We start from the raw sequence: 72,089 nt of genomic DNA, 5'->3' as shown, positions 1-72,089 counted from the left end.
TGAATTGTCTGTGTTTAGAAAAACATTTGTTCTGACAGGTTACCACATGCACTGTGCCTTTAAGAATAATAAACAGACAGACTCGCAATATGATATATATGCTTTTTACAAGAAATATTTATATATTAATGAAGCAATTTTCATACACATTTGCTTTAATGTCATGCTGTCATTTTAACAGAGTAGAAATATTTGCTTTCAACTGCTTGATGTGACAATAGTAAACACTCAAACTGTGCAATTTATCACGACAAGCAAATGAACGAGGGAGAAAACAATGAGCTAGTCAGATTATCACTTAAAACTCAACGACAGTGCTTGACAGCTTAATATCAAATTAACAAAATTGGCTAATTATGACTCGCTGAGTTAATTGCCCAATATAGAGACTCTGAAGTGCTCCAGAGGTTTAGTCATTCTCTCCCCTCAAGCAGTTGGTTTATTTCCTCTTGATGCTGTTATTTTGGTCGTCCTGTTGCACTTTGTATAATATTACCAGATACCTATGCTTTAATTCTGACATTTCTGGAACAATAAAAAACATCAGTTCTCACAGGGATAGAAGGTAGACTAGCAGCTACTCATATACATGCTCAGGTGTATACATGTATAATCATTTCTGTTCAGTTTGTGCAAAATTGTTGACAAGAACAGATAAATTATAAAGACTGTCTTTCAAAAGCTCTGTTTTCTATAAACTGCTATTGTTTGGATTGAAAGGTGGGGCAGGTTTGAGCTAATCCAAGTGCCTTTAACAAGGCCATTAGCTTTTTTAAATTGGAGTTGGGATTAAGGCAGGCAGTCTGGCCAGTCAGAGATTTGTTAAATGGTGTCAGCAGCTACACAGAAGATCCTCACTAAGGAAAATCCATTGTGACTGATGCTTGACGTCGTCCAGCAATGTTTGCTTTCATACCTTCTTCTTTTACACCATATATATGTAATATTGAGCAGCACTATCACAGCGTTTTTATGGACAATCCCTAGTGTTTGCATGCAGTGTCAGTTTACCTGTAACACATCAGTTAGTCTGAAATATTACTATTATTATCCTTCTGTCAATTTATTTCTTATTATTAATTTAGTATGCACAGTAGATCTACCTATCTATCTATATCTATCTATCTATTCTATTCTATCTGTCTTTACATCTCTTACAGGCTGACATTCTGAATAAGATTTCCAGATTTATGGAAGCAAAGAAGAAAATAGAGCAAGAGGTTGAAGCAGCAAAGGTAATGCTATTACAGTCTTTGCAGCATCAAATTTACACTGCCAGTATAATAATAAGAATCGCATTCATGTTTTGTAAGTAATGTAATTGTATATTATACATGCCACACTTTCTACTATGTGTTGTGTAATTTTTGTCGTGTGTTTGTGTGTTTTTACACATTTTGTTGTACGGTTGAAAAATGGTACTTGTTTTTTTTTTTTTTCTTATGTTGGATCCCTCTTTTTTTTGAAATGTTTACAAGGTTTATGCAAATCTCTGTTCTATCAAGCTGTGTTTTCAGGTTTAGAATAACAAAGAAAAGTAGACATTATGCCTGGTAAATCTGTAGAGGAGTCTACATTTAAACTGTGTATCTGTAATAGCACAGGTGTCTAATCCTAGCTGGTGCATCTGTACAAGCGATGTAGTTCAAGCCCATAGCTGCTTTCTCCCTTCACTTAAAGCAGTTAAAGCTCTTTTAGATGAAATGTCTAAGACATCTCATAATAACTTGGAGCATGCTGTCTAGAGCAGTCACTTGTAACTGTGCAAACCCCCCCCTCAGCCTGTCGATATTGTAATGAGCAAAATGGTACCGTCACTCCATTATGCATACAAGCCATTGGCTGGCAGTGTGCATGTCCCTCAGGCTGCAGCATTCATTAAGGGAAGCTTACCGGGCTGAAAGCTGGAGACAGATGATAACGGGATATGATTTTCATATTTAATACATTCCTTGGAAGAGCACACGCGTGCCGCAGATTGATAGAAGAATCAATTGCTACTTTAGTGAAACACTTTCTACTTTGCCCTGCAGCTACCGATGGAATCACTCAGCCAAGAAATTAACTTTTCCTCTTTTTTTACCTACTTTGTGGATCTGCTGGGCAGGCTGCATGGTTTACAGTGAATGTTATTAAGCAGCTAACTGTTTGGTATTTAAGACGCTTATCAGAAAAGAAACAGAAGCCATGCTTTTTGTTATTATGTTTGGAGGGAGGCTTTTTTGCTTCCCTCTCTTCCCCCCTTGGTGACATTGCAGACATGAATCAAAACTTGTCTAAAGGATTTCTAATAAGATTAAAAGTTAAAACATTGATCCTGAGACATTCCTCTGAAAGATGTTGTGAAAAGAATTCTGACCTTGGCCCAAATAAGCCGCACTTATTCAAAACTGTTAAGTGGATAGTTAACACACTTAAGTTGAAAATTTCTCTCAAAATAGACTTATTTCATTTAAATTTTTAGAAGAACTTCATTCATGTCTTGAAAAACATAATTTTATGAGATTTGAGAGTTTAGTTTACAAAAATGAATATATTTGATTGTTGTTTTGTTTTTCCATATTTGCAGGGTGAATCTGCACATAGACAGTACCAGGACATCTCTCTCTCTCGCTCAGCTAAGGATTTTACACAACCACCAGCAGTAATTTTTATGGGCCGCCAGACCTCCAGAGGGTCTGACGCTGAGGCTGGCACCACAAGTGTACACTTACACCAAGCATTGCATCGTTCACCCAATCGCAGCATGCACTCCCGCAAACGTCTACCAAGTGGCCTTTTGAAGGACTTCAGAGTTGGCGGAGAGGATGCCGCCAGCAACCGAGCACATTTATCAGATGACATTTCAGGCTCAAACGATTCTCCTGACGGCTGTAATTTGAGTGACAAACATGAAAGAACGATGGCGGTGCTCCCAGCTGGCAATGTGCCTTTTGGAAGTGATGATGAACAAGAACCTTCACCTCTTGTGACCTTGACGAGGCCTGAGAGGAATCGGGCTCCCAGCAGCAGCAGCAGTAGCCCCATAAGGGTTGAGAATTCCCCCGCAGAACACACTGACTCCCGAGAGGTGGCTCATCAGCCACCCTTAAAGGAAGATGCAGAGAGAGGTCTCAGACATTTGATGCCTGAAACCATTTTTGGAAAAGAATCTCAAGATACACCAGGTTTGAAATGTTATTCCTTACTTATTACCTTGTAATGTCTTTTCACTGTTTTCATGTTCTTTCATGAAAATCCCAGTTGAAAGCACTTTGAAGATTGAAAATAAGCCAGTTATACCTTGCACTCTGCTTCCGTTCAGGTAGACGTGAGAGCGTCAGCACACCGAGTTCTGATGTGCAGCTGTCAGAGAGCAGTGCTAGTGACCTGTCCATTTCTCTGACACAATCTGAGCTGGAGGAGGATCTACCCGAGGGTGTGGCACCTGAGAGGAACGCCACTTCTGAATGGAGTGATGACCAAAATCAGCACAGTCCCGAATCATCCCTCCACTCTGATGGATCCAAGAACACACCTCAATTAAACTGTGAAACCACACCTCCAGCTGTGGAAAGGTACAGTATGTATTCCTGTACTTTGTTGTCCAGAATTTGCAAAGTGACACAGTAGAGAGAAACACTATCTGTTTCGATCCTTCTATTGCACATGCTCTCTAAAAATGTGCACCATTCAGTCTGTAGTTTTATTCCAATTATTTAAAGCTAAGCGAGCAAAGAAAGGAGAATGTTCTGCATGGCCGTGCCGAACCACAGTGGGCTGTTAATGATAGGAGCGGGTGAAGACACCACGCGGTCCTTGCCACCATCACATCAGAGACTGACAGAGAGGATTGTGGGAGTCACAGTCCATGCCACCGTGCTCTCTGTAGCTTAGCAGCAGCAGCTGCCGCGGTGGCAGTGATGCATCTTATAGGGAGAGCTCAGGACCTGTCACCAACAATATTGCCATAATCCAAGATAATGCTGTAACAGAGCAATTTTCTGCTTGAGAGACCTCAGGAAGTCCCCAGTGGAGGAGGAAATTTGTGGCACCATAGAGTGTTCTGGAGGGTGGGCATGTGGACAGCACTTACAGCCACAAATCCTTAGCGTGATGATGGCCTCTGAGTTGAAGGATCATTTTGGATGGGGTTAGAGCCACGGAAAATCCCATGTGAATGTTTGCGCCCAGAGCCTCTGCACTTTCCCTACAATATATAGTATTTTATGAGCAGGACCTCTTATGCTCTTGAAAAAGAAAACTTTTTCCGAACATTTTTTTTTTCTTCATCCACCATACTCTCAGTTTAATTTGTGTGTTGTCCTTGGGTTACTTATGTTGTGCTTATTTATTATTATATGCTTTATTTTTTAGAGAAAGTAAACAGTTGCACATATCGTTTTGGGTTTTTTTCTCTCTCTGAGAGTGTACAATGTTTATTTGTGCATGACTGTATCTGTGTGGTCTACTATACTGTTTTATAGTGTGACCTCAAGAGGAACTGCAGTTAGCCTGTGCAGGGGAGACGATGGTGGGGGCTGCAGCTTTCATTGTTAACACGGAGGGCTTCTGTGTATGAGGAGAAAACCGGAGGCTTTGATGTAAAGCTCCGAGAGCATCCAGTCTCCATCCTCTCCCTCTTTCGCTCTCGTTCTCTCTCTTTCTCTCTCTCTCTCTCTTAAGGTTAGAGTTTATATCGCTCCCTCCATTCAGCTCACAGTCAGGAAAAACAAGCCTGGGCAATTCATTAGATTATCCCATTATATTTCTCCTCCAGCATGGCTGGGGTGAGTATACGACTGAAATATTCTCCAGGTTTCTTGGAGACTCATCGTAATGGCCTCGCTGTGCCTTTCTCTCACACATGTCGTCCCTGAACTGTTTGGTGGTTCTCAAACAGTTTGCTCGATTGGTGACAGCATGTGATACAGTTAAAGTTGAGCTCTTAGTTTAGTTTTGAGGTGGAATATAATATGCACAGGTTTAAAAATAATCTATGATATCCAAATGACACTGTGTATTTTTAAGGCATCATGCTAATTGAAGATATTTCTCTGTTTTTGTTTTTTCTATTTTGCATTATGGCACAGTGCTTTGTAAACTGTGTGCTTACAGTGTGGTGGGACATATCCCACATTTAGTCAGGCAGTCCCTGCATTCATTGTGCTGTTATTACTTGTGGTTAGGGCTGAACAACATGCAAAAAAAATCATATTGTGATTATTCTGACAGATTGGGATTGCAATATGAGTTAGGATTTTATTGTGAATGGTAATTTTTGCATTTCATTTTCACTGAAAAATATATAAAAATGAGATTGTTTTTTTTTTTTCTGGTGTCTGTACTAAATGAGCATATTCCCTTACGTCTGGAGAATGTGATTTGTAGGCCGGGGCATCTCTGTAGCATCACAGTGCTTCCTATATAATGGTATGTTGTGACACAGCTCCTGCGGTTTGCATATTGCACTCGGGCCATATTGCGATTTCGTTAATATTTCCATTAATTGTTCAGCCCTACTTGTGGTATATTTTTTCCATTCCTTTGTGCGTGTTATATTTGCGGTCTGTACCAACACGGTGAGATTCCCCTGACACCAATCACTCAACGGTGAAGCCATTCCGTGTGGTAAATCACCCCGGAGTCAGTACTGTACACTGTAGAGCAATATCGCTGCAGAGAGGCTGACCTCTTCCTCCGAGCTAACAATACGCTCCTGATGATGTCGACATGCGGACAACAGCAGCATCTAAAGTGAGGTTGGAGACCTTGACATGAAAGCTGGCAACAATACAATGAGAGAGAGAGAGCTTTGCAGAAAAACACAACTAATTCACTTTCTCCCTCTCTAAAGGTCTCTTTTTGAAGAGCATTGACAAATAAAGTGGAAAGAGAAAGATGACTATTTCAAGGCCCACGCTGACGATAAGGGAGGGAAAAAAAAAAAAAAAAGACAGCTTTTGCCTATACTACTTCAGCCACACTGAAGAGGACTTTGCACAGACGGATTGCACACTACAGAATGTCATGGATATAATTCAAGCTGCCATCTTAATCAGGATGTTACCAGGAAACAACCTGCAAAAAAGAGGGAGCAATTGTTTGCTGACCCCTAACCCAGGAGCCCATTACAGATTGTCATAAATTCTTTTTGGCCCCTTTTATGCAGGGGGGCTCAGGATCTCTCGGCTTGGGGTTTCTGGGAGAATTCAATGAGGGCCACCCATGGCTTAATGCTCAAGAAAGAGATGGATTCCCAATATCCACATGCATTAGGCGTCCATTTCTCATTTTGCTGCCTCACACAGGACCAGATTAAAGTGTAAATCTCTCACCAAAAGAAATCATCTTGAGGCCCCCATTTTTTTTGGAACCCTCTTCCATACACTTTTGAGTGTGAGATGGTGGTTACAGAGTTGTCCATATTTTCATTTGTTAAATTTCATATTTCCCATATTTATAATTAAATTTACTTTGCCATTTGTAAATATATATGATTGATTTCAAGTTTTGCTTCAACAGTAGGCAGCTTATTCCTCAAGCTTGTTTTCTGAATGGCAGTTTTCAAAAGCTTTTCCCTTACAACCTGTCATTACATGTGGCACCATCAACACACATAGTTTGAATTGTTGAAGTCCTGTATTGTGGCTGCAGCATTCTAATGATCAGATTCCTCCAGCAATCCTTGAGTACCTCAAGAAAACTGCCTGGAAAAATGTATCACAATTTTTTTATTTTTTTATTTTTGCTCAAATGGCATCTTTTTTTAAAAAAAAATAGTTGGCCTATTGATCACATGGCCTCCCCTATTTTTGTTTCCTTTCATCACATTAATGGTTAATTTTTTTTTTTTTTTCCCAGACTCTCCCAGGAAGGACTCTTTAATCTTCTAGACAGCATCGAAGGACGACTCCATGGTGAACAGACAAGTGTGTACGGGGATTCTTCTATTGATGGAATGCAACTCAATAGAATTATCAGGTATACCCTTCCTGTCTAAATTAAATACCGTGTATATTTATTTAATGGCCATGGAGCAGTTTGTGCAGATGAGAAAAACATATTATCCTTCCGCCAAGGGCTCTCACTTTAGATGAAGTGTCATCACCAACATGCTCGCGTCTTTATTTCTGAGGGGTTTTCAAACACATGGGATTGTTATAGTAACCACCCTGTTGAATTGTTATTGGGAGTCAGGGAGATGGAGGATGGAGAATGTGTTTTCATTAGACTGGGGCTTATTTTTCATAAGCCTTTTTACATTTCATAGCATGATTAATTTACTGTAACAGGAGTTTCTCGTTGTAAAGTATGGATAAAAATCTGGCGAAGGAGAGCTTTCTCGCTCTTTCTAAAAAACCAGTATATACTTGTCCCCATCTATGAGTGTTGTAAATGATGTCAACAACATTTTCAATAGTAAAGAGAGTGGCCATCTTGTGTCATGACCCTCAGTATAATGTTTAGTCTTGCTGTGATATTATGTGGGCAAGTGTGTATGTGCATTGATGTGTATGATTATACTTTGTATAGCATGTCTGCGCGTGTTTGTGTGTGAAGTGTTAGCAGCTGTTGGATGTACTCAATGTACCGCTGACCCGCGGGCCCAGGGCTCCATGGCAATAGCTGACTGCTCTCTATATATTGGACAGCCTTTGTAACGGTGGAGCAGACTTGAATGACGAGGACCTTGAAGCATGTGGAGCAGTCGTCCTTCATGAGCTTCAGAGGTTGTCATGGAGCACAGCAAAGGGCTGCCTGCTACCACAGGATCTAGTGAATGCTCACCAGTCCAGCACTGAGCCTAATGAAATAAGGTAAGGCTTCGGATTTCTCCACCGCCAAAAGACCGATGTCAGTGTTTTTTTTTCCCCCCTTAGTTGTGTTTATTTAAAAAAAGATGTAAAGTTTATTGAGAAGTTTTTATAGTCTTGTGGCATTTTACACTTCATTCCTTTGCATTATGTTACATTTGTATCAAACTACAACTTCTCAGATGCTGTAAAAAATAAAGATATTTATGTTTTGATGTAGTATTGTGTTGTATAATGTGTGTTTTGTGTCTGATGACAACTATAAAAGACAGATGCTATAATGGAGTAATTCAGAACACATATCATTGCTCTGAAAACTGAGTCAAATAGAACTTCTCCTCTTTTCATAGAGAAAGTGAACAGACTTACAGTAAAGGTAGATTCCACTTCTCAGACAAAGAGTGGATAGCTGCCTGTGCATTTTTTTTTTTTCGACTAGACGGTGGGGGGGGGGGGGAAGGAGGCGCGCACTTACAACAGACACCTACATTCGATACAGTCTCCCTTGTCCACAAATGTAAAGGTCATCTTTGGTGTCACCTCCTGCGGTAACACAGCACGGGTGAATGTCATGGGTAAATTAAAATGCCCTATCTGTGACTTCCAGTCCTTTGGATAATGAGTAGTTATACTCTGAGCCAAATCCATGCTCTGCTTCACTACTCTATTGATTTCACTGAGACCTTTCCTGCTATATTCTCAATCTAAAGAAACACATCTATCGTTGTCCCTCTCTCTTTCCTCTGGAGATGCCTATTGGCGCTTTGACCTTTTTATCCAGTTTTCAACCAGCAGCTACATTTCTATCTGTGTCTATTCAGTGTTAACTGGAATTCATTAAAGATTTATATCTTCTAAAGTGTTTTAAGATGGAATAGAAGTACCCTTTTTGAGAAGGCTTCATAATTACAAAAATAAGAGCGTGACATATTTATTATGTTCTAATTTCCTCACGTAATTGATGACGGTCCAACTTGTCAGCTGCATCAAGTTTTTTTTTTTGATAATCAAAGAATCTGTCAGTATAAGGAAGTATAATTATGACTTATTTTCAGATCCCTTTACTGTGTTTTCAAGACAGCCTCTTTTTTTTTTTTTCTCCTACAAAAAAAAATCCCACCCTCACCACAGCACCAGCCTCCCTCCTGATGCCGCTCGGCTGTGGGATCGCTGGTTCAAGCACGCCCTTCTGCTCAAGGAGCGCCGTGTCCTCAGCACTGAGCGCTCGGTCCAGCTGTTCACGCCGCTGCTGCTGGAGCGCCATGCCACCTACAGCCAGCAGGTAGCGTTGGAGTCACATACACTGCCAGTACACACACACAAACACACAAACACACAAGTAGGAGGCTACACACACTTGCATTCATGGACACCTATTCCCATAAGCATGCCGACATTAACACACACACACATATGACCACTGGAGTAAAATGTCTCCTTTTTTATCCTCTCTCCCCAAAAGACTAGTGGTGTTTCTTTTTTTGTTTTTTTTAAAACTTTTTTTTTGTTGTTTTTTTTTAAACTTGTTTCTTTGGATGTTTTTTTTTTGAAGAGAGTTGTAGTTGGTGCTGAGTGCCCTCTTTGTGTCTGGTGTTTGAAACCAAGCCTACTCATCAGATTGCTCCACACGTTGACCTAGACAGAAGGGAAACCCTGACCCATGCGCTAATCGCAAATTACAGCCTCTGCTTGGCTTCTTTCATCTCATGTGGCGTATTCATCTGAGAAACACTTGCTTTTAATTTGGTATTAGGCAAAAGTATAGCCATCAGCTGGGCCAGATTGAATGAGAGAGCCATTTGGACCTTCTCCACAAGAGACAGGATTATTTCAAATTTCCCACTCATTGACCTTGTGCAGATCAAGCTCAATTAAACAAGGAAAGAAATTACTATGAATATTCACACTGACACACAATGTCAGGATATTTATTGGGAATTCCACTTTAGAAAACGTAGCTTTCTATCTTCTGGAATGATCATATATACATGCAGGTTTTTGTGTTATTAATTTTTTTGCAGACGTATATTGTGGGGTTTTTGTGTGGCTTGGAGATTTTGCTCCAGTGTCCCAGACGCAATGAGAGAGGCAAAGAGGGAGATTGTAGAGCCTCTTGAAAATATGAACTGACAAAAGGAAGAGAGGTACTGCCATCTACATCATTGTGTCCAAGTGCATCAGGAAAAGCCTGAGTGAAAATCTTTCTCCCCCCTTTATCTCTCTCTCTCACTCTCATTCCATCTACTCCCATCTATTTCTCCCTCTCTCCCTTTATTTCTCTCTCTCTCTTTCTCTCTCTTCTCTGTCCTCTCTCACAACAGCTTACTCTCCACACACAAGAGCAAACAGAAATTTCCATTCACGTCTTGCCACACTGCCTGGCTACTCCGGCAAATGGGAGCATGCAGCTCGCATGCACACACTCAAAGAGGCCCTTTGAATATTCAAGTGCTAACAGTTGCATTCATTGATATTTAAAATGCAGTGGGTCTGCGAGAGCCCTCAACCCACGGTACGTTTGACTAAATCTAAAAAAAGAACAAAGACGGATATCGGGGACAAGGATCAAGACAGTTTTTATTGTGCAGCAGCATAAAATACCAAGTGGCAAGCTCAGATTGGCATGTGTTTGTGTCTCTTCCCCTCTCAGAAAATGAAAGCGTGTACATTGTCAATCTTCACTGCGACCCACTGATAACAACTTACAATGTACTTAAAGTTTGTCACTGTCAAAATCCTCCTGATCATCCCCTCCATATTAGTGCTCATTAAAAGTTGCAAATGGCCATCTGAGGCTGAGAGGCAGTCTTTGATCACAAAAGAGAGATGTTGATGGCAGGATTTGATATGGGGGAGGGAAAAAGGAGAGAAAGGAAATCGGTGTGTGGCATCTCCCTGCTCCTCATCTCCCGGAACAGCTCCTCTTAATTGTGTATCCTCATCTCCCCAGAGATAAAAATGAGCTGGAGAGGGAGGAAGAGAGCAGTTTGTCTCAATCCTCTCAGCCAAGAGGGGAGATATGTGGAACGTGTTGCACATTAACGCCAGGGTGATTGCATTCTTTAGTCGCTTCTCTAATCTCATGGATGAGAAGAGAGGGAGAGAAAATAAAAAAAAAAAAAGTGCGATTGAGAGGGAGAGCGGGAGCAAAAGTGTGCAAAAAATAATCTTTTTTTAGTTAAACGAGTGAGAGAATTTGAAGTTATTTTCTCTTGGCATTTGAACACGCTCTACAGCTGCACCTCTCCGGGAGCAGCCATGGCCAAAGTAAATGACTTGCCTAATCGGTGAGAGTTCAATTTGACACTTCCTTCACAAAATGGGAACAATTAAGAGTGTGGTTTTAATTTGTGCTGCTTGCAGGCCAAAGTGTTGCTGAGGACACTTCTGTCCCGGTCCAGTGAGGAGTGCCCCTCAGCAGTGGACGAGAGTGACTTGTCTTCCTCGTGTGGCCCTTCTTCACTACTGGCTGACGGCGGAGATGCGAAGCCTGCCAGGCCGGTACAGAAGCAATGGATCCAAGGTTACTGAATATTATTGGTGTAAAATAAGTTATTGAACAGGCTCAAAAGCAGTACAAGTGGAATGGAAAAATCTAATTACACAACTATTATTTGAATGCTGGGCTTTGGTTATTAGTTAAAGAGGAACGACAATGATTGCCAAACAACCAAGAACTCTCCCTTCAGCAAACGATTCCTACAAACCTCCAAAACGTTTCACACTTAGATTAGTCTGTCTTTGCACAGTAATATAGAACAAGACCATTAATAGGAACAAATATAGACTGCTTTTATTGCAAACCACCTCTGCAGAGAACTTAAACTTCCCTTTTATGAAAGAAATCAATTTCACCATAGAGCTTTTTTATGAATCCTTCACAGCCCAGTTTTCATACAGCCTTCTATTCAGAGCTAAAGAAAGACCCCCCATTCCCATTTCTATCCCTAGACTCCCTTCCTCCCTGCCACTGCTTCTCACTATGCGCTTCCCTTTCTTACAGAACTACAAAGTACTGAAGAGGACAGCCAGGACGAAAGCCCTGTGGAAAGTGTTCCTATTAGAGGTAAAAAGGCATCGCCGGTGCCCCAGCATTCACACTGTCCTTATGTTGTGGTTTGTTTTCTTCCCACTGCAGTGAATAATGGGCTCTTTTACGCAATGGCTGAGGCAGGATGATCAAGGTGAATCCAGGGTCAAAGTCCCACCTGAAGAGCTGTGCTAGTTCTCTCTAATTATCTCCGAGAAAACACTAGCCATGTTTTCAGCCTGGTCTGAGGCATTCTGGCAAAATTGATAATTCATTGGCCCAGCATAATGCGGCTGCTTTAATTGTCAGGACGCCAGGATGGGAAGCGCGAGAGATCTGTCATCGGTTCTCATTTTCTTCTAAACAATGCTCCGGCAAGGCTGGACTTGAAAAATACTAGATGTGAAGGCATCCTGGGAGCAGTTGGTGTACCCATCCGTCAGCTGCAGCTCTGAAATGTAAAGCAATCCTATATTACCCTTGGCTATCAGATTTCCTACTGGGCTTTTTATGTGTACGCATCCCTAAGGTGCATAGCCAGCAAAATGAGTCCAGTTTCCAATTCCTACACTTAATCAAAAGAGCCATAACCAGTTAAAAAAAAAACACAACTAAAGATTTTGCAAGGAAGGGGTTTTGCTGTGGTGAGCAACATCAATGTCACAATCAAATACCATGACCTTGGAACTGATAGTAATTGCCAAGACAGGCGCGTCTGCAGACCTCGTGGGGTTTTTTAGACTACATGTAAAAGCAATGGCTGTATAAAGTGCTGTGGGTGGAATAACACTGGAAATTGCCATTCAGTGTAAACATGACATTTTTTTTTTTTTTTTAGAAAATGATTAAAAGCTTTACTTTTATTCTGCCCTTAAGTTAAAAATGCTAGAACTTGGTCATACACGATCACAATGCTCTATCCTTTTGATTTGGTATGTGTGTTTTAGCAACATCATTGAGACAACAGCCCATTTATTATGTACTTCTGCTCTGTTGATTTTTGCCAGTATAGTCTCTGCTCCTCTCAAATTTGATACCTACTTTAGTGTGCTGGAAAGTAATTATGAGTGTTTTTAAAACAGAAAATCAATCATTGCCTTCTTGGTAGGGGATGCTGAGATAATGTGAGATGCTGATTGCTGTCTCATGGAAACTGTTGCTACATACTGTAGGCTTGAATCAACAGCTTAGCTGATTGAGCACAGTGTTGTCACCCACTCTGTTCAGCACTGAGACCAAAAGACTCAGCTACTGAAGCGTGTTGTCTCATCAAACACAGAAACCTCTGAAAGTTGGAAACCTGGGTTTTAAGCAAATATTTGACAGCGACTTTGTGTGTGCGTGCTTGTGTGCGTGTGTGTGTGTGTGTGTGTGTGTATCCCCGAACAGAGACAAAAGCATATCAGTTACTTAAACAATCAGCCATGCAGGAAAGGCTGCAGAGTTCTGAAGAGGAGGAGGAAGAGGATGGCCTCTCAGGTAAGAGATGCGGTCCGCTCTACCAGGCATGTAGCGAGCAACTGGAGCCTAACCATTGGTCAACACTGACCATATGTTCTCCAAGCACATGAGGACACCATAGACAGACCACATTTGTTGTGTACATGTGTAACCTTAATGCCAGCCAAAACTCAAAGATTTAACCCTAGGTCTTAACTTTTTTTGTCTGTTTACCTAATTTTTAAAGTTTCTAAAAATTCAACTTGTGTATTTTTGTAGCATGTAAGGCTCTCCAAGTGGATTATAAAGAAAATATTATTTATAAACGAATATAAAGATATTGCCTATAACCCCGTATGTATATCAACGGACCCCATGTGGGGGCCCTAACACGAAGGTTAAGAAACTCTGTCTTGGCTTCACGTAAGCCTTACCATAAGTTTCTATATAAATATGCATAGTAGATTAGCTTGTGATGAGATATCCAAATTAAATGGTTTTATCTAGCCCTGTTTGCTCTTTTAAGGAATAAATCATGGCCGTGAAGAGGACCTGGGGAGGGCCAAACGCTCCTCACATCAAGACCCTTACCCTCGGTAAGAACATTGTTATTATTCAACGGGCCACAGGAAATGGGCCACCAGACACCAAAGTGGTTGATGTACATTTGCATGGCCGCTCTCATAATTCCCTGTTCATTTCCATAAGATCAAGGGGGCGCCACCCATTAACTCGCTTACAAAGACAAAAGGCCCCTAAAGCCCCTCTCACTCACTGTTTGCAGGGTTCAGCCAGGTTTTAGAAATCAAAAGCAAAACAGCTATCACGAAAATAAATTGGAGTCATAATCTCACTGTCTTCAGGCTTGTTGTCAGAATGCAAACAGATCATGTCAAGAAGAGAATCAGGGACAACTGTTTTAGAAGAAGGGGACTCAGGAGGTGTTGACAAGGACAAATGTCCTTTCATTTTTCACTCTTCAAATGCATTTAGGCTGCTCAAATCAGAGTCCTAAGTGGGTTTGAAAAGAACATCTAATGATAAATAGCTTGGTGGAAGCTAACACCATCACGGTTACATTTGAATATCAACACGACTTCATCAAATCTGCAATTGCATGTCGGGTCCTCAGAGCACCTCTTCACTGCGAACCCATTTGGGCTCTAGTAATGGCTGGGTAAACGTTATGAGGAATAATCTTCTCTGATTTCATGTGATTACTGGGCACCATGCTGACACAAGGGCTGAAGTCTGTATCTCCCTGGCCTGGCAAGCAGGCGCTCCCAGTCTGCCTATTAGCCCAGGGAAGGGCCTAATGGGCTGGCTCTATTGTGGTCCTCATAGCTGCTGATGTCTGCCACTGCCAGCCCCAGTGACCACCCTCTTTAATAAACATGAGCCAATTTCAGACCCAGACCCTCTCAGATGTTGCCTGTCTCCCTGTCATTAATGTGCATGGGAAGCCAACAATATATGTGATTAAACAAAAGTCACAGGACAAAAAAAAAAAACAGAATGCCGTGAGCAGTGATAATACACAAGTTGTGTACATATGTAAAATTGGACAAATAGGTAGTTATGCATGCCTGACACTCTAATCTCACTAGGGTTAGGAAGGAGCGCCAAGAGCTGCTAGTCACCATGACCATCATCCTATCTTTGGTCATTTTCCCTGTCTTTTCCCTGCTTCTCCTGGACGCTTAGATTTAAGCATTCCACTTACCACAGTCACTTCTTGCGCTTTATTGCTTCCACAAGTGGTCTGGAAGCCCTGCACTTAAGCAGAAGCATAACACTGCAGCATGCTTTTTCCCCGCTTCTCTCCTTTCTCTCCGTGTCTCACCCTCTCTCGCTCTCTTGCCCTTTCTCCATCTCTTTGCCCCTCTTCCTCTCCGTCTTCCTGTATTTCCCTCCCAACACCCCCCACCCACCCACCCCCCTCCCTCTCCATCCTACTCGTTAATTATTTGCTTTATTTTGTCAGCGAGCTGATGAGTGACATCAAAAGGAGGATGGAGCTGGACTCAAAATACAAAAATGGCTTCCTCTCTGTTGTCTTAGACAATAATTATGATTTGCCAGTTAAGCCTAGACTACAGCAGAGGGATTGTAGTTTAAAGCAGAGGCTTTGGTGCAAAAAATGCATTTATAGCCCTTTGTGAGGCTCCTCATTATGTGTGGGCCCGATTCATTAAGTAATTGGTTTGCAGTTGTTTACATGAGTATTAAGGCCTTCTATTCAGGGCCTTTGAGAGATACATTGTGCAAATGTTGCATGTTATGAATGCAGAATGAGAGGCGGGGGGCCAGTCCTATTGGCCAAACACTGCTCTCGGCTGAAAAGCGAGAGAAAAGCACTGGGTGCTGCTTTGCATAGCAATGACTAGGGTCTTAATAAGCTTTACAGATTAAATACATGCAGTCTATACAAGATGCAAAGAGATACTCTTAACACATTTATATGTGCTCATTTCACTATTATGCCGTTCGAGAGAATTGAGGTCTTTCATATTCTTTTTTCTCTCTCTCCCTCTCTCTCTTCCTTGCTCTCTCCCACACAGTGTTTTTCAGTCAGATACTTTTATAGAATGTGCTGTTTATTGTATTATAACTCGTGGGGAAGCGACTGATCTGCAACATTTATTAAGGATTTGTCCATTAGAAATCTTTTGCTGTCTTTGTGAGTGGCAAAGTAAAATCACTTTGTGGTTGAGTGGGGATGAAAGGAATAATGCACGAAGGAGTGAGTCTTAATAAGCAGCTGCACTCCATGTAAAGACCACTTGTTCCCCTTTGTATGCGAGTGCATGCCACTGCTTCCTCTCGTGCAAAGAATCATTGTGCTCCTTTCTACTGTAGGCATTTCAGATGCCACTCCTTTCTTATTTTTTATTTTGGGGTTTTTAATACCTTTTTATTTCCCCCCAGTTTTGATCCTAAAAAAATGCTTGAACACATGTGCACAGGCACGCACACACACACACACACACACACACATACACACACACAAACACAAAACAAAATCCTCCAGCCATCAGCCGGTGTTATGATTGTTGTGCCTAGTGCCTGCTTGACAAAAACCTTGACTCAACAATTAGTGGTTTACAGCTTTGCCTTGGACAACAGGATGTGCTCAAGCATTCGACCTCAAATCACTCAGAGTGTCAAAATCAGAAGCTCTCCCTCTCTCTCTCTCTCTCCCTCTCTCTCTCATGGGGAGGCGATGTGTGTGTGGATCTCTGACAGCTCACAGGGAGGAGGGATGGAGGGGTGAGAGGGACATGAGCTGAGAGAAAGGAATGGAGGGGAGGGGACGTAGAAAGAGAGAGCGGGAGATAGAGGGAGACAGAGAGACAGTAACGGACAAAGAGGTAGTGAAAGACGGGAGTATTCATGCTCCAAAATGCAGCAGTGAGTTTAAGGGGAAACTCATGTAAACAACTCAACAGACAGTATGATAATAATAAGCTGAGTGAGATTCAAGGCAGTTGATTTGCACAGGGTAGGTGGCAGCATCACATGTGTACGTCTGTGACAGTTTGTTTTGATCTAAAGAAAATACATTCCCTGAAAACTGTGCCTAGAATATATATTTTTTTCTTGTTTTGTTTTTTTAAATTTTTGACAGTTAGACTTCTCATTCAATTTAGTATAGAGAGTAAGATTAAAACCAGGCCAAAACAGGACAAACAAAACAGTGACTATAGATGAAGGCAGCATTTAGACCCTCCAACCAGAGGAGGTCACTGTCCTACACTGGCTGTCTCAAACCAGTAAAGAATGTCTCATTGCCCTATAATAAAATGAAAATAAAAAATTTCACACGCTCTCAATGCTTTATTTTTTTAAATGTTCTGATCTGGCTTTTTGCTATATATTATTGTATTACTGTAATTTCAAACACATAAATGAGTTGTGTAGGCTAATAGAAGCAAAACAAGTAGCTTGTGGCTGTGTTTTTAAGCTGCAGTTTGTGGTTGTGTTTTGTTGACTTGCTTTATACGGTAAGGTGTTAATACTATTTTTTCCACTGTCTTGAGATACTCTGATTTATGTGTGGTTGTGTGTTGGACAAGCCAGCATGCGGCTGTTAACGAATAATATAACATGAAATGAATGATCGGTCCCTCAACCATACCCTGCACTGACTGTCTCCACTAGACTGCCACCGGTCAGGAGGAGAGCGCCTGTGTTGAAATCATTGGCCAGATTCCTCTTCCTCTGAGCTGCAGTACTTACTCATCGCCAGCAGAGAGCACTCACACGTTAGAGAGTGCCCACTCATGGTGCACTCACAGTTGCCTCTCACTGTTTGCCCCCACTGAGGGCTATACGCTGCTACCATTCAGGCCTGTTAGAGTACATCTAAACAGAGCCTAAACAATGTTGCTGTGGGGTCATAGCTGGGATGGGAGTAGGAGTTGATGGGAATGATGAGGTGATGGGTCTCCCTTTACCTTTAGACAAGCACCGCTGCGCAAAAGTGCTATTGTGCTATTAGCATTTGTGTGTGGGTGGCAGGAGCTTAAAAAAAGCCAGGGTAAATAAAAGCAGCTTTCTGCCTATCGGTGTGTGCAAGCCAGTATTAAATGCTTGGTAAGCATTATTTCCTCTGTCAGTCTTCACATCCTCTAATGTAGCTGTAGGATTATAGGTGACATCTGATTTTAGTGACTTTAAGAAGCATAGCCTAGTTTTACAAGGCAATTATAATGATGATATGTTGTGTATTAACATGTTTGGGCCACGTGCTGTTAAATATTGTTTGTCAGTATATTACTATAACACTGGACATATTTGTATAGCCTTAAACTGTACTACATGAATATACTTGATATTGTTTCAGCTTTAGATGTCTTCTTTGACTTCTAAATAATACAGCTGACAATTAACCACACTTGTACTTGTCAGCAGTAGTATTTTTTTAAAAATTTTTTTGGTAATTTGTTCCACAGTAGAGAAGTCTGGTGCTGCTAAGATACCATGAAGGATTCAGTACAGCAGAATCAAGTTGCCTTTCTCAGGGGCAAACAAAGCAAAATGTCACAAAGAACAAAAATGAAGAGAGTGCTGCACTGGATCTGAAAATGTAGCGGATAGTTTAAAAAAGGGCTTTTTGTTTAACTTACATCAGATTGCTTGGGTTTTCAGTAAGATGAGTAATCATTGTTTTACTCTTAAACAAACATGTCACTTTTTCTCTATTCCAGAGCAGCAGTACCAGTTTCATAATGTGCCAGTGATATGAGAGAAGATGATTGTCCCAGATTTATTTTTTTAATTTATTTTTTGCACAGTGTATATCAATGTAAACATGAGTCAGCATATCTTGTATTTTTACAAGAAAATATGTAGATTTAGTCGATAGAAAAACCACCGTGGTATAAATTGACAACACAAGACAAGTTTAATGAAGGGAATTTACTGACAACACCAAAAATCAAGCTCCAACTGTGTAATGTGCTTAAAACACGTCATACAATTTTAAGGGTGGTTGTGGACTCAGCAATGTACAGCAGACGCAAAAACTGTTAAAACATGAGATAAACAACAATATGAAACAATTGCAAAGGCCAGAGAAAGAGAATGAGGGAGGCATAGGAAAAAAAGAGGACATTACAATAGCTGTAATTTGCATCATTTTACACATTAGATTCACCTCTGTCTACCAGAGCTTGTAAAACACTGGCCAGCCCAGTCTTACATATTCAGATCATTGCCTCAATTAAGGGAAACTCAGCAGAAGATGAACTGGCATAAATGTTTATGGAAACGGAATATTAGATTGGTGGGGTCAGATCCAGACTGGGCTCTCTATGGTAATAGCCCTGTCTTGAAATCAGTCCTGTCCCTCACTGAAGTGGAACAGCTGATAGACCATTCCCATCCCGGGGGGAAGTTCGAGAAAAGAAAAGCCCAATTTACTCTCCGTAACAGCTATTATTGTGGCAAAGGAGAGGAAGTAATCGTATAGATTATTGCTGTATTTTTGCTGTAGCAGGGTCTGGTTGAGATCTGTTGCCTAACAGGTACAAATAGATGTACTAGTCCCCATGGTTTAGTTGTGCTTCGATATCTATTCAGTTTAAAAAGATGAATGTAGCAGGCAGATTTTGTTTTTTTTTTCATGTAGACATGTAGATATGTTTCCCATTAGTATCAACAACAACATATCAGGACTTTATTCTATAGCTTTGACAGAGAAAAACTCTTCTTGTTACTTCTGAGCATACTTAAGATTTTTAATTTCACATTCACCCTGCAAAAAGTTTACCATATAAAAAATAATGTTTACATATTAAGTGTGTATTCAAATCTCCAATTTAGCTCCAGTGGAATAATAGTACCATGGCATGATACTACTTTCTAACATCTAAATAATCTGACTAATCTGTTAGTCCAGTATGATCACTACATAATGATTTAAGCAAATGAAAAAGCTCATTTGATGTTACTAAACATAACATTGTCCAGGGAGATGCTTCAAAACGACCATAATTTTGGACTTAAAATAGGCTATACAGAAAAATATGTACCATCTGCACTGCCCCCCATTCACCAAAATATGTGTATTTCACAAGATATGATTATATATTTCCTAAAGTAAACAAACAAAATCCTTTATTTCAATAGGATGCGGCTCCCTCATATGCAGCGCACATTCAGTTTGCAAGCTGATTATCTGTTATTGTGTCTTTTCTTTTCTTTTTTTTTTTTGGCTCTGCTTTTCTTACTCCTCCCCTGCTTTGATTTGCTTGTATTCTAAGTGCCAAATGTCCTGTAGGAAGTCCTATCAGAATATTGAATATAAAGGCTATATTTTAATGATTATACTGGCTGTATGGTATGTTGCTTATAGCACAAAGCAATCTGCTCACAGTTAGGAATGGGAGGTGCATCCTTTTTCTCTCATTCTGTCTTGAGTGGTGCGAAGCAGCAATATATAGTTTAGAAGAAAGCAGTTGGAACACAGCCAAAGTAATTTGGTCCTTATACTCAATGTACAGTCACATGTGCCAAGACTTAGCTGAGGAAGAGATGAGGAGATGAGAGTGATTGAGAGGAGGTCATGGATTTGAATTGATGCAGATGGAGGAACACACCACATGACTGTTTTTTTTTGCTAGAGCTCATCTGCTTCAAACTCTGCATCTCTTTTTGCCTCCGACTTCCAAGAAAACAACAGAGCTCAGTTATAGAAGGTCCAAACAAATAAGCCATATGGATATGTATGCTAACCTCGGAGATGATGAGGATATATTGTGGGGTTTTTGAATAGGCTCTGTGATGATGTAAATTAAAGAGGAGGCCTTTAAAAGTGGAAAGGGGGGCCTTATTGCATATGCATTGAGCTAGATCAAAGCCTTTTCGGAGGTCACACATTTACATAGCGATATCAGCGGAGCTATGGGAACCTGGCAACCCTGTCTTTGGACTATTTTTGAATAAAGCGAGCCTTGTGGAAGTCCTTTGGCACAATTAGAACAGGAGTCAAGGAAGTTCCCTTTGCTGCACTGTTGAAGCTTAGCCAGCAAATCTTTCCCCTGGAGTGAAATGAGAGTAGTCAGTGTATTTGTCACAAGCCCATTTTAGATATAGTTGTAGTGTTTGTGCAGTGAACATTAATAGTACATTTCTCCATGATCTTGTATCATTTTCTTCTCTCAGATTTCCACTATTATAGTGTGAGTTATTTTGTTATTTTTGTTTACTGGTTCTGGTGAGTGATTTTTAAATAAGTCTATTTCTCATGCAGTGGTTTGGTTTTGCATCTATGTAAAATGATAACCTACCTTTTTTTTCCTTTTTAGTTATTCTTGGTGCAAAGTAGCAGTTATTTCTCAAAGAAAATTGAATAACTTTAAAAGGCTATTAACTGTCTTTGTGTTTCTAGGAAAGAGAAGACTAACTTAAAGGTTTATTCTGCACTACAGTCCAAAGGTGAGTATAGACCAATCTGAGCTGTAGTTGGAAGCAGACAATCATCAACCATCATTAGTGCAGTGGCACTTCACTTGAAAACCTGCATATAACACATAATGTATGTAAAGGATTTCACTTTCTAAGCACTTTCGCCAAGAGAACGGTTCAGGGGATCCTGTAGAACCAATTATATGCTGAATAGTCATCAATTCAAATAAAGGTTTTAATCATAAAACTTAAACTTTTTAACAAATTTTGTTTTAACAGACAGCTAGACTTCTTTTCCAGGCTATGCTGTTCCAACAGTAAACTTTAACTTTGGAAAAAACGGAAAGTAAAAGCCACATGCTTTTGCTCCATAAAAGTAATTTTACTTTCATAAATCTCCATGAAAATCCTTATGTTTGGATTGCAGTTACTGTTAAAGATGGAGCAATCTGTTTATACACGGCTGATGGTGAGCCACCACCCTACTGATCTCTTGGTAGCTCAATACTAGCGTTACGTTTCCTGCCCAAAATTCCACTCTCACAGTATTTTCTTTCTGATTTCTATTAAATGGTGCATTTCCTCTGATTACAGTGCAAGAAATCTTGAAGTTTGATGGTTTAAATAAGCTAGTAATTAGTTCCTGCTGGATTTAATTGGCTACTCCACACAGCACTTTCACATCCAGAGGTGGAAGTTGGACAGAAGTATTACATTCATGTTATTTTTTTTCCCAAAGCCTGTGTCATAAGGTAACTAATTTCACACTAGTGTTTTAAAACTAAATAATTTCCACATTCACACACTACCTTCATCTGTCAGAGGATGCGACAGCCAACCATGATTAACCATAACTCTGCTTTCACTGTCAATGCATTCTTTTCACTGTCAATGTGTTCCATTCTACCACCACAGTAATAGCGGCGGCGCTTGAGAGCGCAACACATAAATCAGTCATCCGAATTGCTTGTAAAGACACAAAAAAGGTTAATTGCATTGAACAGATCAACACAAAGAGGTTCATGTGTTAACATGTATTAAATTATTGTAAGTTTTAAGCCTCACGAGAACACCAAGTGTATGATTAAATTTCTGTGTAAACACACCTTTTTGAGGGTGTGTTAATGAAAAAATGACCTTGAAGCCAAACCCAGGTTACTGAAAACTGAGATTTATGTTGTCAGCAAGCACTATCTAATCTTCTAATAAATAAGTATATAATGTGTTCTTACAGTTTTGATCAAATGATGAACAAAAGCCAAGGAAAAATCTGGACCATTTATTAACCAATGTAAATAATACACTGAAAGAGCATTGGTGACTTTAATGGTGAGGGTTAGATATGTCCCTTTTTTATGACATTTATGTATCATATTTTCTATCCAGATATAGTCTAGATCCAGTGCAGACAGATTGCAGTTGACAACTGGTGACAGACTCCATATCAGTTCTTCAAGTAGCAACTTTCACTTCACCACTCAAGATTCAAATAAACACATATATCACATCAACTTCATTTGCTCATAGAATAAATAAACAATACAAACACTGGAATGTGGTTTGAGCAATTGGAATTCAATTCAAGTATTTTTGGGTGCTGCTACTGTATCACACCTGTATCTAAAGTTTCCAGCTGATCATAGATCAAATCACCCAAGATATGTTTTATTGCCATGACTGAAGAAGACACAGATTTGAATACATATTAGACTGTATAAAAGAATATTAAGATTTTCTTTGTGAAACCAAACGCAAGGTTAGTTTTAGCTTCAGTGCATTCAAATCCTGGAATGCTTATAAAAAGAGTATAGAATTGGCTAGACAAAGAAATTATGTGGAAAATGTAAAAGGTTACACTTCATTTGAAGCATGCAAGAGTAAAAATTTTACTCTAATAATGTATTCTTTGATTTATTTTTCTCTGTACCTTTTTGTGTAGCTTTCTGGGGGGAGTCAGATGACAGCGACTCAGAGATCGAAGCAGCCTTACGTCCTCAACCTTTCAACACAAAGAGCGATGACATTGATGACTTCTATGACTGATATTCCCGTGGAGATATTTTTTAAATGCACCACATTATATCACAGCACAATTTCAGGCAGGTTGGCTCATAGTAATTCACCCCCTGACCATTGTTTTAGTGGTCTGCATTGTAAATCATATGCACACTGTATCGTAAAAACAAATAATAAAGTTGACAGCTCTCACGCTGGGTAAAGTATGTGAAGAGTTGTCCAACACTCTGATGTTAACCCTGCTTCAGTCTCTTTATCTGAACAACTCTCCCAGCTCATAATAACAGCTCGAAATAGATTAAACTGATCTTTTAAAGCGATTTGTTTGCACTAGGCTGAAAATCATGCATTTTGAATGCTGCAAGCATCTCCGAGTGCTCTACCTCCAGCATGCTCGAGTGTAGTGATGTGAGTCACCTGTGAAATGACAAAGCACAATGGCCACTCTGCACGCTGCTGCGCGACCCGTGAACCTATTGAAGAGGCCCATCTCCCAGGGCACAAAGTGTTGCAGCGCTAACAAACTCAGAATATTTAGAACCTCCAGCAAATGCTCTACATGTATTTTTACAGCTGCTTCTTTTAATTGTGCTCATGCTACAGAATTACAAAAAAACCCCATCTAATTTCCAGTGTATTATTGTGCAAATGAGTCAGGGGCAGCAGAATTGTTGCTGAAACCACACAATAGAGTCTTTTGCGAAATAACATTTTGCAGCACATTGAACATACTGTATCTATTAATAACTCAAAGCTACTGTGTGGGAGGCTACATTCCCAAGTTTACATTTATAGTTCATTATGTCTGTAGTGTAAATTTCCAAAACTGCCATTCTGGGATGTGGTAAAAGCCCCTGGCATTCAGTGTCAGCAGGAATCCATTAGTCAGCTTTAGGTGACTTTACATGCCTGAACCTTTTAAAGTAGGACTCCACATTCATTACCAATAATGGCTTCAGACAGCCCTGACCCACCACAGAAAAGGGACTGTGGCAGAATAATTTGGAGTTTGCTAAAAGGCTCCCTAACATAATATCCATGTTAAGGAGCATGTCAACAGATACTTGTGTGCGACAGATAGCTCATGGTGGAGGTGGAGTTATATTGTACTAATGTGTACTAACACAATAACATTTTTAAAAAGATTTTTTTTTTTTTATTCCATGCCAGAGAGACAATGATGATGATATTCAGCTCATTCTTTTTAGAGCGTGTGTAATCAGACTACCACCGGAGGAAGTGTTTTATCTTACAGTTAAGGGGTGTTATCCACACATTGACTGACTCAATTACAGTATCAGCTTTATCACATTACTTGATCTGTCATCATCAGATTGACATTACACAGAGATCCACTCTTACAACAGCACTCAGAAATGTTTATGATTGAATAGTGTCTCCTCATATAGATTGTCTCTGGGATGAAAAGACTAGAAAATACATTTTTTTTAATAGATCTACAAAAACCATTTTAGTTTTGATCCAGACCACTTTGAGCATTTTAAAAAGTATGAATGAATCCAAATAAGTAGTTTTCATAAAGTTTTTCAGATTTATGAAATGATGTCAATCTGAGGGACGTGGTCTTAAGTGGAATATTAGTGAAGCCTCACCTTTACAGCTTGTCATACCAGCATCTTTGAATGAATCAATCACTACACTCAATCAAAACCATGCAAGAAGAGTTTATCACATTATCTAATGCCACACTGAAACTAATGACATTGATGGAAAAGAGTCCTAAAAAAATAGCACAAGGATGTTTTGGGAGGTAGATTTTCTGGCTCAGAAATGGTTGGACAACTTCAACAAAGTATTCAGCAAAAAAATCTTTTTAGGACAGTGGACTCATAAAGTAAGGAAATATCTTTTGGTGAAATTTAGATCTTAAAGTTCAGCATGATCAAAATCCCTCACCTTTAAAATGCTGTACCTTTGATGCATGTTGACACTGTAGAAGTCTTAGGTTTATTTTCAGATGACAGATACGTGGTTTGTTAAGGTAGTCCACAAAGTCAGCGGCACAAATGTTTTTGTGCTTTCATATTAAAGCTAACGAGAGGTATTCATCACTTTTTTTAAAATCATAAATCTCATTAAATTGATACTTAAGTGAATGTTGACATGATAGACATTAAGTTAGAATATGAAATATATGGGTTGGAACAGACGCTACGTTGTGTGTGTGTGTCCATAAAATGAAGAGCTCAAGGTTTTGTCTTTTATGTCAAATGTAAATGTATCACAAATCTAGACTCAACTGTCCTTGATCACAATGACAGCATGCCAGCTAAAGGGTAATGTTCAAATTTTTCTAAATGGTTCAATGTGCAATCAAAGTGCAGAGACTACTTGACTGCAAAAAAATGTCCTTTTCAGATGAAGATAAAATTGTTACAGCAAGGAAACCTAAAATGGACATCTATTAGAAGTAACAAAGGACTTACAGAATGTCTGTTCATATTCTATTTCCTTGAGGAGCTTTTTTAAAATTGTTACTCAAAAATGTGTTTTTCTTCTTGTTCCTTCAGTTGGATGTTTGAGCTTGCTGTGCAAAATGATGTATGTGCAGAGTTTGACACTAGAAGGCTGTTTTCACATTCATCTGCTGAAGCTGGAAAGTTTCTCTGTGTTCACCAAAAATCTGAGTTTAAGGCACGTATCTGCGATCAGAATTTAAGACATCACAACTAGTTTGGAGCCAATTGTGGTCCAGTATTACTTAAACAAGTGTGTTGTAGAAACTTGAAGCCTCCAGTGCACATTCATTCATTCATTCATTCATTCAACCCTTTATTTATACAGGGTAGGCCATTGAGAGCAAGCTCTGTTACAAGGACGCCCTGATTACAATACAAATATAAAATATAAGAAACAATAAACATAATCGGCAAATATAAAAAGCAAAAAGCAATATAAAACATGAGAAACAATAAAAGCATTATATAAAAGCAATAAAACATAATATGAAAACATATCAAGGCAATAAAAAGCATTTTATGCACATAAAAGTTAAAGCTCAATTAAAACACACGCATTCACCCTGCCCTATGTCAGCTAAAAGAGATTTAAAATGATTAAAAGGGATTAACATGTCTAATTTTACTATCTACTGCAAGTTGTTCCACTTGTGTGAAGCGTAATATTTAAAAGCCAATTTCTCAATCTTAGTGCTAACGTGTTGATTTTCAAGGACCAAATAGTCTTGGGACCTAGTGCAGTGTGAAATTGAACTATAGTTAATAAGACATGTAAGGTACCCAGGAATTTTGCCAAAGAGAGCTTTGTATATAAATAGGATGCAGTGCCATTCTCGTCTCATTGCCAGCGACTGCCACCCAACTTTCTGATACAGAATACAATGATGAGTTCAAAGCCATTCCCAGTTATGAACCTAAGGGTGGAATGATAGACTGCATTGAGAGGTATAAGAGTAGAAGCAGAGGAATGCATATAAATTACATCACCATAGTCCATAACGGATAAAAAGGTTGACTGAACAATTTGCTTTCTATAATTCTGGGTAATACATGCCTTATTTCTTTTAAAGAATGCCAGTTTTGCTCAGAGTCTTAGACTTACTCATTTCATCAATATGTTTTTTGATGTACAACTTTTTATCTTTCCAGAAATCAAGGTATTTATAAGAGGATACTTTTTCAATTGGTATCCCATTAAGAGTAATAGAGTAACTACTATTAGAGTAGTAGCTCTAGTAGTAGTACTAACTACTACTAGAGTAGTAATTAGTCAGTTTTCTAGAAAACAGCATACATTTTGTTTTATCTGAGTCATTTAAGATCACTCAATGTTTGCTGTACTACAGAGAAATCAATATGCAAGTTTTGAACCGCCTGGGCAAGAGAGGTCACTATTATATAGATAATAACATTGTCTGCATACAGATGCATTGTGCTGTTTGTTACTTTTTCACCTAATGCATTTATGAAAATAGTGAATAAAAGTGGGCCTAATATGGAACCTTGTGGCACACCTTTGTTAACACTCCTAAAGCTTGACATATAGACATCAGCCGCAACAGCTTGATTTCTACCACTGAGATCATTTGCAAACCAATTACAAGACTTTTCATCAAATCCAGTAGATTCCAGGCTTGTCAAAAGATTTTGATGGTCGACAGTATCGGAAGCCTTAGATAAATCAATAAAAAGGGTGACACAATCTTGCTTGCTATCTAATGCTCTAGCAACATCATTCAAGACTTTTGATGCTGCTGTGACAGCACTATGCCCAGCTCTAAATCCTGATTGATAAGATTTTAAAATAAAGAATGTTCTCACCTAATCATTTAACCATTTACCTCTAATACTTTAGCTACATGATAGTTTAGGAATTGGTTGATATTTATGTAGCTCATTGGACTGACTCCCTTTATGTAAAGGTGGAACGTAGGCTGTCCTCCAAATGTCAGGGATGCTCCCTGTTACTAAAGTCAGATCAAAAATATAAGTGAAGCAATCAACCAAAAATGGGGCTGCTAATAATAATACATACACAGAGAATAGACTTTACATTGAAGTAGGGGACATCTTGTGTCCAGCAGTTAAACTTTTGAAATTAAATATATTTGCATATTAATAGATTCTGGAATTTTTTATTAGGGAGAAGGAGTAGATGCCAATTTAAAAATTTAATCAAGATAACTTGAACTTTTTTTGTGGAAAAATCATGCATAATTAGACACAAACTATTATTCAAAGACGAGTATTTTATATACATCTTAAAACATTTCTGGAGACGATCTTTAAATTTTTTTGTCAAATGTACTGGATATTAGCAGCTACATGGACTGGAAGAGAAAGGCTTTTCTTCATTATTGTCTTAAACTGAACTAGTAATGTTTTAGAATGGTGTTTTGGATCAGTGATAACTCATTACTGAAGTAATATGTCTAGCTTTTAATGTAGTGTTTAATGTACTGTTTTGTAACTCATTTAGCCTTCAATAGCAGTTGAAAAATGCATTTCAGCAAAATGAGTATAGGCACAACAATAACATGTAACAGCCATGTCTATTGGAAATGTGTGAATACATCTCATGTTTTCACTGAATGCTATGACTCTCACTCTTTATGTGCCTATAGAGCACTACGTCTGCCATATGCAACAAAGGTCAAGGTCTGACATTAAGCAGTTTTGTTAAATGTACAAATACAATACAATGTAAAATGTAAAAGTAGCCTGCGGGTATGTTTGGCAACATGGCAGAATGCATTTTAGTGCTGAAATAACAGTCGGACCACAACACACACACAAACCAGCTACCAGTGAGAAAGTAGTCTCATCATTCAGCTACTTTTAGTGAAACCAAATGAACTGTTTAAAGTCAACCTTCTTTATCTCAAACTGCCTTGTCTAAGTATGCTTACATATGTTTTTTTAATTTACTAAATTTGAATGAACAGAATTAACAGTGTTATGTGATTGCACGTGAGCCCATCATTCAAAATACAACATCGTATGGTTGCATAATTGTTCACCATTGTCAGAGAAATTGTCTCCTGCACCTTGGAGCTCCATGTTTGATTGTTGGACAATGTTTGGAAACGGTGAGGCTTGAATGAAACCCTTGCTCTTTAAATATCATGCACTCACACTAGAGATGAAACAATTAGTTGATTGCCAGAAAATTAATCTGCAATAATTTGATTATACATGAGTCATTGTAGTAGTTTTTATTTTTTTCTGGTTTCATTACTCTTCTATGAAAGCAAACTGAATATCTTTGGGGTTTGGATTGCTGGTGGGACAAAACAAGACATTTGAAGACTAGCATGGGCTCTGGGAACTCCTCACTATTTGCTCACATTTTATAGACCAAACACATCGATTAAACATTTGTTTGTTATCAAAGCCTCACACAGCTGTGCAGTACATACAGTACAGTATATTATAGACATAATCACTTTTGTGTTGTGCACAAAAGGTGTAGTGATCCCACACATCCTGGAACAAAGACTGAAGACCAGAAAAGGTTACATAATACAGAAAATAACACAAATATTCATTAAAAAGTGAGCTTGCAACAACCACTGTTTTTGTGTGTGTTCTCATGGAGTATGGAAGCCTATTCCTTTCTGTCTGGGATGCTATCAAGTACTGTGTTTAAAGCCATTCATGTTCAGTCTACCTTAATTCAACCTTTTTTTCCCCTTACCATTGGCTGCCATGAGTGTCTGGAAAGTTGAGAGGAGGGTCTTGCTCCCTTACAAGCCAGATTGACCTGCTTTTTATCCAGACAACTTCCAATAACAAAGGGTCATTTGGACACTGTTTTCTGATTGGTGTCTAAGTTGTCCATTCAAGACACTTGTGTCACCAGTGAGAGAAATAGTGGATTCATCCCTCCATGGCAGTAGATTTCATGAGTATCATGTATAACAAAATCACCATTATTAATTTGTAACAATGGTTTCTTTTTGGAAATTCTTCTAATCCTTTTTGCCTCTATGTGTTTTTTAAAGGACTAATATGCAAGTTTGGATTTTTCTTCAGATGAGAATTTAATGTTTGCAGTAAGTGGGGAGGCACATAGATGAAAGCAAGTGGCAAAGTTTAACACATTCACGAACAATGCTATGGCTTTGCTCTCATATGTTTGTGTAATATATTCCAGCTAGCTGGACAAACCGAGGCTCTCGAGTGTGCGCCTTCCATTCTCCCCTACCCTACTTTTATTTTTATCAGTGAATAATCATTTAAAGCAAGGTCATTTTGATCTTCTGCCTCAATAGGCCTCAATTAAATATTCATTCATTCTGATGTGGCCTCTTCGGCAGCTTCTTTGGTATGTGTGTAAAAGAGACAAAAGGCTGTGCTTTTGATTACACAAGCTTGGGCTTTTTCAAAGAGATCAGGCACCATTATATAGAGTTAAACAATCTTTTCCACTGATGAACAGAGTTGTTGGTAAAATGTTTACTTTGGCTAGGATTAGTGATTTTGTCCTTGAATGTTGAAACAAAAATAATTAATTCAGTTTGCAAAGCTTAATTGGGCTATCTCCAAGGCTTCTGTTTTATGTTCCATCTTGTACTGCTACATCTGGAAGTTCAGCAATTTATCTGGAGCTACTCACCACTGAGTTATTATCATTACACCTATTATCAAGACTGTAGGTTATATTTTGTCAATCTGAAAATATAACAATATTAAAATGACAATTGTTAGAAATTCAAGTATCATATTTTGTATATTATGTACTACTCTTGATATTTTTACATGCTAGCAGCATGGCTATAGAGGTTGCTGTTGCTCTGTTGATCAAACACACACGCCCCATGACTACTGGATGGATAGGCAAAACATTTGTTACAGACTATCATGGTCCACACATTATGAATCATAATGATTTTGGTGATTTCTGACTTTTAAACCTAGTGCCACAAGCGGGTCAAATTTTCAACTTGTGCACCACTTCAGATCATGACAGGATAACTCTAAAACTAATGACCAAATTCCTCAGTCAACCTGACAAGCTGTGTCTGAGGATAAACTCTTTTTTTTTGATTAGGTAAACATGTCCTTAATGGGCCACCGTCAGACCAAATTTGACATTTTCTGCCCCATGTGTGGTAAGTACAGCCTTTTTTAACAGCAGACATTTTGACTTGTCTCGGTAGGAAGAGCACAGGTGTTACTAATAACATTAATGATTGCTCCATACTATTCAAGTGTCTCAGTAAGCTGTGACAGTGAGGCAGCATGCACAATACCAGGGTTGTGTCCAGAATCACTCCCTATAGTGCACTTTACAGTATGTGACCTTCACCATTTATTTGTGAGTGTCAAATTTATCCACTATATAGTGCCCTGAAAAATTTCCACAACTGAACAAAAAAAGGTAGTATGGCATGTGCACTACTTTCTGCTAACAAGCCCACAATGCAATGCATCACATTTTATAAATGTGAAAATTACAGTTACACCACACTACACCTGTATATGATGATGCAAAATGACAATGACTTATGTCTGAGATCTCTATTTACTGCTCACTGTAAACTACTGAGCGTCTGTTATATAGGGAGTAGTGAATGAGTGAACAAGGGAGTGAGTTTGGACAAAGCCCTGGACATTGAAACTGAAGGAGCTATATGGAATTTAGCCATCTTTAATTTTATTAGTAACACCTGTGCTTTTCCCACAGTGACATGTCAAAGTGTTTTCCTGGAACAAGGCCTACAATATCTGTTCTGTTATAATTAGCATCACAGCCTCTCGGCCACCAGCAGGGCTATAAACTGTGGTCTTGTATTGAAATAATAGTCCTGCTAAAAGCTACTTTTATTGGTGATTCATTAATTATGCATGGACATTTTTATTTATATTATATTTATAGGTGAAGTATTACCAACAACTGCAACTAATCTAGATGTGAAAAGGAAGAAGAAATAAATATTTTATTCAGATATAACAATCAAGTGTTTTTCCCCTATAGCTAAAGGTGGAAATGAACTACTTACTTATAACTCTAGTTATAATACGTCTTCAAAACTTCCTCATAAAGTTCAGCCAGTCATGATGTGCATGACTTTTAATTGTCACCATTTTAATTGTCATTTTTTATCCTTTCAGCAGAGGAGGGGGAGACGAACTGTGCATATGTTAAAGAAAGAGTAGTGTCAAATAAACATTCATGTTTCACAAATTTTCCATTAATAAAAATTTGTAATCAAAATTAAGTTGGCTATTGTTTCAAGTTATTTTTCCATTTTGAACACGAGCGCTCTGATAAGTCTTATTATTCCTTTTCATTATATGGAACATATCTCCAGCCCTGCCATTACATTTATCACTTGATTCAGCAAGTATCTGAAAGCGCAGTGGGTGAACAATAGGTCCAAGGATGATTTGCACATGAATGATGTCCGTGAATGAGAGTGGGTTACAGAGGAAGGCTGTCTCTCCATAGTCGGGGCAGGAAGGTTTGCTCCCCTCTGCCCCCACTCCAAAGAACAGGTGAGATTCTCTGACACAAAGGGCCAAGTGAAAATCTGTTCAGCATGGAAGCCTAAAACCCTTATTATGGTGATGCTTTAGGGAGGATTTCAGTGGACGTATATAAAAGCAGTGAGTTGCTCCCGTCTACAGCTGGATAGCACGCCTTTATGGATTGCTGTTACATGTCCATAGGTCCATAGGGCTTTGATCTTTTGATTACAAGACTATATTTTTGCTATATAGTATTGTACAGTATGTACCACAGTCTCCATTTCTGTGTGTACCAAAATAAACTCCGTCTGTGCTAACGTGTATTTCTTCCTGAACCTGGTTCCTCTGTGCAGACATCTTATCTATCCTGACCTCCTCTAAAATTTACTTTGTATTATTAACTTTGTTTGCATAGTGAGAAATTTTCATTGAAAGCCATAATAACACAAGCTGAGCATGTAAGAAGAGTGAAGGATAAATAATTTTCCTTTTAGTTGTGATTTGACAAAAATAAGTAGTTATGTTCACACACACCAAAAGAAATCCCCATGAATTAGACAATTGTTTTGATGTTCTGCATGGCCCATTGGCGCCAGTGTCTTCTGTCAAAACCTCAGCGAAAAAGTTAACTTTGTTGCCCTTTTTATTTTAGGTAATTTAAGCTGACATTGTTCAATTACATTTACCTGGAAAGTATATTATGTACAGTACCAGTCAAAAGTTTGGACACACTTTCTCATTCAAGTGAATGGGAAGGTGTGTCCAAACTTTTGACTGGTACTGTATATTATTATGAAATGCTTGGTGGGGGAAAACTGAATGGTGAATTATGAGCATGACAAATATAAACTGTGATATAAATTGCAGAACCACAACAAATATGATCAATTTACCAGCTGATTCTGCTTCCATTCAATTCATATGAAAAGTGAGCAGCTTACTGCACAATGCATGATGTCATGTTTTAAAGTGCTAACAACACAGATTCTGATACCTCATGTATCTGCTGATATTGAGTACCATTCTGATATGAGTGCTATCCTTGTGTCAGATTTAAAATATGTGCACTTCATAGTGTGAGGTATTAAGAACATTTTTATGTTAGGTAAAATGAGGCCAGGGATTTCTGTGAAACTAAAAACACTGCAGCCACACATGACTGAATGAATGTTACTGATAATGGAAACAAGGATATTTATAATGAAACTGTATTTGATGTGGGACGGTCATGTCATGGCTGATACTCATTCAGCTCCTCAGATACCTTATCAGCGTATCAGACTAGTGCATCCAACCACATGTCCTTTCGACAGAGACAGGACAAAATTCAAGACCCAATCCATTTGCCCAAAGAAGATGTTGCTGATAATACAATGCTTATTAAAATGTTACATTATTTGTACTGGATTCTGAAATAGTGATATACACTAATCGAGGAAGAGTTCAGGAGTCTGAAAAAAAATTGTTCCACACCTGGTGTGAACATAACCAATGTATCTCAGTTTTATTCCTGCATCTAGTCCATTTCTGTGATCCTGCAGGCTGAGAGGGCGAGAAGGGCCGCCTATGCTTAGCCATAATGAAGAGACCCAAACTGGAGCTGTGGTCAGAGAGCTCCAAATCTAGATTGCCAGATTCCTGCTCGAGATGCTTCAAATCACATTATAATTAACCGCATTTAGGATGGAGAGCAGAGAGTCCCTGCTTAGAGCTATTCCCATGATTCTCTCTCTCTCTTTCTCTCTCTCTCTCTCTCTCTCTCTCTTTCTCTCTCTCACAAACTCTTTCTGTGTCACTCTCTTCCTCCAGTCCCCGTCTCTTGATGTCCCTATTTTCAGTTGGGGTAATTAATATGGAAAGATGGAAAGACATCATATTCTACAAATTCCTATGAGATTGGCTTGCAAAAGCTGTTAAAGCCAAGTAGGCAAATTAGTATTCATGCAGGTTTTCCTGTTGCAAGTCATTTTTCCCTGTGGGACCAAGTAGTAGATTGGGTAGACAGGCAACGCTCATCCTTGATTATGTGAGCAGAATGCCACCACAGAGCCGAAAGCCCAGCAGAAAAAAAAAAAAAAAAAAAACATTCCTTAGGCAGTAAATCAATTTCTGTGACCTGCTAAATGACTACACTCTAATTCTTTAACCCTGTGTATGCAGTAGAAAACACATGAAACCCTGATGCAGAATGATTACCAGCTATTATACAAATCCATGGTTTCTGTATCAGTTAATAACCATTTACAGCAAAATTATACATACGCCATGATTCAGTGGCAATAAACAATTGCTTTAATGCACTAGTCATGTCTTTGTTTAGTCAATCAACTGGATCTCAGAAAACCACCTATTATTCAAAATGGGGAAAATGGCTTGGTAAAGAGTTTTTTGCTTTTAGATGCATGGAAATTTGTATGTAAATTGAGATGTTAATATTTCAGCTTGTGCTGAATACTGGATATGGCCTTTAATGTTATGGTTCATACACCATAGGATTCACTGTGAACATTTGATGGTGTTACGCTACATAAAACGCTCTGATTATGGATCCACATCACCGTAGCTTCAGAGTTTTCACACATCATAATAAAGGTTATACATATTTGATTAAGTCAAACACATTGTCAAATATTTGTTTGAAGGCAGATGATACTCCATTTTGTTGTTGTTTATGGTTAGAAAAACTACCAGCTAATGCTCCTGATGCATTCAGTATTCCAGATATTGTAATTAAAACCCAAATAAACACTTATTTTTGCAAATATTTTTAGACATACAAACACTGCATTGAATTTACTCACACTGTATCCATCACATCTATGAAACATAAGCTCATTTGACAGTACATGTGTGCCTGGCCTCAACTTGGCCAGTTGTCAGCAGGCCCAGTACATGAGTTCCGACTTTGGCCGGATTAATTAGCAGTCCGTCCTCTTCAGTCCATTCCCCATTCCTATTAGACCCAGCTCAGCAATCTGGTGGAAGGTAATTTGGTGCTCCATGCACACAGGGCGCAGCATTGACACCTTATGCTTCGTGATTGAAGGCAATCTCCTGGGGACAGCGCTAAATTTATTCATGGTACGCTCTCCCACAGCCACTAGAGATGTGTCTGTGCCCGCCTGCCACACATCCACAGATTTCCTGCTCTGCATCTTTCCCCGAATGCACAAATAATACTAAATGATCTGAGGGAGTTGTTTCAGTGTCTTATATTCCTATCCATGCAGAGACCTGGTGATCTCCGGGTGAGTGAGTTGCCTCTGCTCCGTGTACCAGTCTCTGAAATGAAGACAATGCATAATGTGGGGCTAGTGAATTTTATTGCATTTACAAATCTTCACCCCCAACACCCTCTTCCATTCTCCCATTCTCCCAAGAGAATACACATGTTAGCAAACTTACACACGCACGCATGTCCGTGCTTGGTGCAGCTGGGTCACAGGAAGTGGCATTAATGTAATTCCTTGTTGATGGCTGAAATCTGTTGATAATAGAGATGTTAGCAAAGGTGATCAAAGCAGATTAGCCCTAGACACAGCGGGGGATTGGTTGGACTCGCTATCATTAACACAGGCTGTTATCTGGGAGCCGGCACGCTCGCTAGCCCTCACTGGGGGAATACAGGGTCAGCCATTAGCATGGAGTAGAAATGCTAATGCTCAACTTGAATCAACTGAGCCCTGACTGCCTGCCACTGTTTATTTACTGCTGAGATTTCAAAGCCGTTATTAGCCAGTGACACAAACAGGTGAACTGCGGCACTGCTAAGCTTTGTGGGTAATTTCTTCAGGGCACATGAGGCCACTTGCACCATAACCAAGGAATGGCCTTTTGTCATGGCCATGCTCTAAAATAGGTGTCAGGCTGAAGCACAACACCACATATACGACCTAGACTTTCATGTGACACATTTTAACCTAAAGCATCACAAATATTAGAAGCCATGAGTGTGACACGGAGGTGAAAACGCACTATTAGATCACAGTAGTATTGCTGAGAGCTTTATACATCCCCTCGGTTCTCACAGTGATAAAAGGAAGTACAAGCTCAGGAACACACATATGAGAGGCATCACTCCTGAGGCTGCAAACTTGTTTGGAGTTATTGTATCATCAGAGCAGAAGAGGCAAAACAAGTGCCCTCAAGTCTTGCAGTGCTTGAGCAGGAAGAGGTATTTTGACAATTAGCCCTAAGAATTTGGTTCCCTCGGCACCAAAACATGAGTGCTATCAATATTTGTTACACAATACATGCACACGCTCTTCCCAGACTGAGGTTAGCCCCATTGCCTTTGATAAGTAACAATATTGTATCGTCAGAGAAGAAATATAACAGATCTGAGCTTTCACTGTGAGTGTGAAGTAAAAGTACGGCATCATTCAGCTGGAAGTGTTGGTGTTTGTGCTGAATAACCCAGTAATCATTACATGTCTGTGCAACAGGTGTGGGATCTTAATGGCATTCTGCAGACTAAAAGTTCTTTATCTAAAAGCTGAATATGCACGAACAATATGCGCAAAAAATATTAGAGAATAAGTACAATATATTTATAGTGATAGTAGAAAAAGTAACATGATACAATATGACCAGAATGCATAGGATCAATGCATAGATGACAAGACGGATCAAAACAGCTAATTCAAAAGTAGTCTATGATCAATAAGGAGTTTCAAGAAAATATCCACACTTACTTAACAACACTTTCTTTAAAAAATAATAAACCAAAGATTATGAATTGATATAGGAAAAATGTCCAATATCAACAATAAAATTGGAGATAAAAGCCAGATGTATAAAAATAGTTCTTTCATCTTCCTGCCATTCACTCAAACACACACACACACACACACACACACACACACACACACACACACTATTACTATTGCTATTGAATATAAAATGCAGCAGACTACAGTGGCATTGACCAATAGATCCCAGTTGAGTTATTGCAGCAGCAAATAGTATAGTAAAATATAATATGAATAAGAATATGCATAATCGGGGTTATGTGAACATGCGCTTTTCACTGACATGTGCATGGCAAGCAGAGATCTATACAAATCGAAAATAATATTGAAATATTGTGTGAAACACGAAGAAAAAGATTCAGATTCACGGCATTCACGGTATTTAAACGATAGACATATAGATACATGCATACATGTAAATGTTAAACCTCAAAAGTTTCATCATTCCAACCGTTTCTATTCAAATTGGATTGATAATATCAGGTTCAAAGATCTATTCAGCCGTTGCTTGGATCTTCAGGTTGAGGAATTGATTTTGAAACATCTTTTGTGCCAACCTCTAAATGCAGACTCAAGCAAAATTTGGTCCGCGACACAGTCAGTGAGGCACAGGAAAATGAGCGCACCTCTTTGTATGCAAACATTGGCATGAACACAAAAATGTATGCCATTAAGTTAGGTTTCTTTTGAAAAGCTCCATACTCTGTAAAGGAAGGCCAAATAGGAGGCCTATTCATTAGTCCCCTGCTTTGATATGTATTTTCTCAGTTCTGTAAAGGGATAATGCCCTTCAAAAAAATTTTCATGGGCAAACCTGTGTTTTTCCTTTATTTACTTTATCTTTCAGTTGGAATAAAAGTAGCCCAGATGCAGTGATTAACAAACTATTCATAGTTCTTTGAGTAAACACCACAGAAACAAACTTTAAATGTTTAGTTTGCTTTAACGTAGCCTTGATTTAACATATTTTAACATATTATTTTAAATATAATGGAATGGCAAGTTTCTCTCTGTAGAAAATGATATGAATACATTTCTCTTAGATATTTTCACATGAAATGCCAGGAATTCCTTTATGGGTAATGTAGCAGCACATTTCTAACAATCAGGTATAATATTGTGCAGCAGTGTTGTAGAGATCTATACCAAAGACCCCTTCATTAAATGACCTCAATAATGTGACATAAAAATTGAATATCCATCCTTCAATCCATCAGTGAATTCACTCATTAGGCTACAGTAGTCATATATTTCATGTTTTAAAAAATGACATGGATTTTCTGTCTTTGAAATTGTGGTTTTGCCTCAGTCTTTCCATCACTATGGAATTAGCATGGAGGAAAGTCAGCATCAGACAAAGGCAGCCTGTGAATCTGCTGGATTTAACTAATCGGCCTTGGGTCCCGCAGTGTAAAGGAGAGATTCATGAGGTCCTACAGCTGCAATGGACACATTCTGTGTGCATGACATTAAAATTACATGATTTCCTTTAGTTAATTTCATGTTGATTATGACAGACCAAAAATTCAACACTAAAAACCATATGAGATGTGAACAATCTGATGTACTTTGATAAAAACATATTTGTATGAACGCATACAAATGCATAGTGTTTGATGTTTGAGTTAAAAAATGAATATGTTTTTAATCCAGGAAAAGCACTACAAAGAAGTTAAGAACTGGCAGTTTCATACCCAAATCCATTCATTCAGAGATATAACAAAACTAAGTGGCCACAGATACACTAGCAGCTCTTTGAGGCTGTACTTTTTAAAGCACAGTGGTGCTCACCAGTATATTAGCATGCAAAAAAAAAAAAAAAAAAAAGGACAGCCAAGGCTGGTGGGAACATCAAGTATTGGATAATTAACGTTTTTGACCTGTTGATGGCGCTACATGAAAAGTCAGGGGGTCAAAAGTTACTACAATTTGTTTTTAAAAATAATGCAAACAAGACAATAACTTGTTCACTGGATAAACTGGAAACTGGTGGTGCTAGTATTTGTACCAAATACCATGGCAATACATCCAACAGGTGTTGAGCCAGTTCTCTTAAAAAAACTAAAATGTCAACATCATAGTGGTACTAAAGAGAAAGTAAGGGACACCAAAAAGTCATTGGGATACCACCATGAACATGTGCATAATTTTTTGTGTCAATCTATCAAGTGGATGTTGAGATATTTCTCAGTGTGAGTGAAATCTTTGAGCACTTGTGCTGCTAGATGAAAAGTCAGGGGATATTAAAAGTCATAAGAATTAATCCTCTGGAGACCATGACTGTGCGAAATATAACTGCAATCAATCCAGTACTTGTTTAGATATTTCAGTATGGACCAGATGGTCCAAGAGGGCAACAGACAGACTGACACTTCCATTCCTCTGCATTGTTTAGCTAAAAAACTATGTTTGAGAGCAGCTCATTTCTCCAGCTTATTGACAGAGCTCTACAACATATGTAAATTTTAAAAAACAGCAAAAAGAGAAAAAGACATGTTCGTGATTTTGTGTTTGTGTTTGGGCAACTTTAAGCAGACTGTTAAGTGTGACTGCTTTCACCTGACTGAATAAAGGTGCTGTCCCTCAGTGCTGCTGCTCTATCAGGCCCAGAAGATATGAATCCTCAGACACTAATCACCATGTAATTTGCTGCATAAAGGTTGAGGATTAGAATATAAAAACATGCAGACTAATAAAAGGATTAATGATTGTATCTCTAAATGGAAAAATCCAATTTTTAAAGGATGACTTAATGTTTAATTTCCCTCATCATTTTGTCTAAATAGACTTGCCCTTTGATTTCCAACAACCTTTAAAAACGACCTTGTTAACCTTTGTCAGCTGTTTACTATGGTTGTAATGAGCTATGCTGTAAATGTTGACAAGCAATTTTTTAGGAAGTCCAAATCTTGTTTTATTCCAAAATATCCACTTTTTTTTACACCAGTTATTATTTAATTTATTAAATATTACTGAAGTTATTACTAATTTTCGACCTGTTGCCTTGATTTCAGGGATATAATTAAGTGTATTTTAAAATACAGAGCAACAAAAATGTAATTAATTTTTTTTTGCTTTTGCCAAAAGAGTATACAGTATATTTGATATATCCATATATGTAGCATTGGGAAGCAAATTGTTTTAAGTGAGAAACTTGTGACGGTTACAAATTATGAGTGAAGAGGAAACGTTATTGAATATTTATGCTATGCCAATAAAGTGTAAATCCTAAAGGCATCAGGACTACATGCTCATATAGAAAAAAGCTACATACATACAGTATATGTCATGTTGTACTCTCTCCCAGATTCACGTAGCAGAGTAGAGCATAAACACTCACAACTAATATGAATAGAAGTGTAGAAATGTAGAAAGTTGTAGTAATATTTTGTGTTATGTTATCATTTATATCATGACTCTTTGTCTGTATTTGTCATAATGGATGCAAGACTTAACATTTACTTGAGCACAACACACACACTATTATTACGACAATTGCACTCAATTTTACACCCTGTCTTTTAATAGCTTGATCACTACTGACACCAAACATACCAGAATCAGCTCAACTTTCTATTTCTAGTGACAGTTTTTGTGACAGTCAGTGGTATTTTTTCATCTGTAAGACACATATTGCAAATATCAACTGCATATCAGTGTATCCTGAATACATTGTGTTTTAAGTGACAAAGTATTTCCTCCACAAAAAAAAAAAATCTCATAAATCTTTTGACTTGAAGACTATGGACACCACAAGCTTGCAATTTGTTAATTAATATCTGATAAATATATTTGTCTGTGGTAGATGTAACCAGATTGTAAACATCTTACAGCAGCAGGAACAGCAGTGTATATACAGTTCATCTGCTGTCTTTGAGTGATGTGTTCTTACCTACTTAAATCTATCTATGCAACTCTGTGTTGTTCTTCACACATGATTTGTATTTGGAGTTTTTCCTTTTTCTTTAAAGTGCATGTTTTTGTGTATATGGTACCCTGGTGCTCTCATCTATCTATGTGGTGCCTTTATATTGCCTGTGGCAAAATCTATAACATTCAGAATCAGAATTATATCTGTGAAAATGTAGGCAGTGTGTCTCAGGTGCTAAACCGATAATGATATTCATTAATAATTTTGTCTTTCTACCAGCTACTACCTCTGTAGCTTATCAGTGGTGGCATTATTCACTTAAACTGGACACAGCCAACAAGGTGAACAAGCTGCTTTGACAATAAAAAACATATTTAATAACTCTGTGAATAAAGTGACAAGAAAAATGAACCAAACCAAATTAAGTCATCCTTTTAAAATAAGATTGTTTTCATGATTTTTTTTAAATAAATGAACCCAAATTTCAAATATAGTAAAAAGGGAAATTAAGTCTATTTCAACAAGAATATCCTTGAAAGTGTTTTAATCACTTTTTTGGGTTCACTTGGTGATTATGTTGCTCATGTCAGTGTGTATTACAGACCCAAAGCTCTGCAGGTAATTCAGTCATTATGACAACAATACCTAGAAAAAGAGGTCCTTGGTTGGTCAGTAAAAACATTTAAATAGTGCAAAACAGCTGATAAACCTTGCTTTTGTATGAGTGCATTGCTGTTTCAAAACGATGGTTTGCATGATTGACCACAGCATCTATGCATGCTACCCTACACCCCGGCTTAATTTTTGCCACATCTCTATCAATTGTGCCACAACAATGTAGTGAGAAAGCGGAACAGCAGTGGGAAATGTAGGGTGTAGGGAAATGTCTGTCATTGCCGTGGAAGTAGATAAAACTAATGTTAACAAAACATTCATATATTGTTAACGGCAAGAACTTAAAGGCAAATTTTCCCTTTAATATGTATCTAACAACCATTTTGTAATAAAACTAAGCCATTTCCATTTAATTTCATTTGTTAAATTCCATGGCTATACATTGAAATGCTGATCACAGATTTAAAGCCAGAACAATCTTTCCACACAAAAATACACAAACAATTACATTGTTTTCCCCTTTAATACTATTTGCATCCCTATTAGCTCTCCTGCGTTGCCGCACATTTGTCATTTGTCAGTTAATACTGCAAATACTTCAGGCCACCTGTTCAAATAAAATTCAGCAGGAGTTTTGAGATTAAGCGTTTTCCCAGAGCTGTCACCTACCTTAACACTGCCCCTCACTACTGTAACTGTCTCCCAGGCAACTCAACTCCACTGCACAGTATACTGTATATACTTACTGCACAATTCACTTTGTTTCCACCAGCACTGCTACATTACTGTTAACCTCATACTGGTTGTTATTGCTGCACTACTGGTCCTATTCTATATTGTTGTCATATCTACATATCACAGTGCAATATTACTAACGGCCATACTGTTACCTTGTCAACCTGACCTGATCAATTGCATACTACGTTCTCTGATTGCACTTCCTCACTGCTGCTTTCTTATATTTTTCTCAGGCTGCTATGCTCACATGCAACTTCAGTTTAACACTATTTAGTGCAATAAGTAAGCGACTGTGAGCAATGCATAGTTAATAATAGATTCACACACCCTTCATACCTCTTTTACACTACTGAATTTTGTATCATTATATTATTGTTAATATCATTAAATATTAACAAGTATATATACTTTCATTAGTTTCTTATTATATTTTTCGCCAATGTGTCTGACAGGGATTGTTCCAAACTTAATCTCATTGCATTTGTTCAATGACAATACAGGAACCTTTCAATCCAGTGTTGTAAGTTAGAATCAATGAATATTGGTGATTTGAAATTAGAACTTGCCAGGGCTGACATGAGTTAGACTACTGGAAGTTAATTTCTTATATGTTGCCAGAGATTGGACCAGAGACAGCATGAAGAGAAAGCATGAGGCTACCAGATGAAATTCCTGGTTGGAAAACTGCAGACTGATATAAGTGATGCTCTTCTATGCCCTTAATGGCTACTCCGCATGTCCAGTGGAAAGTCTCAGTGGCCCAGAGTGAATATAAGTATGACACAGAACCAGGAACTGATGAGCAAGTGATTTCATTTTTTAAAGAATGTAATGCTTTAAAAAGTAAATAATGCAAGTCATTTTTGCACTAATTTCTTTTAACATTTACTATAAAACTGAATTATTGAATATATTGTATATGTTTAGAGTTTTTTGGACAGCATTGTAAAAATAGTTAGATATTTTTGTTTGTTTACCTTGAAAAATGACATTGTCATGTGACACTCCCTGCTGCATTGTCCAGTAGAAATTCTAACTAATGTATATAAACCTTTAAAAGGAGTCAAAATGATAATTTGGGTGTGCTTACATCTCACAACATTACTTGAACATTTGCCAAACAGCCAGGTCATGTCCTCCCCTTGAGCTGAAAATTCTGAAAGAACTGTTTTTTTTCTTTTCATTTTTGTAGTTGACAAGAGAAAAGAGAGAAATGCCTCGATGTCTGAACATGCGTACCTTGATCTTCCTTCTCCTTTTCTTCTTTTTGACTTTAAATGTTGTGTGGTTTCACTTGCAAAGCAAGTTTGAAGCTTTCTGGAAGCTACTGACAGTATGGCTGGTAGATTGAGCGAAGGGCAACACGGTCAATCAAAGGCCACCTTTCCTCTCTCAGCCCTTGCTTTGGGGTCTTCCTGACGGTAATTCTCTGATTTGACTTTGATGTGCCAATTTGTGCCTGATGAATAATTGTCTGGTTTGCTGATAACTTGTGGGAGTCAAGTGTATTCTGGTGGCACTCAATGCAAATGGGAGATATTTGGGTCCTTCAAATCACGACAGTAGCCCCTCTACATTTGCCTCCCCGTTCCGTGAGTAAACTGACCAATTAGCTGTGTTTGAAGAAGCCATTTTTGATTAGAGCAATCAGTAAACAGCAAGGCCTCTCCATGATTGTACCCCTGATTAGATGAGTTGTCACTTGAGAAGTTGTTGGAGATTTTAATTTATGGCCTTATATCGCTGAAAAGTATGGTAATTACCTAATCCATTCTCCACAGTTCAGCACTTGGATTAAAATTCATCCATACTGTCAATGTAGACAACCTCATTTTTCCTCCTGATGTCTCTAAGTAGTCTCTGAATCGACCGAATCAAGTAAATAGAACAGCCACCGTTTAGGCGCAGGTGGACAGCACTGATGTTAGTGGTGATGACATCAACATGAGGAGAAACGGCTGTACAAACAGCAGATTGAATAAAAACTCAACAATATACTTTATTTTACTTGTATTTACATCCTATCGAGTCTGGAAACAGGCCAATTACTAATGAATGACCACACAATAATCTGCATAAGTAAAAATGTCTTATTATTCACACCCATCTTTGAGTGTCTGTGCATTCAATCCTCATTAACACTATAGACCGGTTAATGGCGGTTGAGACTGCAGTAAGTGATAAATTAGAACGCTTCATATGCAACAACATTGCTAGTTCAGTAATTCATTAAATGCATTATATAAGCAGCTATAGCACTGGGATGACATAACATTCTGAATAACGTGATAGCAAAACAGATACTTTTACCTATAGTTTTATCAGGTCAGTGGCACTACAGTACACTCAAAAACTTAAAAAATGCACGAGAGGTGGTAGATAATGTAGTTTGAAAAGAAAAAGTTCCAGCACACAATTGTTATAAAAAACAAATTTATTGAGGACATGATATAGTCCATGCTGTTTGTAAGAGCTTGAATCCACATCCAGTGAAAATGATTAATTCTCCATACAGACAAGGGAGATACATTGTAAAAAGTGACTTTAATTTGTTCACAATATATAACACATGCAACCCAACATGATGTTAAACATAAGGAAATGTAATATTCACTTGTGTACAGAAGCATACTCTATACTAATTAAGATCAGGCAGAAGATATTATTAATAATCCATACTTTAACATATAAATCTTATAAAGCAGTAGGAGATTTTATTTGTGTAAAGCTACAGTCATTCAATTTATCTTATTCAGCAGTCATTCGAATGCTATAATATTCTTTTAGATGTTTTGCTTCTTTAGTTATTTCTAGTTATTTCATTAATAGATTGTATTCTAAACATCACTTTTTCTTTGTTCATTTGTTTTAATATGACCAATTACTACAATATTTTGATTCACTTGCTGGGGAAGTAGTCAAATATGCCACTTAGAAGATTACCTAAAAGTTTCATCATAGGGCATCATACAGTCTTTTCCAAGGTGCACCTATAGTTCACTGCAGGTTGCAGTGTATTGACCACCAAATCCTCGAATGATGCCTCAATCAATACAGCAGACAGAGTAAGTAGACAGGGGAAGGGTGTGTGTGTGACACAAAGCCGGGATTAGGCCTGATTAGGGCAGTTTTAACATGTCCTGCTGATTAGGGGCCAGTGGATCTGACCGCTAATTAGCTCTGAAGTGTGGCTGGCCGCACAGACAGGACAGCGGCAGGAGGAGGGGTTGGCAGCCCAAACTCACCCCCTCCCTACCTCCTCCGCCCAACCCTCTTCCTCCCTCCCTTGTCCACTCACCACCCCCACAAAAGGGTCTGGGGGTCTTTGATTGGGTGTGCTGCATTGTGGAGAGGGGAGTTGAAAAAGAGTCCCATTTCCCTTTTGCTGTGCCACTACCCCCTGCGGGGTGGAGTCAATGTACCCTTTCTGTGCCTTCGTATGACCAGCTGGCTACAGAGGGGCAAATAAACACTCCAGATCCACTGGCCAGTATGACTCCCATCTGAAACAGAGCCTTTGTCCCATGTGGATTGAGCCCTAATTGGTGTGCCTGAGACAAATTCTTAGTGTGATTGTTATTTGCACTGATGAGGTTTTAACGGACAGATAATACACAGATGATACAAGTTACAAGTAAATAACAGACTAATGTTGGCCTGCTAGAAGATTAGAAGGAGACCCCCCTTGTCTTCACCATTACAACTGATACAGATGGCTGGAAATCACAAAGATCCAAAGTTTATCATTGAGTAGAGTCATTCGCTTAAAATGTATCCAGTTTCTGATAAAAAAGAAAAACAAACAAACAAACAAATAAACAACACCAAAAAAAAAACTTTTATGGTAAAAGATAATGTCATTAAACATTTTAGATGAGTACAGTATTTTACTTTATAATTAAAGATATTTGAGACTATCGAAAATTACATTGATGAGTTAAGTGTTTATTTTGAATTTTATTTTATTTTTGTCACATTGGGACCTGGAGTATGTGAACTAAACTGCAGCATAATAACAATAACATTATTTATATAGCACTTTTAAAAAACAGAGTTACAAAGTGCTGTACATACATAAAATAGAGTAAAGTAATGAAAGTCATAGGGAAAAAAGTGTCAGTTAACAAAGCAAGTATAGAGACAATTACAAATATGAATGAACAATAAAAATAAATAAAACAAACAGATAAAAATAAATAAATAAGTAGAAACTAAATAAAAAACAAATAAAAGCATCAGAATCAAGAATTAAAAGCAGCTTTATACAAGTGTGTTTTGAGGTGTGATTTAAAATATGGCACTGATTCAGCAAGCCTGATCTCTTCAGGCAGGGCGTTCCAAAGTCTGGAAGCTCTAACAGCAAATGCTTAGTCACCTTTAGTTTTTAGCTGTGACTTTGGAACGGGTTACAGAGTTTTACGCGATGATCTCAGGCAAAACTGAGATAATCAGGGGGGTCATAAGGGGAGAGCAGCTCGGAAATATAAGGAGGTGCCAAACCAGACAGGGCCTTAAAATCAATTCTAAAAGACACAGGTAGCCAATGTGAAGATGCTAAAATAGATGTAAGATGGTCACATTTTTTGGAACCACTGAAGAACCGAGCTGCAGCATTTTGTATGAGTTGGAGGCAATGGAGAGACTTTTTGGAGAGACATGTGTACAGGGAGTTGCAGTAGTTGAGACGTGATGAGATTAATGCATGAACAACCTTCTCCAGATCAGTGAAAGGCACAAATGATTTGATTTTGGTGATATTCCGTAACTGATAAAAAACATTATTAGAAAACCTTTTTTTGATTTGGTTTTGATTTGATTGGCAGGTAAAGTTGCATGTCATCGGCATAGAAATGGAACTGAATGTTTTGTATGGCGTCACCCAGAGGGAGCATGTAAAGGGAGACAAGGATGGGACCTAAAATTGAGCCCTGGGGAATGCCATAGTGGGAAGGAGCCGAGGATGACACAGAATCACTTATACAAATAGAGTGTCTGTAAAGTGTCTACCAATTAAATATGAGGGAACCACTTAAGGGCAACAACGGAGATGCCTACCTGGTCCTCCAAATGGTTTAAGAGGACAGTATGATCAATGGTGTCGAAGGCAGAACTCAAGTCCAGCAGGACCAGGATTGAGCAGTTACGTGAATCAGCAGCCAACAGGAGGTCATAGCTCACCCTCAGGAGGGCAGTTTCTGTGCTGTGAAGGGCACGGAAACCTGATTGAAAATTTTCAAAGAGATTGTTACTACTGAGATGAGTGATCAGCTGGTGGAATACAACTTCAACAATCTTGAAAAGAAACAGGAGTTTGGAGATGGGTCTGTTGTTAAGAGTCGTTGGGTTTAGGTTTGGTTTTTTAAGGAAGAGTGAGTTCAAAGCAGTTTTAAAATAGGTGGGAAAAGACCCCGAGTTCAGGAAGCTGTTAACAATAGACAAAATTTGCAGGCCAATGGTGAGGAGAACCTCCTTCATGAATGAAGTTGGTAAAATGTCTGAGAAACAGGTACAGGACTTGATGTTATAGATTATTTTCAGCAGAGTTTCAAAGGAAATTTGGTTGAAGGCGGAAAGGTAGCCAATAGAGGGGCTTGGGGTGGGTTCTATTAATCTCCTAGCTCCCACAAGAGGTTGACTGCTGTTGAACAATGATCTGATGGAATAAATTTTGTCTTTAAAATGGTTAAAAACTGGTTTCAAAGTTTGGGAGAAGCATAGATGTCAGAGTTCAATGGGTCAATAGTTCTACACAGGATTCTAGGATTATGGTAGTTGCTGGAGATCAGAGTGGAAAAATATTTCACTCTTGCATCTTTTAACTGTAGCATTATAATCCCTCATGCAACCTTTAAGAATTTAGTGGAACACCTGTAATTTAGCGGCTTTCCATGTGGGGTCAATTCCTCTGAGTTCTCTTCTAAGTTTACGAGTATGTTTATTCATCCAGGGAGAGCTTTTATTAGCTTTTATTAGATAAGAAGAACCAAACTTTATAATATATTACGAAAAATAAAACCATCTCTTTTCTTATAGGATAAGACATGAGAAATTGTGTTTTTTTACAGGAATTGTACAAACTGGAGTTAATGGCTATGACAGCACTTTACCTCAAGTAAACAGTGTTTTTGCAGAATTCAAAGGGAATTAAACTGTTATTTCAATAAAAATAAAAAAACAGCCTTAACTTAAACAAAATATGTTTTATCCAACCCTAATTCATCCAAAAAAGAACCAAACTTTGTATACACACACACACACACACACACACACATATATATATATATATATATATATATATATATATATATATATATATATATATATATAGTTCCGTAGTGTTCCCAGCTCTCCCATCTCTGCCTCCACCCTGAGACCCCTGACCGCAGCATCTCAAGAGGAAGGGAAGACAGAGTAAAGGAACATGGGATTTGGGACGTAATCCTGTTTGTCCTTGGGGTCACATGCTCTACAGAGTTGAGATTGTCAGCTACAGTCTGGAAGTTTATTCGAGGGACAAACAGCAGTCTAATTGTAATTCCCTCTGGAGAGCAGCCAGTGTCTCCTGCTGAATGCTGGAGAGGAGACAGGTTGCTGCAAGATGATAATTGAAAAGAAAGTGGGTGGTCCTCTTTGGCCTTGTGGCCCTCTGGGACAGTTATATTGAGACTCCTGCATGTTTTGGAGGGGGCAGATTACTGAATGTTATATTTGAAGAAACGATTATGTCCTTCTGGGCTTAATTTGACAGACGTAGCTATTGAGTGGTGGCTGTTTCTGTTGTCTTTTGCCATTCATGTCGATTTGTCTGTGTGTGTGTGTGTGTGTGTGTGTGTGTGTGTGTGTGTGTGTGTGTGTGTGTGTTTGGCTGTTCATTGCCCCCATTAACTAGTTTTGAGAGCATTTTGCAGTTTTTTTTACAAGCAGGTTTAAAGCGTTGTCCTTGAATTCTCCAGAGCGTTTTTTTACCTGTACGATTTCTGACTCCCTGTGTGTATGTATGTGTGTGTGCAGCATCCACACCTATTTGTCTAAAATTAAGATGCAGGACTGTCTCTTGTACATCTAAATACAAACTGAATAAAATTCAGATGTGTCTATATAAAGAAAAAAAAGTAGAGAAGTAAAACAAAGTAACACACACACACACACATATAGATAACTATGCCCTAGCCAACACACACTGATCTTATCCATTGCCTACCTTCATTGAACTGCTCTCCAGCCCTGGCCCTATTAACCAGTAATCCGCAGACTGGCAGCTGGCCATTACCGTGGCAACGGTGAGCTGGGAGAAAACTGCTTGCTGGTTCAAAAGTAAAGAGGAGTGTTGTGAAGGACAGAGATGAACTCTTTTGTTCTGTAAATGTGTTCATGTTTTCATATTTCTGAATACAAAACCTCAATTTCTTACTCATTTTCATTTCACCTTTTTACATATTTTGAGGCGACGATTAAAAGTATTTTGTGCTTGTTTGATTTTCTTTTCAATTGTTTTGGGCAGATTGAAATCCATTCCAAGTATTATGAATGGCTTACAAATCTTATGTAGAGAAGCTTGTCCTTCATATATAGAATATTATTAGTTACTGATAATTACAGTCTAGAGCCATTTCAGCTAAGCCTCTGTCCCATTTTGCCTCATTGTTTTGATAGTAGACATCTAAGGTTAGATTTATAAACTCTATGGAGTAATGTACATTTTACAAAACTGTCAGACAAATGCTCTCATGGTGACAAAAACATGTCAGACATTTTGCACATAACAACACATTCTTTTAGAATTGCTGAAATTAAAGTGATAAAGATACATTAGATTCCTTGTAGTTATAGTGTGTTTTTTTTCTTTTTTTTTGTGAAAATACTTAATTTTGGTCAGTGGTGTTAAAGGAATAAAAGGTTATACAGATAGAAGAGAATAATACTTTTAATTTTATAATATGACAGGCTATCACACATTTCTCAGAAAGTTATCACACACTAAAGCAGGTCTGTGTCTTACTTCAGCCTCTTCTGTCATGGAGTCTAAACACAGTGGCACCTCAGGAGGGGCTGCACAGCCATAATAGATTTTAGAATAGGCTAAACTAATTTTCTTGAAGAAGAGTTTGTGGGACTTAATGAGGCATAACTAATGGAGGTCCCACAATCATCAGCGCCATGCTGGAAGCACCGTGGCAGGACAGAGCAGCCATTGATTCTTGCTTCAAACCTCTTGAGTTCCTAATCAGCTTCTTTGGTTGTGCGTTTCAGGCCTGACAAACCTATTGTTGGCCTGTGTCACTGGAGGTCAGTAGTTATTAGTGGCAACTGAAAACAGTTTCTCTAACTACTTATGAGCGAATTGAATAACATGCATAGGGGGACTTGGAGGGGGGATTACTGGCAGCGCAGTGAGTCCGGCCGGCGCAGGAGAGAATGTGACATGGTTTTCTAATAAGGGATGCTGCCCCCCCCCCCCCCCCCCCCACCTCCTACACACACTCCTAACCTGGTCCTCCATCCTTCATCCTCTACCCCCTTCTAGTACGGACGGTAGTGAATAGTCTTCAAAAGATTGCTTGGCCCTGCAATGCCTCATATTGCTAAAATGGTATTCATAGTAAGCAATGGAATTAGCCAGTACAAGTCCTGGAATAGCATATAATTGTGTGTGTGTGTGTGTGTGTGTGTGTGTGTGTGTGTGTGTGTGTGCGTGTGCGTGTGCGAGAGAGAGCATGTGTGTAAGTGTGTGTGCATATGTGTGCATTTCAGTTCATGTTATCGTCAAACCAAAGGCAACGGTAAAAATGCGGTTTCATATATTTAATTTCATGGAAATCTATTAGAGTGAGAATTGCTTTCAGAGTCCTATGACCTTCTTGAAATGTGTTTTTTTTCTCACTCTGTAGGAAGATGATTATTTGCAGGCAATTTTTTTCCATTTGAAAATGACTAGAATTGGGGAACTTTTTGCTTCCTGGGGGCAAAGACTTGCAGACTTGTTGCAATGACTCATTCTGTGGAAACCAAACAAATTCAGCAGGCATAGTTTTTGTCATAGAGGAGGGAAAGATTGTGTCTCCTTGGCAGATTATGAGGGTATTACACTAATTAAAATTTCTCTCTGTGTCTCTCAGAACTTGCCAATTCAGTGCATTCATTCGCACGGTGAAATGAAAAGCGGTGCTGGCCTCTCCTAATCATTTCACATGGGGCAAGATCTGGGGACTATCGCTGGCAGAACAGGGGAAAGAGGGACACAACACTTGTAGGTGAGAGTAAACTTTGGATATTAGTGCTGACCTAATATATATTAATGGTATCTATCTATATTGTCAGATTTATGTTGTCATATAACATAAATAAAATAATATCTTATTTGATAAATGGAGCCACATTTTTCTATTTTCAGTCTTCAGGAAAAATCTTACTCATTCATTATATTCCACTCAGAAACTAGGTCAGACTATGCTTTTAGCTTTCTTTTTGAGTTAACACCAACAACAAGAAACAAATGTCTCCTCCTATTGTACCAGGAAATCTAAAAAAACACAGAACTGTGTATGATGAGGGTTATATGTTTGGCCTATGTTTCTGTGTAAACTATGCTGCCAATAATGTTAAGCCCTAGCCAATTAGCGCTCTCTAGGTTGCTAGGTCGCCATGGTCAATTGAGGAACACATCAATAGGACTTGAAAAGGTTTCTCTGCGATCAGACCTTCTGACATATTAAGTAGAATAATGGGGAGGAAGGGAGTTGGGGGGTGGGGGGGGGGAGAGGAGGTTGCAGAGACTGAAGCAAGGCTTCCTTCTACATTCACATTATGCAGTAAAACCTGCAATTACCTGGGAAGAATAGTCTAAAAATTTCTTTGCATCAGTGAAATAGACTATCCTCTGCTCCACGCTCTATACTAACAATATACAGTGTATGGCATTGAGGTAGTTATAGACTCCTTCCAGCTCTGATGGAAATCTATGCTTTGTGTAATAGAGGCAATTTTATATAATATGTGACTTATTCCATTGCTTTGTTTGCGTATGTGAATGTGTGCTAGGTGTGCATGAACATACATGCAGCTATCTGTGTGTGTTTGTATGTGCACATGTATGTGGATGCTGTTCTAAGCTGGTTCTGAAACTATGCATGTATGTGGAAGTAACACTGTTGCAGCTGCAGCCCCAAAACTTTCCAGACAGAGATGATGATGCCAGCACCAATTACAGTGCCAAACCAGTCTCATATATCTTTACAAAGAGAGGTGCCCCCCAATAAACTGAAAGAAGCAACAGGCACAATAGCCAGTGATTACCAAGCATAGCCTATTAGTGCGCCATAACTATGGCTATTGAAAAGAGAAAAGAATGGCTTCACCTCCACTTTCATTTCATGTGGTCCACCATCAAAAGCTTTGTTGACAGCTCATTCATGCCCTCAATTTAGAGACAAAATCTATCAGCAACATCTTGCATCATCAAAGTGTATATTGTGGAATGCATTTCTCTTTTTAATGCTCTTATCAAACTCCCTTCTGATGGAGTTGTTGCGCTCAATTCCAAATGTCAGGTGCATATTGGCTCTGATGCTTCCTTCGAGTGTAGGGATGATAGCACATATACATACAGCTGCCAGGTATGTGAAGGGGTTGGAAATGGAGGCTCTCCAAGGTCTCCATTGAGACACACTGATAGCCATCATCATCATCACAGGGTGTCATCAGGAAGGGGATTGAGAAGTAATTTTCAAACGTGTTTAAATGACCACAGGAAATGAAATGTTAGATCCTATTATCAGTCGCTGCCGGTGTAAAAAAGGTTTTGGAGGACAGAAGCAAAGAGGAGCCGACACTGATGCTAAGTGATGACCTTAAACACTTTGGAGTTTGTTTGCACAAATCATTCATCTTTTAAAGAGATTGATCAGAATGAGACTCGTGTGTATATGTGTGTGTGTGTGTGTGTGTGTGTGTATGTGTGTGTGTGTGTGTGTGTGTGTGTGTGTGTGTGTGTGTGTGTGTGTGAGAGAGAGACAGAGAGAGAGAGAGAGAGAGAATGAAAAAGAAAGTGACAATGTGCTCCTGGGTATTTTGAACATTAGCTTACAGTGCCTGATTCAGAAAAGATATCAGTGTTATTTAAAATATAAATAACAGTTAATAGAAATATTGCAACACTTGCAATATTTGCACTACATCTAGAACAATTATTTGCATATCTTTAGATTATATTTGTGATATATTTTGTCAAACAATGACTGGAGCAGAAATTATAACAGGAAATAGGTCAAATAAAGGGGATTTCCTTTTGAAGTACTGACACATTTTTGAAGAATCTGACATGTAGGAATTCATTTAGATAAAAGTTGAATATTCTCATTTTAATATCAACAACACTGCGCCAAACCTTAATATTATTCTCAAATAATATATAACTGACTTCCATAGAACCTTATTATCATTCAAATTCAGTTTTAGCGAGGAGCCATGAATTTGAAATTAAAGTCTGGAAAAAAATGTAATTATTTAAGGTAAAAGGTACAAATAACAAGCATGTTTTTTTTATTATTTGTATTTAATTGAAAAAAGGATGTTAGAAAGCTTCGGTCTAAATTGTAAATTTAGAAAAACGAGTAATAATAACAACAACAATGATAATAATAATAATAATAATAATAATAATAATAATAATAATAATAATAAAACTACATTACAATTACAGGGTAACTGAGTTTAGTGCAGTATAAAAATAATGCGGACCATTCCTTTACATTATATAGTATATTTCTTCGTATTACAATAATTAGTTTGGTATTTTATGGAAGCTCGCAGTCACAATAAAACTGACCAATTACATCGCGGTGAAACGAAGTTCTGGGCCTATTAAAAAGGGTTGAATCAATATGTTTGAAGAGTTTGTTAAAAGTTAAATATTTTAATAAATGAAACAGTAAATTAATGTCAATATTAAACCTGATGGAAAGGTGTTGGTGATTTTTCAAAGTGTGATCTCCCGGTCTTAGAGTCTTGCAGACATCCTCCATGAAAGGCAACCCTCCAAAATGTCACCTGAACAATGCTGGCTCCCTCATCGACCTTGCTTTCCAGCTCAATTTGGTCTCAATCACAACATAATGAAAATGCACTTCAAAACAGATTCCTTTTAAAAAATTACTTCCTTAGGAATAGCTCTCACACTTCAAGTTATTTATTGTTAACGTTCACTTGGTTTTGAAACATATACAGCAGCCATCACGCATTTGTTCCTTTTTAACTTACAAAAGAATAAAGAAAACATAAAAGTGGACGCAATAACGATTATTATACAGTTAAACGCATTCTTGTGTGTTAGCCAAATATACAAGTCCCTACTTTATTTAATAAGTCTAAATGAATACATTAGTTTACAATATTAATATGATAAAATACCAGGTTATCACCGCAAATAAGGAGTGGTGGTTTAGTGTACTTCAAACCTGATCCCACCTCTCCCCCCAGTCCGAACTCAAGTGAAGCAGCATTCCTTTTTGTTTCAACAACATAGACTACGTTTAAAACATCATGAGGAAGGTCCAAAACATGGATTACAAAAGGTCCAGAAACGACATAATTGCTTTCAAGGGCAGCCATTTCTGTAATGTTCAAAAATAGACTCCCCTCTCAGAGATGTCAAGAAAATGTGCCCTGATCAGCTGGTGCGCCTCTGTGCGCCTCTGTGCGCCTTGTCCCCTCCAACACCAAAGGGCCCTCATTTTCAGCATTCAGCTATATATATATATATATATATATATATATATATATATATATATATATATATATGTTTTGCTCTTGCTTGGGCTCATCCGCAGGTTCACATAGAAAAAGTGGAAAGTGACAGTACTGTATTAGGTCCTACCACGTTCTGCCGTAGAGGAGGTTTGAGCTGACCATGTTACTGGTGTAATCTACAGCAGATGTGTCTATCTGGGCCATGTTGAGCTGGCTGTGCAGTGAGGGGGGGCTGGGTGACATCTCTTCCAGCTCCAAAGCGTTCACCTGCTGCTGGCTTTGATGCTGGGCGAGGCTGCTGGTCGAGGATGCGAGCACGACTCCGGCTCCGTTCTGTTGTTGGCTTTGTTGTTGACTCTGTTGTACCTGTTGCTGGTTCGGTGTCGGCGTGTTGGAGCCGTTCTGGCACGGTTTACCGTCCTTCACCAGAACTGGCACGGCTACGCGCCTCGGGGACTGCGCCTGCTGTTGGCACAGGTTACCGTCCTGTTGCTGCTGCTGCTGCAGCTGCTGCGCTGCCTTGTCCTTGGCCTGGCGCTTCATCTTGTACCGGTGGTTCTGAAACCAGATCTTCACTTGGGTCGGCGTCAGGTGGATCATACTGGCCAGGTGTTCCCTCTCCGGCGCCGACAGGTATTTCTGCTGCTTAAACCTCCTCTCCAGCTCGTAGACCTGAGCCTGCGAGAACAAGACGCGCCGTTTCCTCCTGGGCGCAGCGTGGAGAGCTGGCATGGATTTGGTGGCGTCCGCCATTCCTGTGAGACTCCCCATGCCGGTCATGTTCATACCTGTGGAAGGTCCCATGAATCTAGAAACTTAAAAATATACATACATATACGTGCGTTCAATAAACAGAAGAGGAGAACACTGTTTCGCCTGAAATAGTCTTTATTGAAATGTATTGAAATTATATGCGTTAATTATTGAAGTTGGCAAGCATCAGCTTTTGTCCTATATTTTAAAATAATAATAATACTACTAATAATAATAATATCTTGCATTTGAGTAATTACTCATGCCAAAGATAAAAAAACTCGAGCCAGACTTGAAATAATGATCTCCTTTTCGGTTTAACCATAAACAGTCATTTTAAATTAAAGGTTTTCTAAAATACTGTACAATATTTGCATCAACTGTTTATTAGTAGTCCCCTGACATAAATAAAATATTTTTCAAAAGCGATACATATTTAGTCCTGTGCGTTTTTCTCCCTCGTTCCTGATTGTAAATTATTATGTTTTTATTTACAACGAAAAAAAAAATGAAAAGTGTGTATAAATGGAGTAAAGAACTTACTTGTGGAGTATCTTGGATCAGGGTTGGCGCTGTACCACCCTGTTGCTGCTGCACTATTCCGCATGCTTTCCTGGTACGACGGGAGGTCTCCCATGTTGCCAATGCTTCCATTGCAGTATCCCCCCATTGCGCTGTGGGAGAACTGGGAGACGGTGTGCGGCATGTGGTAAGTAGTGGCCACGGTGGCGTTGTGGCCCATGGAGTGCTGTTGCATGCCGGTCTGAGACACCTGAGGCTGTCGGTAGGCTCCCAGTGGAGAGGTTAGGTTTCCTGCGCCGTCCATGCCACTAAACTTCTTGTAGGTCTCCTCGATTGGACTCAAAATATCTGTCACTGAAAAAGGCGTTGTGTGCTTTGGGCTCAACGACATGATTCAGAAAGCAGGTAGATTTTTGTGTTTGAGCAGATCAACCGTGTTGTTGTATCGGCTCTCTCCTTGGTGGATGTCTACGTAAGAGAGTGCTTGTAGTGCGCCTGAGATCCTATTGATCGCCTTGGAGAAGGAGGCGAGCCCAGGGCGCTCTTAGCCCGGGTTTATTGGAGCCAGGAGCCAGGTTTACGACAAACACAGGGGGCGGAGCAAAACTCCTAAACCAGCAAACAATAGTCATTGACATTTTAGGGAAATAATTCATGAAAATACACTTTGCTTTATATTAACTATACATGAATAAAACGACGCCACGTATTTATGATTCTGTCCTTTCTGACAACTATATACAGGTGAGAATAGGCCATTATGTGCAGCACATCAGCTGATCTGACCACATATGACTATTTTGCGTCAGTAGGGAATTCCACTCTTTCTAGAAACTTTGAGAGCACTTTGAACAAACATAAGGGCCACAGAGTATCATCAAAGAGGCACAATGAAGTTGTATGACCAGCTCATTTATGCTTCTTAAGCATCATTTTGCCTCACCAGAGAGGGACAAGTCCAAATAAGCTCAAAATGACAAAATGCTGAAAGGGAAACGGCAATAGGGATCCAATCTGTGAGTATATCACCACCACACATTCATGAGCAGCAAGGCAAGGCATGTGTACAGGATTTATAGATTATATTCGTTAAAACTGACCGCGGAAGTTTTCAGGATTCCGAATAATTTAGGGAGAAAAAAGAGCAGAAATCACAATACATTTACACATTTCTCACATAGGTTTTCATTAGACTTAATGCAATTTGGAGACAATATTGTAAGCCCCAAACCCTCAAGTCTGGTCAACATGCATTAATGAGACTTTGCAGTCTTGACCTGACATTGTAATCTCTGAGCAAACCGACTGGCGCCAGGGGAAGAATCAGAGGAAGACAGACACAATAAGGGGGGTCAAAAGACAAAAAGAGCTTCTACAAAATGCAATAATGAAAACCAGTTAATGTAGCTTCACATTATAACCTTACACGTCTCTGCTGAGGCTCTGTAACGCATTATTAGGCCTGTAGCTCATTACCGTCAAATTACAGAGATAGTCTATAGATTGTCTATATTATGCTACTCATAAACGGTTATCTGATGGCTGGGACTAGTTTATGTTTTTCATCAATATCAACAGTTTACAGCAGACAACAACCGGAGCAGGTGTGCTGCTCGGGGGTTATTTTCCAGACGTGAAATGTGTTTCCATCTTCCTTTACTGGAGGAAGGAAACACTCATCTGCGCGAAGCCACTAATGTAATTTAGCATGGCATGACAGCAAGTAGCTACCTACCCTAATTGAGCAAATGAAGATGTGACATGGTCAGCCATCAATTATAGCGACATATCAAGAACACCAATCTCCGGTTGAGTTGATAGCCTGATTGTAATAAATCATTGTTCTTATGCATATTTCACCAGCCGAATTTCTCCTTCTTCTCCCCCCCACCCGCCTACAGCCCCCCCATCCCCCCCCCCCCACCCCCCCCATCAGATGCCTGGACTCCGCAGCGGATTTAATGTGAAGTGGTTGGATTTTATTGTTGTTGCGGAAAACAAAACACTGCGCGCGTCAACGTATTCCAAAGTCAGCTGGAGTTGTCAGAAAGACAGTGAAGAAGGAAATTTAAAAATCTGATTGGCAGGAAGGTTTCAGGTGTAAATAAAATGCTCTTTCTAATAAACTCTTCTTCATATAAAAGAATCAATAATGAGAATATCAGCTATTTTCTTAAAGTAGAGTAATAATTCCAACCTGCAAATATTGCTGTACTTGTCCAGACTTCTGTGCGCCTTTTCCACTCTTTTGCCAACGGCAACATGGTGTCTTTTCAGGGCGAGAAGAAAGGTAGGCCTCGGCCCAGACCTCTAACATTATGTAAATGAGGCAAACCTCTCAACCTTGTGGATTACTGAGTCAGAGAGCAGGACCCTCGTCCACAGACCCTCCACATTAGGATCCCATAAAAATCTGGAGCTGGTTGGCTGCATGCAACGCTTATGAGAGCAATAGTCCACATTAATATAGTTGCCAATCTAAGTTAACTTTTACATCCAGTGAATATGATGTGGCCAAGGCTGCAGGAGGAGGATAAACGGACGCGCCGAGGAGCTATGAAGAAGGCCCAGTCGAGGTTTGTCGTACATCTGACGCGTTTATAAAGAAAATAATTTTAATTAACAAACCTTTGTGCAGCTGTAGTTATGATATTGAATAGAGTTTATTGCTGTGTGTTTGTAGGATAAAACAAGCGTGAATGCTGATAAATAGCATTTAATTTAGCCTATTCATTTATATTAGCTTACACTGACCTTTGCCGCCCTAAGGAGAATAAAAGTGCTACATTATTGGCAGCATGGCGATGAATAATATGTATTTTATTCCCAGAATTACGCACGGGGACGGTGCGCTTGTTTGCGCTGTAACTGTTTTGCTTTTGTAAATACACGCTTTTGAAATTCTCCTCTTTGACTTTCTGTAGCCTACCTAATGTAATTGTCAAACTTTCTAGATAATTTGAGTTATTTCACAAGCTTTCTGAAGTTACTTAATTACTGACAAACAAATAGAAGCCTGTAATAAAGGATTTACAATCAAGCGTCCAATTATTTTCTATTAAGTTTGCTGTATTTCAAGCATTCCTTGCTATCAGCGATCAAATCTTGTAAATTGTGTGTATTAATGAGGAGACATAAACGCAGAATCGTCGTGTGTTCAAATAAACATCGCGGTCTTTGTTAGGACATATAAACAAAATTTCCAATATATTAAGTGTAAGTGTCCATCGGACCAGTTAAATGTTGTTAACCAGGACTGAAATCCATTTGTGTAGCTTATATCATATAGACAACCTTTTCCCGATATCATCACCCCCCTCAGCTCAGCACAGCGCAGCAGATGGACCAAAGCGCCTGGTTACTGAAGTGCTTTCCTCCATCACTTCGTTGCTAGTTCAATACCTTGAGAGATGTGGAGAGATGGCTGAAGGGCCGAGGTCCTGACCTGCCACCTCAACCACAAACCGGCCGAGCACAGAGTGCAAAAAACATGGGGATTTATTTAGTCTTACAGCCCTTAAATCTCTAACTCAACTCTTAACTCTTCTTTTTATAATGCGAGGGGAATTTAAACAAACACAAAAAATGGTAAGATGTTGCCATTTTTCTCTTCATTTTCCTCTTTGGGCCACGTTAAAGATTCATTGATAAATCCCAGTGTGCTGCTACCATAAACTTACATGGAGTAGAGTACATGGTAAATCTGTCCAGGTTACATTTTTCAGGTCGTGCGTAATTTACGCACGAACTCTTCGTCCTTTGTCTCTGCCTCTTTCATTCTCCTCTTGTTAGATTTCTAAGGATTTGATGTCAATACATTATTTTTATTCGTGAAGCTTTTCACTGAAAACAAAATGATGCGTCTTGGGGACGGTTCCTAAGGAAGAGGTAGACTTATAAACCCCACCTTTAGTGTGGAACGGCTTTAAAAAAGTGTGATTGCGCACCAAACTGCTTCCTTTAGGACTGTAATTTTTATCAATAAATTAATGGAGAAACATGGACACGAATTTTCCAATTTTTTCGTGACACTCAACACAACTTTCAAACAAATGTATTTCAATTGGAAATATCTTTAGTGCCACGTTTATATCACTGTTAAAAATAATGATATTTTATGATATGACAACGCTGTGGTTAAGGTCTTGTGGTTTAGGCACGAAAACCATTTGGTTAGGTTCAGGGTAAGATCATGGTTTGGGTTAAAAATGATCACTTGAGGCGTGGTTGGAGGCGGGAGGCCAGCAGCGGTCTCCTGCAGCAAAGTCCACGAAGTCCACTTTCTGCAAAGTTAGGATCTATCCATCCACACAACCTGCCACCTCCGAATATGGAAATTTGTCACTTTATATAGACGTCATCTGAGCTGCGCCTCTTGACAGGCTCTTAGAAAGTCGTGCTGGGTATCACGAAAAAAAAAAAGGAATATTCGTGTTCATGTGCACGAATCTATAGATTAAATTTCGTGACTATTTGACAAACTGCCGTGATACTGGGCCGAAACTCACATACAGAGTTATGCTCAAGTCTTCCCATTCTTACATTACAAATTGTTAAAAATCTATCGACATAGAAAGTGAAATATTTCAGTAATATTTTAAATTAAATAATCGATTTATTGGGGATATAAATTCATGATGGCAAAACGTCTGTTGCCCTGTACTTTCTTTTCTTCCAAGTCACTGAAAGATTCATTCGGAGGTTATTGTTACGCACAAAATATAATAAGCCTAGTCAGTATCCCGCGGAGCTATAAAGAAACCTCATTTAAAATTTTGAATCACAACACTGAAATCAGCAGTCTTGCAAAACCAAAGATGATTTGTACTCTTCATTCCAAACTTAGAATTCAAACCACATCTGTACTGTGTTGGGCACATTGGATGAATTTGTGTGGATATTTGTGGAGGAAATTCTACACCTGCAGTCAGTGTAGTACCATTTAGATCAAATGCTTTCTCTCCTCTTAAATCGGCGTGCAGTGTGAGAGTAAAAAGCGGGCAGGTGCATATCTTTCAGCTGCGCTACTTGAAACGGTGCGGTTCCTCAGCTAAGTAGGTTAAAGGTCCTCCCAAGTGGAGAAAGTATGTGACAGGCCTCTTGAAGACCGTATTCTTCTGCAGGAGTTTGCATTCATTCACAATTAATGTCGCTTGATGGACGAAATGATGCTAATAGGGCGCCAAAAACAGAATATGGGCTTTTATGGGATGCTGACCATAATCTGACAGCTTGTTAAAATGGAGAGCTGGAGAACTCAAAATGCTGTAATAGGATTACAGTGTAGAAGTTATTCTTTGAGTTTCACAGTATAATGTGTAGCAGTTCATTTACTTGATTACTTTCTGGTAAGGTTATAATCAGACACCAGAAACTGTACTCACTGTGGGAAGGGATCCCAGCACATGTTGCATGTAGGCAGGAAATTGATTTTTTTTTTTTTTTCATTTGATATTACTGGATTTTTGCTGTATGGCTGCCTTTTAATTACCTGAAGCAGCCAAAGTCATCCTTTTACATTCCTGCCTGTCGCCTGAAAGAAACAATGTTCCTTGAGCTTTCAAGCCACTGAACCAAGGCCACCAAACACCAGAGAAAAAGACTAAGACCTAAGTATAACCCAGCATGATACAAATAAACAGGTAAAGTTTATTTAATATAGCATCTTTCACAGAGCAAGGTCACAAAGTGCTTCAGAGGAGTAAAACTGCTAATTTGTTAAACAAAACTGTACTGTCACTGACAGAATATGAAAACCAGTTGTTTGCTCTTTTTGATAGACATGACACCACAGAAAATATGTCTTCTCCTTGCATCTAACAGTAAGCAGACTGGAAAATCAAGTCAAAGTTGATTAACTGGCCTAAATGTTTTGAACTTTTGAGACAATTTCAAACGGCAGGTGTGTGGTCATGTTGAGTATTTATTAGCTGAGGTTACTTATTGATGATGTGCACTCCGGGTTATTTACCCTTTCACCAGTTAGAGGATGTTGGTATCAATTCTTCTTGTTTCACAAATGTCAGACCATCAAGCCACAAACTGATGAGCTGTTATAAATCTAGTGTATCGTCTTGTGCTTTATTTCCAACAAAAAGCTCAAATCATTTATGTTATCAGGTACAGCCACTAACTAGTTTAATCCTGTTTATAATGATTTCCAATTTTAATCATATGTTGATGATTCACCCTTTAGGCACATAAACCTTCATCTTGTAATTTTGTTCCAACTGTAACTCAAATGCATGCTGGGAAGTATGTCAACAAGTTCTCAATGTTTCTTTAATAAATATAATTAGTCTTAATGAATGATTTGGCAAATTCAGCTTTATAGATTATATCATAATCATGCATCAAATGAATGAATTAATACATATATGTACATAAATAGATAAAATATCTATGTCCTGTCACCTTGCATGAAATTTGAAACAAGAAAAAAAAAAATCAGTCAATTCCACCTTCTCGTGGTTTAAAACAGAATTAGCTTCCTGAGATTTTAGGTCAGGGTTCTGCGAGTGCTGCTGTCCTCTGTATTGTTTTGAGTGCCAATATTTTAGCATAGCTGCTCTCTTTTGTAACAACAATTAAAAAACACAGCAGCAGATCAATGCAGATTACCAAATGCATGGCAGGACAAAGCAGATAGTGTACTTGGACGGGGTGCTTGGTTCCAAGGGTACCTGGTTCGTCCACTTCTCTGCTGCATTAATTGTGGCAGCAGTAAGGGCAGGTAAACAAAGCTGTTAGAGAGTATGGTTGTGACTCAGCCACGGCTCACTCCAGCTCTGTCACCCAGTTACTCATATGGCAAAATGTCTCTGCCAATCTTTTCTCTGTGTCTAGTTGCCCTTGGCAGCCGATTGTTGTGATAAGATGAAATATTTTTTTCATGACATGTCCTGAAATGATCTGTTAAATTTTTATTTGGCCGTTTTGTATGTTTTATGTGACAAAATGTAGTACTCCTGAACACACTTGTGTTTAAGTGCTATCAGATATCTTGGAGTTATAAGACACGAGTTGATTAATGTGCTCTCCAATGATGTAAGAACTGGTCAATAGTTTTCAATATTTGTGTATTTTCTTAACTAAATTTCTATGACATGAAAAGCAGAATGTACACTATATGTGCAGAGATACAGCCATGTCCTGCTTTAACTGTGCCAGGTTTAGTATCAAATACAGTCGTGAAATGTAATTATCATTATTTGTTTTAGCTTGTTAGGCAGCTTATTTGTACCCATACTGTTTTTTGTTTCTTCAATTCCATTGTTTTACGTTTTAAGTTTTGAGTTTTGATTTAGTCTGAAGCTATTCTAGCCCAAAATGTTTCACACTATTGTGTGTGGTACAAGAAATAGTAATAATAATCAAACATATATGGTCTTACACCTGAAATGCATGCAAATAGCTGTAATCTGTATCAAGTGTTTCCTGATGTCCATTTATGCCAGGAATTCATTTATTCGGCTTGTTTTCATGTTAACAGTCAAGAGATGCATCTGTTAATCAAAAGTTTCAAAGCACTTTGAGTGCTGTACACGGAGACGGAAACTTTTAAATGGCTTCACAACTCAACAATGGAAATGTGAACAGAAGCTGCATATCAATGCAGCATTTTTACCTGTCTGTTTGTCCCCACTTTGGGGTGCTTTTATCCAGCAGGCCATCTGATAGTCTGCCATTATTTAGATGAATCCACATAAACATATCACAAAACTACTTCAAATTCTGAATGTATTGATCCTGACAGATACAAGCACATAGCACGTGCTACAATTTAGAATATTAAGTCGTATTTTTTTTTTTTTTTTTTTTTTTTGCTGAACAGTGTAAAAGAGATGAAAATTTTCTACTTGTTTTCTTCCCGGAAACTGAACACTGGGTAGTATCAGTCAAATTGATGAGGCTAAAATATTACATGCAGAACTGAAAAATATCACATACTGTATATCAGTTTAACATCATATTATTATTGTGTGCACACTATTGTGTTGTTAATAATACTGTGTGTGTAACTAAATTCATCAAAATATTCTTCATGAATGGTAATTTATTTCTGTGCTTAATTAATTGTTATTCTGCCACATAATTTCTAATTCATTTACCTTGTATAGTGTGAAATTAACTTTGTCAAAAAAAATACATATATTTATATGGATTATTTCAAAGAAGATACATTTTTGTAGTGTGCTTTTTCTTGCTAAATTATTAGCTAGGTGGTCACAGTCATCACTCATGTTTTTCATCTTACTCTTCATTTTTCAAAAAAAAAAACATCAAATAAAAATAGATTATTTATTTGGAAAATCATTTTGATTTCTTACATCCTTATTTACTCAGAATTGTTGACCAAACACAAAAAGGAGCTATTATGGAAATGGAACACTTAGTTTTAAGGGTATATTTAGTTTCCCCGCATAGACTTTCCAAGCAGAGCAGAATCAAACCAGCAACGTCTCCATCAAACATCTACCTCTCCAATCCTCCAGCTTTCTTTTAAGCTACAAGAAGTTATTTATAAGTTCACTTAGCAGCCGGTAGTTATTCTCAAGTAGAGATATTATAACAAAAAACTAACTGTATTCAACCCAAGTGCAAATTCAAAAAGTAATATCTTACATAAAAGGTTAATATTGTCCCTGTAGATCATAACTACAACATTATCTTGCATAAAACGTTTATGCTGAAGGGCAACATTTTCAGCAGGTATGTGGACAGATTACACATGGCTGCTTCCTCTAAGAGCAGCCTGCATATTATAAGTTATTTGATTATTTTGTGGGGCAATGTAATGCTAAATCCTGTCAGTCTTTCTTTGGTGGCCATCTGAGGAACTACAGCAGCAAGAAAAACAAAGATTAAGTCACCAATGTCCTATTAGCTCATCTCTAATAACTCCAGCAATGTACTAAATTTATTGTATGTAAGTTTAGACTTACTCGATGTATTGTAAATACTATTTACAGTATATATTTATTTTGTAGCAGACTGAATTTAAAGGGGTATAATATAATGATTTAACTGTTTTAAAGTATAGCGCAAAAAGACTGATGTTACAACTAAATTATGGTTCCTTAAAAGACACAAAAACACAAACATTAAGTATCATGAGATGATATCATATTTTGACATAAATGATAACATTTAAGCTATAACATTATACAAGTACACATGAGGGAAAGGTTCAAAAACACTCAACTTGAGATCATCTTGGAGATTCAGATGATATATTTTTTTTCTTTATGAATGAGTCCATAAACACAACATAACAGTTTTCTCAAAGCACTTAAGCTCACCGCCTTGTCACAGGTGAAGGACAGGTAGAAGAAGTGATCTCTGGACATCGTACACAAGTGTTGACAATATGCGGGAGCTGATTTTTTATGTAGGTGAAAGGTGCCACAGCAGTTTCACACCTGGTTTTCATAATGCTGTCTCGGTGAATAGTGTGTGTACATCCTGAATTTAAGGATAGTGAAATATGCAAACAAGTTGAACAAAACAGTTGTTAGAAATGACATATGCAGTTCAGTTTGATACAAATATAGTCCATGTTTGTGTTTAAGTTAATAAATTATCTTTATAGCTTTATTTTTAGTAATTAATTAATTTTAGTCAATATCTTGTCTTCATTCATACCTATGTGATTATACAGAAGTTATTAATTTACCGTGTAAGATCATAAAATATAAAATGTTATAATTGTCATATAATCTGAACTCTTGTATTTATTTTCATATTGTATCATAAGTATACAAATGTGGATAAAAATACATTTTATTTACACTTCTATGAATCCTACAGTTCCCATAAGTCCACTGTTCTTCTTTAGGCTCAGGAATCTTGGGAGTTGAAGGAAGGTGTATTTGGAATGTAAATATTAGCTCCCTAATAAATGTCAGTCAGCAAAATACAGCTTTCTTGAAAAAAAATCTTGTTTTGTTGCAAAATCTGACAAAAAATGACACTCAGAGTGACATGTGTTATTATTTATCCACAGCGTTTAAATCTCTTTGTCTCAGTTCCTGCATGTGTTGCACTGAGTGTCTGGCTTTCTGCTGCTGTACAGTAATAACAAGTCTGCCTGAGGCTAATGGCTCTCTTGTTTGTTGGTTTTGTCTCGTCCTGTTTCAGTGGTTCTTTTTCTCTGGAAGGATGTCAGCTCTCTGTGCCTGGCCATCCCTGAGGACGCTTGATGTCATCTTGTCTACCTGATCATTACACTACCTGCTCTCCTCTACAATGCTGCCCTCTCGCTGCTCCGCCACTTGAAATGCTTGGCTGGCCTCTTCTCTGAAACCATCATGAAATTGTGTGCTAAAACGCTGCAGACTGTTCGTCCTCTCTCCTCCCTCCAGCCATGTGTGCAGGAGCCAGAAAAAGATTCCTCCACTTGCTGCTCAGTCAACGAGAAAACACACAGAAACGTCCTTCAGCCTTGTGCAGCTGCTCAGCTCTCACAGCTTTTATTTGATTTTTGATATTTGTGGTGTACGAATACACCAAATTGATGTCCGAGTAAATGTAATGCACTCCAATGCACTTTAAAGCAGTTGTTTAAATTAGCTCTGTTTATAGATTTCATTATTAATTAAAATCCACAAGTAAGACAAGTAATGCAGGTTCACTTTAGAATAGTTTGTCCCTGTGTATCAGACAGTATAAAGATTATGTAAACAAATCATTTTTGCTGCTTATAGGTTGTTAATATCAGTGTGATGCAAAATTTCCTTTTGAAATCACATTTCACTAGTACAACAATATTTCCTCCAAGCAGCTTATTTAATAAAACAAAGTGATTAAAACAAAGTGAAGGCTCATGATAATGAATCTGCTAAACTTCTGTCTGTTTATGTTTTCATTTTCATTCCAAAATGCAGTTTTATTTCAATTTCGTGATTTGTAAAAGAAAAAAAAAAACCCAGATACCTTTATATCAGCAAAGTCCTATTTTGTTGCCCTAAAAAAGTGCAATAGGCCTTTTTTTTCTCACAGAAGTTATTTTAACATGTCACAGTAGGAAAAGTACAGGTGTAAATAATACAATTAATAATGGATGAATTCCATTTAACTGCATGCTGGCTGACTGTCACACTGTCATGGCTTACTGGGACACATACTGTATAACATATAACAGAGCCATCATTAATGTTATTTATAACAGTTGTGCTTTTCCTACTATGAGAAGTGGAAATATCTGCTGTTCAAAAGGGAAACGTAAAATGTGCAGTGTTACAGTACTTAAAAACTGAAGTCATTGTTCAAATAACGCCTCGAGAAGACTGATGATTGTCCTGTTGGACTACAGAGATTGTCTGTCAATGATTACCAAATAAAATACTACAAATATCTTCATTTATGAAAATACTGAGGAATGAGCATCTTCATAAACTCTAACAAACTGACTTCCAGTGACTGTGTTCAAGGTCCATTTCATAAAGCATCACTAACATGCAGTTCACACTCTCTGGAGCTTCAGAAGATGCAGATAATACAGAAATAAACAGCCAAAGTAAGAATTATTATGTATGTTAAGGTTTAGAAAATATATTTATTTTCTTCTCATTGTATATACAGCACATACTGTAACTCAATAGGGCTTTCATGACAGAATTTGTGACACTAACACAGTGACATTGTTATTTACAATATTGCCACTTAGATTGACACAAATTAACAGATATAGTTTACAGAATGAATCTCATCACACGTATCAGTTCCCTGCATCTTTTACCATTTGAGTGGGTTATCTAGGTCTACATGTACTACAGCTTTAATCTCCCAGACATCTCTTATTGACAGTTTTGGCAGTTTTTCTTTGCTCCTCTGCATTAAATGGAAGTAAAATGTTTTTAACACTTTTATTCATTAATGATACTCTAGGTTCTCTGAACATATTTGCAGTGTCTCGGCAGCAATCTTGTCAATCACATCAACACACTGGAGAGGAGACATATCATGTCCCCGAGCTGTCCACCGCCCGTCACCGCAGTCCTCTGCTGCTGGACATTAAGCTGTGCAGAGTGAAGTGTTTTGCTCAAGAGCACCTCAGTAGCAACTCCTGAGAAAGCAGACTTCTCTCCCACACAGATGGGCTTCTCTTATGTATAACTGGACAAGTTCCACTGCATACTTTAAAATAAAAACATTTTATAGTAAAATGCCTTTTGGATTTACCAACATAGTTTCACCTCCACTCATATGTAGTTGATATATTAATTTAAAAAGACAAAATGCATCCAATATAACAAATGTCTGCTTTCAGTATCTATCATTTCCCGAAGTTATCATCTTACAGTATGTGTCTATACACTATTTCCAAAATAGTGAAATTCTCTGGGACTCATTCATCTTGGCATCAAATGTTTACTGATTTGTATTTAAAGCATTAAAAATGAGCATGAGCTGTTTTTGACATCTGTGTACCTCTGGTGATTCACATGAATGAAGAGGTGTGATTATGAACCAGCAAGCATACTGATTGAAGGGAGAAGGAGTTACAGGACTCATGGCTACAAAATCCTCTGTTTTATTACCAGGGTAATTTATATCCTGGGTAAAGATAGTAATAATACAATGAAAAAATACATGATACAACAAATACAGTTGGAAGATGAGTTGCACAATAAAATTTTTACTTTAGAAAAAAAAGTGCTGTATGATATAAAATGTCAAAAGTAAAAATATTCATTTAGTGAGTGTGTAAGCTCTTTTTAATGACATATGTGTACCATCAGGGCTAACTACTTCATGTACTGCTGGGTAGTTTAAAAGCAGTGCATCACATGTTTGTATGTTGACCCTTATTCTATCAGCAATAGCTGACAGATGTAAAATCACATCTCCAAAATTTCCCATTGAAATGTAGTGAAACAAAATCTGTCAAAATTAGCACATGTATACCTTTATACACTACAGTTATATAATATAGTGAATATATGTTTGTATAAATATGCCTGCCTACTCTGTATATTGTTATTGTTATATACAGTACCAGTCAAAAGTCCGGACACACTTTCTCATTGAAGTGAATGGGAAGGTTTGTCCAGACTTTTGACTGGTACTGTATGTACAGAAAGTCTTGAAGATGTTGTATTTATTTTTACTCAGAAGTTGTTATTTTAACTTAGTGGCTTCTTTTGTAAACCCCCAAATGAATGTAATGATGACTTTTATTTGATTTAACAACTTCTTTACTTATAATTTAGTTAATTGAAATCCAACCATGTTTGAAGTCCGGTCAATTTTATTTACAGAGCACATTTTAAAATGACAAATATTGACCAAAGTGCTGAATGGATAAGTTAAAAATACATTTAGATCATTTAAAATGACAATAAATACACATGTAAAAATGTAAAAATACAAAAAGCACAGCACACAGAAACACATGTTGCAAAATAGAAGAAAACCATATATTTACATTTGTGTTGCCTCAAAAGTTAAAGTAAAACAAATGGGCTTAAGACAGAATTTAAAAATTACAATGACAGGAGAAGATAATGGAAAAAGCTTTTAACTTAGATTTTAACTGAGGCTGTGGAATAGATAGGTCACTGGAAGTCGAGTGGGAGAGTGAGAAATATAAACTGGTGAGATGCAGTGTTTTACAACAAAATTTGAAAAAATAAATCTATATTTGCTTGGTAGCCAGTGAAGAGAGGCAGTGGGTAAAACAAGATCTAAAGAAATGTGTAAACAGTCAATGCATATCCCTCTAAGACAAAAATACAGAATGATAACAGAACAGGTTTCCAAGGTGCAGCAGCCATGGGACAGCATAGGTTTTAATGCTTTGCTCTGGTGTACTAACATCATGAATGCTGTACTCATTTTTCTAAATGTCTTATCTCAGATTCCACTCTGTAGTGCTCAGCTGATCAGACAGTGAATTAAATTATCACTGAAGCATCAGTGATTGTTTAATTCAGAGTTGATTTCATCTCTTAGGGTTCCACTGCCAAACAATCCTAAACAAGAGTGTGCTGATGGGAGGTTGTTTACGCTACTGCATCGCCTTTGTGTGGATGAAAACATAGTCATTGGATGGCATCTGTGAGAATAAATAAGTTGAAGGTTATTGCTTCAATCTAATGCACCACAAGGAGCACAAAGACTGAATGTAATACATGATACAATGATGCTGGATCATATAGAAATGCTCTACCTATTCAGCAAAGCGAATCCATAAAATGAAATATCATAGAGAGATTTCTTTTTTTTTCATTTATTTTCCATCCAGTGCAGTTATCTCTAAAATACATTATACATTCACCACAAGTGTACAAGTGCACAAACACATGATGGGCACAACTTGCTACACATATTTTACATCCTCTTTAAACAGGAAGTTAATTAGGCAACTTGAAATGGTAAAACACATTGCTGCCACATTGTCGCTCTTTGATCAGCACGCCTGCTGATTGAAGCATGTCTGAAACAGATGACGGCTGGTCGTTATCGGGCTCAAAGCCCCAGGATCTATTTGCAGTACTGGCATCTCAAGCACCTCATGTTCATCCTCTGAAGAAGGTGAGACAATCCATTAAGTGAAAGGCATAAACACTCAACTCTGGGAACCTGATTGTAGGCGCTGTCCCCCATCCAGCCCACCTGACTGCAGCGGACTGTGGGTTTTATACAAGACAATTCAAGTCCTAAGATGGAACATTGAGAAAGAGAAGACAAAGGGAAATGAGTCCATATGGTAATTTGCATATCATAACACAACAACAACACAACAACAAAGTTTTGATAGAAAAACTCACAGATGTAAGAGGACAAAGGACTTTGAGCTTAAGTTGGCTCTAAATATTAATTATCATGCATTGAGGGTTTAAATTTGCTGACAAGAGATAAAAAAAATGTTCATAAGTCAGTCAATCAAAATTATCAACACCAGCAATGTGTCTGAGCACATGACATGTTTGTCATATACATGTTGGTCATGTTCTTTGAGCAACACAAATTCACTGAATAATTCAAAAGTGGAATCAGCTTGACATTAATTGCAGCGACATGGAATGACATTTTATCTCTGATCTTGTACATAAATTGGGATTAAAAACACAGGTTTGTGTATAAGTTCTATTAGTTTTTTTTCCAGTTTAGTTTAATTTACTTTAACGGCACAATGTCATTAAAATGTGGCAAATTCAAATCTACATCAAGTCTAAAATGTCACAAACATCACGTTGAACAAAAGCAGCCGAATGGACATGGCTCCTAAAATGCCACATTGATCCAGCAGACAATAAGAGTTGGGTTGCTGTTGTCCGTCACATTTTCAGTCTACACAGAGCGTCATGAACACCTCAGAGGGGGTTAAGATTTTCATATACAATAAAAAAGTCAGCTGGTGTAAAATTCAGTCCCTTGTTCAACACATTCAGCCTGATTTCGCCACTATGAACCAGTGTGTTCACAAACCATCAGAGTGTGAGGAATCCAAACACAGACGCAGCATCTCAAAGGATGGGTTCACAGTTTTTAAGACTGTCTTAAAACAACAGTCAGACGCCCATATAAACATTGAAACAGGTTTTGTTTGCTGTAATCATTCCTCCTGTTCATACTGACCATTAGAAGATCCCTTCCTACTGTGCTAACAATGTAAGTGATGGAGGACAAAATCCACAGCCCTGGTTTTTAGCAAAAATATTTTTTAAAGTTTATCTGAAGACAATATGACCTTCAACCATATGAGTTAGTCAAATAAAGTGGATATCTTCCACAGTTACAGTCTTTGTAGTGAAAAATTCCCCCTTTGTGTCTCAACAGACAGTGTTTTCCTGCAACACAAAGAAGAACTTTGGCACTAAAAAGACTGTAACTTTGAAAGATTTTTACTGGATTTGACTCATTTGTATGGCTTAAGCCTCATATTAGCATCAAACACATTTTTAAATACGTTTTTGCATGGGATGGGGACTGTAGATTTTG

The 72,089-nt window shown here is 38.2% G+C and overlaps 2 protein-coding genes across 5 annotated transcripts in view; one reads left to right on the top strand and one right to left on the bottom strand.

Annotated features, from left to right (window-relative positions):
• Window positions 1-23,430, top strand: part of kiz (kizuna centrosomal protein) — a 25,116-nt gene extending 1,686 nt beyond the window's left edge. Inside the window, exons 4-15 of one of the 2 annotated variants that reach the window (XM_042389014.1) lie at window positions 1,161-1,235; window positions 2,570-3,167; window positions 3,305-3,557; window positions 6,844-6,963; window positions 7,635-7,799; window positions 8,928-9,078; window positions 11,160-11,319; window positions 11,800-11,862; window positions 13,216-13,305; window positions 13,793-13,862; window positions 21,161-21,207; window positions 23,117-23,430. In XM_042389014.1, coding sequence (XP_042244948.1) covers window positions 1,161-1,235; window positions 2,570-3,167; window positions 3,305-3,557; window positions 6,844-6,963; window positions 7,635-7,799; window positions 8,928-9,078; window positions 11,160-11,319; window positions 11,800-11,862; window positions 13,216-13,305; window positions 13,793-13,862; window positions 21,161-21,207; window positions 23,117-23,220 — 1,896 coding nt within the window. In that variant the 3' untranslated portion in view covers window positions 23,221-23,430. Of the gene's footprint in view, window positions 1-1,160; window positions 1,236-2,569; window positions 3,168-3,304; window positions 3,558-6,843; window positions 6,964-7,634; window positions 7,800-8,927; window positions 9,079-11,159; window positions 11,320-11,799; window positions 11,863-13,215; window positions 13,306-13,792; window positions 13,863-17,427; window positions 19,382-21,160; window positions 21,208-23,116 lie in introns of those variants that run through there. The other variant, XM_042389015.1, reaches the window with a different exon arrangement.
• A 31,559-nt stretch (window positions 23,431-54,989) lies between these two features.
• Window positions 54,990-56,532, bottom strand: nkx2.4a (NK2 homeobox 4a). 3 transcript variants are annotated; one of them, XM_042388927.1, is made up of 3 exons: window positions 56,163-56,532; window positions 55,233-55,681; window positions 54,990-55,151 (listed from the first exon to the last, which is right to left on the bottom strand). In XM_042388927.1, exons 1-3 carry the CDS (start codon window positions 56,530-56,532, stop codon window positions 54,990-54,992), a joined length of 981 nt encoding a protein of 326 aa, XP_042244861.1. The 3 variants fall into 3 exon arrangements, with proteins under 3 accessions (XP_042244861.1, XP_042244858.1, XP_042244859.1); XM_042388924.1 differs by having other exon boundaries at window positions 54,990-55,681; XM_042388925.1 differs by having other exon boundaries at window positions 54,990-55,654.
• Between the last annotated feature and the right edge of the window lie 15,557 nt (window positions 56,533-72,089).

The sequence above is a fragment of the Thunnus maccoyii genome, chromosome 16, assembly GCF_910596095.1.
Source record: "Thunnus maccoyii chromosome 16, fThuMac1.1, whole genome shotgun sequence".
Taxonomy (NCBI): Eukaryota; Metazoa; Chordata; class Actinopteri; order Scombriformes; family Scombridae; genus Thunnus; species Thunnus maccoyii.
Note: the sequence above shows the minus strand (reverse complement) of the source record. Positions and strands in the feature narration are given on the sequence as shown.

Bases quoted from the DNA above. Each gene is read 5' to 3' on its own strand.
- nkx2.4a (XM_042388924.1), bottom strand. From the start codon at position 56,532: ATGTCGTTGAGCCCAAAGCACACAACGCCTTTTTCAGTGACAGATATT. The intron at 55,682-56,162 runs GTAAGTTCTTTA...TATATTTTTAAG, and splicing joins TGATCCAAGATACTCCACAA to TTTCTAGATTCATGGGACCT.